The following is a 72,089-nucleotide window of genomic DNA, read 5'->3' on the forward strand; positions in this document are numbered from 1 at the left end:
TGAGTCCGACGCTTACCCAATGCCCGACCTCAATACGCTGATACGTCAGATGAGAGGCGCAAAAGTATTCAGCGTCCTGGACCTTAAGTCGGGTTACTAGCAGGTCCCACTTAACCAAAACGCGCGAAAATACACGGCATTCCGGACGCGTCGGGGCCTATACCAATTCCGAGTCCTCCCTTTCGGCCTCAAAAACAGCCCCATGACCTTCGTGCGATTAATGGACGAAGTCCTGAGGGGGTACCTGGACGAGTTCGTCCGCGTATATCTAGACGATATAGTGGTGTTTTCGAACACTGTGGACGAACACCAGCGCCACTTGGACAAAGTTCTAGAACGCCTACAGAGACACGGGCTCACATGCAACCCCGAAAAGTGCAAATTCGGAGCCACCGAAATTTCTTTTCTCGGACACCTAGTCACCTCCGAAGGAATAGACAAACAACCGGAGAAACTAGAGGGCATCATAAACTACCCCCCACCAACCAAACTGAGGGACCTACGGAAGTTCCTGGGCGTTTGAAACTGGTACAGCTAGTTTGTCGACAACTACGCGAACACCATAGCACCCCTAACGAATAGACTTAAACAGGGGACCAACTGGTCGTGGACCGAAACCGAACAGGCCGCATTTACCAAAATAAAATGCGCCCTGTACGATTCGCCAAAACTGTCGACGCCGGATTACGGAAAACCGTTTTGCCTACAAACCGATGTTAGCGAAATAGGAGCAGGTGCCGTCCTTTTCCAACGGGGTGACAGCCCGGACGAAAGGCGGATAATCGCCTACGCAAGCAAAAAGTTTAGTGATACGCAAACAAGGTACGCCGCGGTAGAACGCGAGTGCCTCGCGATAATCTGGGCAACCGACAAGTTTAGACCATACCTAGAGGGGCGAGGCACGTTTGGGCCAGGGACGTTTAGGTCACTAATAAAAATGCAACCCGTTTGGACCAGAATCCGTGAACCCGGGCCAATTTTTTTTAGGCCGTAAGCGCGCGCTTTTAGTTTACTCTGGTTAAGTTCATACGCGCCGTATCGGCCATCGCCATCGTCAGTTAAACTGTGAAAACTAATTTGTAATTTGTAGATTATGTACAGAACAAAATTATTAATAATTGATAACTGACCAAAAACCCACAGTTATATTATACATACGTATAATACCAATATAAAAATATTATATTATAATATACAAATATATAATAGATATCTCTTACAAAACGGCCTTATCGGCCGGTGCGATAATACTAATTGGCAATATTGTGGTTACTTATACATTATTATCAAAAATTCAAAACACTATGTTCTACGTATGCACAGTGGTGGTGGTGACATCGAGGCCCTGTTCCTATAGCTCATACCATACTAGGTTAGTATTAGTATTTTCAATTTTAGTTAGTGCACTCTTAATATTCGTGTAGTTAAAATGGATATCCAAATCGAAAATGTTTTCCAAACAAAACGAGGTAATACGTGTATAACTGTTGATAATTTTAAACTCAGTAAATGTAATATTTTAATGAATAGTAATATTCGTTTTCGGTGTACAAATCGTTCGTGCAACGTGACTATTATCGTTAATGATAAGTTAAATGAAATAATTGAAACCAAAAATTTTCCTCACAAGCATCCTCCTCTAAAAGATAATTCGATCAAATTGGACATCATTAGAACAGCTGTAAAAAGAAAGGAGACAGAAGACCTGCATACCAAACCAAACAAAGTTATTTTAAAAGAAATACTTCAAAGTGGATTTGATACCGATATTGAATATTCTAATTTAAGGTTAGTGCGTAAATCATTATATTGTGCCCGTAAAAAATTATTTCCGACGTTACCACAAACATTAGAAGATACAATTGATATACTTTCGGCAGAAGGAGACAATATTACAAAATTTAACGATGAAAAATTTTGTCATATTTCTTCGGATAAAAATTTAATTTTATTCACCTGCAAAGCAATCTAAATCTGCTGAGTGATAGCACACATGTTTTTGGAGATGGTACATTTCGTTATGCACCTAAATTCTTTCTTCAGCTATATACAATTCATGTGTATGTAAATAAATTTTACATTCCTGTAATTTATTGTTTACTTCCATTCAAAAACTTAGAAATGTACCAATATATGTGGAATGAAATAAAATTATTATGTTAACATTTAACTGGCAAAGAACTAGATGTAAAAAATTTCCATGCAGATTTTGAAAAACCTGCACATTGTGCTGTTTTAAATACATTTCCTAATTGTAAAATTGTGTGCTGCTTTTTTCATTTAAGCCAAAGTTTTTATCGCAAAATTCAAAAACATTATTATTTACATAATAAATACAAAGAAGAAAACTCAGAAGTTGGAAATTGGTTAAGATATTTTTATGGGTTAGCTTTTTTACCACCATCTGAAGTTGGAGATGGGTATGCTCAATTGATGTCTATTGCTCCCAATATAGAACACGTTACTCACTTTGCTGACTATGTTTTAAATTATTACGTATCAGCAGATGCAGATTTTAATCCTTATATTTGGGCAACAGAACCTTCCGATTCACCACGTACAACAAATGGTCCTGAATCGTTTCACTCTCATTACAATTCACAATTTTATACACCCCATCCAAACATTTTCCAAGTAATTGACGTTCTTAAAGATTTCCAAGTTCAAACTATGCTGAAAATATCATCAATTTCAAATAATAAAATTAATGTTCAAAGAAATGACACACTTAAAAAACACAACATACTACATGCACGATGGGCACAATATCAAAATGGTGAGATATCTCAAATTGATGTATCTGGAGATTATTGGACAAATGTTTCAAGCAGCTCGAATTTAAAAAAATATATTTTCGTAATTCAGTCGACTGAAACAATTAATAATTTTTACCTAATGTACCTATTTATTTTTTAATATTTTTATCTTTAAGACGAAGTAATCATACATACTTGATATTATTATTTATTATATAAAAAAACAATAATAATAATAAAAATAAAAACGAGTTGTATAAAAGTAATATTTTTTAGTCCAAACGGGTCTTCAAAATTGGTCCAAACGAGCTGTGTTTTAGAAAAATTGGTCCAAACGGGTCCTGCCCACCTAGAGGCCCGCCGCTTTGACCTATTCACCGACAACTCGGCACTCACATGGCTCCACCGAGCCAAAAACACAAATTCCAAGTTAACCAAGTGGGCACTACAGCTGGCTAACCTGGACTACAAAACCACACATGTGCCCGGCGTACAGAACGAGGCGCCGGACATGCTATCCCGCAACCCAACCACCGCCCGGTTAGACGAAGAACGACTAGTAGGAGTACCCACCTCACCACTCACCACTGCTACTAGCTCACCGGCCGACAATCTGTTCGCCACGACGGACCCGGCTAACACCACTAGTGGTCCCACAATCATACACTCCATGCTCGTTACATGGCAGGCCAATGACTCCAATACACGAGACACAGCGCACAACATGACAACGAACGACCCAGAGCACAATACCGGAAGTACCACGGATAAAAAAAATAAATACATTTTTACCGACGGTCTTCTGCGGACAAATTTGGGCGAACACACACCCGTAGTCATCCCAAAGGACAAAACACAGAACGTGATATGGACATACCACGATCACGTACTCGCAAACCACCCGGGCTGGAAAGAAACGTACAGAGCGGTAAAACAACGGTTTTTTTAGAAAGGACAAAAAAACGACATCCGACTGTACGTCAAGTCGTGTCACATATGCGCGTGTACCAAACCACTAAACACGCGCGCAGATGACCCCGCGACCACCAGAATACCCCGACACCCCTGGGAGGTGGTTAGCATAGACCTCATGGGCCCCTACCCGCGTACGAGTAGGAGAAAACAATACATACTGGTCGCCACGGATCTGTTTAGTAGATGGACCGAGGCATACCCCCTCGGAACAGCCACTACAAAAACAATAACCGAAACGCTCGAACGAAAATTCTTTTCACGTTTCGGATACCCCCGTGTGTGTTTAAGCGATAATGGCCCACAGTACGTAGCAAACGATATGCGTAAAGCGATCGAACAGTGGGGGGCCGAGGGCTGGACAACTCCGGTATATCACTCGAGGGCCAACCCAGTCGAACGCCTTAACCAGGAATTAAAAAAAGGTCTACGCGCGCTACTCATCGACGGCAACCACAACACCTGGGACACCAAGCTAGCCCCCATTCTGTTTTCGATCAGGAACAGGCGTAACGACCGGACAGGATATCCACCATCGGTACTCGTCCTCGGGAGAGAGGGCAAAAGGCCGGGGGACTGGATACTGTGGCGGACAGCGGACAACCCGATCGAACAAATAAACATGGCTAGGGTGAGTCGCGAAAACAATGTACTAACCGCACCACCGGTAACAGGTGGCCCGACGGACACTAAGTACAAAACAGGTGACACAGTGTACTACAAGGCACACCACCTGTCAAACGCGCACAAAAAATTTCACGCCGGCTTCGCACCGAAATGGTGGGGACTGGTAAAGCTACACAAACGCGTAGGCAAAGGTGTGTTCACTACAGACCAACAGCCAGCACGCAAAATTCACGTGTCCTGCCTAAAACGCGCGAACACCGCAGCGCCCAAAACACCCCCCACCCAATCCCCATCCCAACCATAAATCCACAATAGCATTTGGTGTACATAATTTCAGTCGGAATAGCACCACACCACCAATGGAGCGTCAACCACCGACGACAACCAGCACCCTCCAACAAGCGGCGGAACTGCTGGAACGCAGCCAGCAGCTGCTGAGGTCGGCCAGCTTGGAGGAGGGCACCAACACCACCACGGCGGCACGGGTACGCCAGATGTCCACGGCGCAGCTACAACGAGACCCGGTACTGTGGGCCGCCTACACACGGGGTTGGGAAGACCGGACCGTCGTGTTCCAAAAGGTGACGAGCGGCGAACCCATAACCGCAATGCGGCTCAATAGGTCGCGCAGCCCCAGACGGGTGGCACGACCGACGGCCACGGCACGACCGGCAGCCGCAGCACAACCGGCGACCAGAACCCACCAACGACAATAAGTCGGGCACCTGCGAGACTGCCACCTCACTCTCTGATGGAGAGACCGGTACCAGCGCCGAGGACGTCGACCATCCCGCCTCCAGGAACGCCCGTCAACCCACTGCCAATACGGGACACCACCACCGACACAACACCACCGGCCTCACTTAACGCCCGCCAGCGCCGGAACAAGCAGCGGATGCGGGACTACAAGGCGACGCAGACGTCCCAGCAACACCGCCTGGAAAAACCGGCGTCAACACCGGCCCCCGTCCCGTCACAGCCAGAGCCTACGACACCAGACCATAAAAGAAAAAGTGCGATAAAAAATATTAAATTTATGTACACAATCGGATATCCCAAATAATGTTACACCAATACAACCTACGGCATTAGACACTTTACTAGGAAATGATTCTGAAGAAAATATTGATGAATTTACAAGATACATATTGGAACCACAAATAAATCATAATTTGGACCCAAATAATTGGTGGTTAGAATACGAAAAACAATACCCAAGAGTAGCTTTATTGGCTAAACAAATTTTGTCAGTACCAGCTATATCAGCATCTTCCGAGAGAGTTTTTTTCACAGCTAGAAATATAATCACTTCTAAGCGCAGCAGATTAGATCCGATGAACGCATCAGCACTTATCTTCTTACATTTAAACAAAAAATTAAAAATGTAAAATGTATTTAATTAATAAAGTTAAACGTACGAGTATTAATTTATTAATTTATAATGAATAATGTTTCTTCTTAAACTTACTTATATTTATTTATTTATTGTTGTTACTAAATTATAAATTATATGTTAAACTAAAACATTATTGTTATTAATAATAATTTAATTATGATGTATTTCGCACAATTTATATTTACTTTTTTTTGCATTTAAATTTGTGTACCGTTTATTTATTTATTATTTTTTTGTTGTAACTTATACATTATTATCAATAATAATTGAATTATGATATTCGAGTATTTTGCACAATTTTTATTTTTGTATATTAATTGCCCTGTCAAATAGAAAATATCGCTGGCTTCGAATCCACTTCTCGCAGGTCTTTATGCATCATAAGCCATATAATCGTATGAATGACATTTTTGACGATAATAAGATAAGCAATATTGTACATCGATTATTATATTTATCGAATCACCTTCGATTGCTTTTGTCCTTCGCTATCGCCGAACGTAGCGTGCGGTAAACGTATTAATCTAATAATGAGTGCTAAACGAAAACGTGTCGTTCTTTCTCTAAAGAAAAAAGTGTTGATTATTAACCGGGCTGTAGACCATGGTGAAAGTGTTCAAAAACTTGCAAATGAGTTCGGCGTGGGTCAACAGACAGTTCGTGACTTAATCAATCAAAAAAATGAAATTTTCAAGTTCATATCTTGTGCAGAAGTATCAACTAAGGAGAGAAAACTATGAAAAGGTCATCATTATCTGACATGGAATCTGATCTTTTTGAATGGTTTAAACAGAAGCGTAGGTATTGAAGGCATACCGATTTCTGGGAAAATGGTTTGTGAAAAAGCAAAATGGTTTCATGAACATTTGAAAATTGAGGAAACATTTAATGCTTCACAAGGCTGGTTATTTAGGTTCAAAACTCGCCATGCCATAAGACAGCTGGACATTCAAGGTGAAAGCCCGCGTGGAGATTTGACTGCTGCAACACTATTCAATGTCGAATTCAATTCATTCCTTTCAAAATTTAACTTGTCCCCTGACCAAGTGTACAACGCTGATGAATCAGGTGTATTCTGGAAAATGCTACCTTCAAAAACACTTGCTGCGCAATCTGAAAAATCAGCTCCTGAACATAAATCTAGTAATGAACGACTTACTATTATGACGTGTTCAAATGCGACCGGTTCACATAAGATCAAACTAACTGTTATTGGGAAAGCTAAGAAACCAAAATCTTTTAAAGGGACAGAAATGAAATATTTACCATGTGACTATTACCACCACCCAAAAGCTTGGATGAACCAGGTTATTCTTAGTGAATGGTTTTTCAACGTTTTTGTACCATCTGTACAAAAATTTCATGAAAAAGGAATACCAAAAAGAGAATCCCCTGAGAGGATTCACTATTAATTCTCAATTATAATACATCTAAAGTCTTAAGGGACCACCCAGATCCTTTCGCTAAAAACTGGTCTTGCTCGGATAATAATTTATCGAACATCCTATTTAATGATTTATTGAAATCGGATGAATTACACGCAAGTGTATAATGTGTATTAGAAGTTTTAAATGCTATGTCCTGAACTTCTTGAGTAATTATTCGTTCGTATACACTATTCACATGTAAATTAAATTTTATAGATGAATGTAAACATGATTGTTTTAACTTTAAAATTAATTTATCTCTAACATAGTTAAAAAAAAAGCGTGTAATCTATAAAATCTAAAGTATTCTTAATCAAAAATGTTTTCGAACATTTTTTAAATCTTTCAATTTCAAATAAACCTTCATCAAAAGACATCATCCGCTGACGTTTTGTAACCGTTTTTCTTTTCATTGTGAAACTGAAAATAAATTGAATAAAAACATAGGTATAAGCAATAATAATAATATTGTAATAATTTATTATAACATAAACTTCTTTCTTTAAAAAAAAATCGTTTGCAAACAATTAAGAATATTTTTCCAAAATATAATAATAGTATTAATTCTAAATTATTAGAAAGAAAAAAGAATTGATTAATATAATAAAAAATTACTCAGATTCTAATTATCTTAACCAATTGTTTAGTTCTGTTAACCAATACTGAAGATTTGCTTTACATTCGCTTGAATAGTTTTGATTTCTATTATGTTATTTATCAAATTAGTTTTTAAATTTAAATGTTTCTTCACACTATTATTAATTTTACAATTACTTTTCCGAATGCTTTCCGTTTCTCGATACAATAGCGTCTATTTGCATGCACCCGCTGTTCTACTGCTAGAATTCTGCTTTTAATAATGTTTCTTTCTGAGTTCATAATACTGAAAAAATACATAGAATTTCAAAACTAACTGTTAATACTGATACATTGTTTATACACTCATTTTGTTAGAGAATTGATACGTTTTTTTTAATCTAAACCACTTTGCAAACATTTTTATTAAATTAGTTTTATTTGAACGATCATAAAACTTGGACAGTATTGGATATTTAAAACATTTATTATCCTTCGACAGATATTATTTACACAGGAATGATATATGTTATAATTTATTTTAATATCATTCGATATATAATTATAAGATAAAATAATAAATAATAACAAAATAATTTATTTCGGGAAAACAGAATTTTATCAACGACTATTATAATATTATATACTGTCTAATTTATCATACAATACACTTAGGCCTCTATGTATATTTTTTTCACAAAGAAAGGTTTTATAAATTAAACTTTTATGATCATCTAATAATTTCTGTTTTTCTTCTTTTAATTTATTACTTGTTGTTTTCAAAGTCGCATTCACAATCCTGATATTCAAATCGTTCATTTTTTTTTCTGAAAGCGACTCCGTCTTCATCCATGCCACGGTTGTTTTCTTTTAGTTGATGCAATATCGAGTTGATTTCTTCCCATATGATTGCTGACTCCATTTTTTTTTTTTTTTTTTATTCTAGAAAAAATGTATAGAATTTGTAAACTATCTACTAGTTATAAAATAATGTATATTAATGGTTGTAATTTATTGTTTTATTTTTTGATATACCTAACCTTGTGTTACACGTATAATACAACAGCCACATTATCAATAGCAAATATTTAAAATCAGCGAAAGTATTTTAACACATTCACTGCGTCAAATAATAAGTTGCGACACGTTCGATGCGTCACAAAATATATCGATGTTTCGCTAGGAGCGTGCCACCAATTCGGACAATTTATTAGTGTCGGATATCGCCGACAGGCGCACTTGGTGATGTAATTTATTAATTAAACTATTCATAAATATTTCTGGGAAAGGGCGTAATTTTTATTTTCAAAGGGTTATTACATATTCAGGGGTGGTTCCAGGGTGGTGGGGTGCTTGGGTCCGTACCCCCCCCCTTAAGCAACATTTCTAAAAATTGTAGGTTGATATATATATATATATATTTTACTATACATACATATTTAAAAAAAGTATTATAAACATATTATATATGTTACTATACCCCCCCCCCCCCCCATTAAGTCTCTGGAACTACCCTTTTCTTGTTAGCATTTAGCAGCAAAAACAACATTTATAACTTTCAATGTATTTATTGTATTTTCCTTTAAATAAAATATTACAACATTCAAAATAAAATAAAAAGTACCTTTGTTCTTAACCTAAAAAAAAACATAACAATTTCTTAATTTGTAGAACATTTAAAACAATAATTTTATTGATTGGTGGTAGTTTTTGAAACATGGGTAGACACAGAGTCCTGGCTCACCTGGGCATGTTGGGCAGTAGATATCAGTTTCCGAACGTTTTTTGGTTTTAATACACTCTTGGCATCGACGAACTTTTTTCTTTTTGTTTTCATTTCTTTCGATCATTTTAGGATAGTGATTTCCTGTTTTGGGTTGAGGAGTAAAACGTGGTGCTAAAGTAGTTTCCAGTCCTTCTTTTATCAATGTTTCAATGACAGACAAACGAAAATCGTATAAATTAAGTTTTGATCCACTATATCTGTTGAATAAATCATTGCTGTTTACTAAAATAATTTGGAGAATGTGAATACCTAGTTTTTTATACCATCTCATAGTTTTATGTTCACATGAGTAATAGGATAACATTTGATCTGAATGATCTATGCCCCCCATAAACTTGTTGTATTGAAGTATAGCTTTCGGTTTTGTAATTTGGTTTCCCTTTTTATTAATTTCTTCCACCAAAGTTCCGTCATATTCTGTTGATATTACAAGTACGTCTCTCCTATCTCTCCACTTCATTATACAAGTACCTTCTTGAGTAAACCTTTGAATCATTTCTCCTTTGTTTACATTTTTTAATGTTCGACCGAAAAAAAAATCAACAAAATAAGTTATTTATAAACGGATTGGACTGAAATAACGAGAATTTTTCTGTGCAGAGGCGTGTGTAAAAATAAAAACATTACTGTAGTGCGTCACTATTTTATAGCACATTTAATTCAACAGACCTGATGTCGGCTATATCCGACAGGCGGACAGTTCATATACCTACGCGTCGGATATATCCGACAGACGCACCGTGAAAAAACAGGTCCATCGGCTATAGCCGACAAACGCAGCGAATGTGTTAACGTTGATAAAACAAGGTATCATACGATCACAGATATATACATTTTTTAAATATCTATAACATACGACAACTAGATAACCGTAATAGCGTTTTCCATCTGGCTGTACTAGTGTACACTACACGCGAGCACTGATACCATAATCATAGTATCACATAATTTTCAACCAAGGTGTATCAATACACCTTGTTTTCAACACTGCTAAAATTCACGGTATCGACTGGTGTACACCAGTGTACACTAGTGCAGTCAGATTTTTTGAGGTTAGGTTGAAATAATTATCAATAATAAGGAACCCTTATAACCTCAACAATTATAAAACACATCGGATAAGCCCGATGTTCTATCTTATCCATGTAAATCGATGATACAGCAGTTATTTTCTATACCGTGGACACAGTCGTGTAATATTATAATGTATTATTTTTATTTATTTTATTTAAACATAACTTAACAAAAAGAAAACAGCCTATGTGACAGTAACTAACAGTGAGAGTTGAAAAACCGTCTTTAACAGCTACTTCTATTTTAAAGTTTTTATTTTATATAATCTGAGAAAAAATACCTTTAAATCTATAAGCATGGTTTTAGATAGAATTACTATCTAAAGTCGTGCCTGTATGATATAACGTCTATATTAATATTATAAAACTATATTATCATTACAACGATACATTATTATTATTCTATTTTATATTATTTTAAAAAAGAAGTATGATGTTAAATTTAATAAATAACAATAAAAAAAAATAATACTTACATAACTTCTAGAAATTGATGTATTTTTTCTAAGTATGATGACTGGTCTATTTGTTAGAGTTGTTTGACAATCTTTTGACTGGCTATTGAAGATGTTTGGTAAACTGCTGGCTGGCTGTTGTTTTGGCGAAGAAGACTGTTCTGCTTTCGGCATCTCTTGGAACTGCTGTTGCTTGAACTAATGACGATAAGCTAAGAAATTCTGTGTTTTATACCCGAAAATAACCCTTTCTTCTCTCATAAGAATTTTTTTTTTTTGGATGGATTTAAAAATTTTAATTCATTTCATATCCTGTTTTCGTATTATAATAGCATTGACATTTAGTAAATGTGAAAACATTTGGCTGGACAAATTATGTTAGCAACAATTTAAATTCATATAATGTAATTGGTTTTTTGGGAATAAATGTGTTTATTTTAAATCCTGTTTGTAATAATTTAAATTCATATAATGTAATTTGCTGTTGTATATGAACATGTTTCAAAAGACATCTAAGGTAAGGTTATTATAGAAATTTATTCAAGGGGACATTGACTATGGTAAATGGCAAAATGTCATAAACATTTGACTGGTCAGGTTATGTTAGCATCAATTTAAATTTATGTAATGTAATTTGCTGTTGTACCTGTATGTACATGTCTTAGCAGGTTTCTATAATGTAAGGTTATGGCACCAGACCATTGCTATGATCATTTATATACTTAATTATTGAAGTAGTGGTAAAAATCTGTGTATAAAAGACGGAGGGTATTCACTAATATTCACCAGTCTTTAAGATTTCACCCCAAGACAAGAAGCCCAGTTCAACAGAAATACTACCAAAAAAATGCCGTACCGTACAATTGCTTCAACTGATTTAGAGGTTAGTAACTACTTAGTAAATATCTTATAATCATAGCAAATTGGAGGCCAGTCGTAACACTACTCAACGCTATGGTTATAATTCTTGGAACATAGAAAATATATAATGAAAAAAAACAGTAAAAAAAATAATATACTATGTTTTATGTTTCATAGAATGGACATTTCAGTGAATCAATTGATATGAGACCGTCTTTTTCAAAAACAAAACCTGGTTCAAAATGTTCTGTAGAAAAAACAAGTGTGAAAAAACCTATGAAAAAGAAGCAGAATAAAATGGTAATATAAATACTATTTTCATAATGATAGCATAAATAATTTAATTTTTTATAGAATGCATCATACAGAGATAATATCAATGAACGCTTGAGATCAGAAGATTTTGATGTTGAGGTATTTAATTCGCTAACATTCAGACAAGGAGATGGCGTTGTAACAATAAAGACGCCTTTTGAAGAAAAAGAAAAGGAGCTTTGGGTGATGAGCCATTATAAGGTTGCTAACATCGAGAATGTGCCAGTAAAGGACAGGTAAATACATTGGTTTAAATTTTAAAAAAACTATTGCTGAATATGTTTTTTTTTACTGATTTTATTTACTTTTTGTTTTTTTTAAATAATTTGTTGTTATAGATGGAAGTTCAGTGAAGCTACTGTCAGATTGTACACGACCGACGAATCAAAAGATCATTCACTTTATACTGGTGTAGTAAACCGGTGGTATTACTAATATTCTAAGTACATTCCCACGATAGGACAACAACAACAAGAAGGTTAACTTCTTCAACGATTCCAAGAACCGCGTACAATGTACGTACCTACCTAGAGTTTGGCAGCGTAATTAAAAAACATTTTGCATTTCCACGATAGTGTGAAAACAACCTATGAAAATAATCCGTGAGTGACAGCGCAATTTAAGGACTAAGTAAACGGATTATAAATATCTGCAAAACGTATTTAAATTTGTACCAATAAGTGCCAATCATTCGCTCGGGTTGTTTTTGCAATAACAACGTCCAGCTCCGGTTCCTTTCAAATATCCACCTCCTGGACTCTACCGTGTACATTTGTATCCGTATAGATTTTATATAAATATAAGATAGAATCTATAGTAAAATTAGATTTAGTACAGAGTCTGCACTACGCACACGCTGAGTCTCGGGCAAATGCTTTTCGCTCTGTCCTCAAATTTATATGTGAAATTAATTACTTTTTAATAAATTACTTATAACTAACTTGTGCAACTTGACTCTCTACAACCTTCTCTCCTACATTAACCATCAACGTCGACGAACTCAAAAATATAAGCGAGCAGTGAGGAATCACTACACTGGTCTTAATGAGACGATGCACCATATTTGACAAATTATTACTAACCGACCGAAGCGTCAAACTATTAAAAGCAAGACGGCCGTTTGATTATAATATGGAAAAATGAGTTTCATTTAATAAACAAAATATTACTATACACGTTTTTATTTATTCAAAACTCAAAGGTCTTGGAAAACATAAACCTATAAAATATGGTTGGAAAAAAAATTTCTAATTGAAACATTGTTATCAACTCTGTACTATCAAATTTAATTTACTTATTCACTGAGAACATGTGATAAGAATAAAACAATAAAACATAATATTGAAACTAAAACTCATTAAAACTACTCTGTATGATTTAAAATAACATGTAATTAAAAACATATAGTAAGTTTATTATTGAATAAAAAAAACTTTTACTTAAAAAAAAACATAAACTAAACAAATTTATATATTTTATAATATTAGATCTTGTAAAATCATATCGAACAATGTGTTAAAATGGTATTGTAATATTTCATATAAAAATGATGTGTCATCGTTCTGTAGGGGATTATAATAATTAAAATTATAGTTTTGAATGTATTGGTTGATAAATTCGTTCCTTTGACAGGTGGACGGCAGACCACGGACATCATTTTTAATTAGGTCATATGCAGTGTTGAAGGTAATTTGGTAAGTTGGTAAACGTTTTTGCTTGTCTACCACATACAAATCTATTAAATTCTGTAATTGACGAAGCCGGTAGAAATCTACAAGTGACAAGGTAATGTATTCCTCGTTTAGATGTAGGGTAATTGAACTCTGTTTAACATTTATCGAATATGAAAAGGAATCGGTAATCTTTACACGCCTCACCCTGGTATTTAGGTTATTACTAATTGAATTGTAATTCAATAAAGACATCAGTGTAAACCATTCTTCTCAACTTAATGTGATAATTGAAATCTGCTTGTTGATTAATAATCCGACCGTAATACTTTTCTTGTTAAAAGCCCGGATATCGAATGTATACTTACTGACAATTATTGGTGGACTCATAGTGAAGTTTTTTTTTTTTTTAAATCTTTTGTATAAATAAAAAGTGTGATATAACTGTTAGGAGTTATACATTGAACTGCTAGTTTTTCCCCTTTGCAGTCATATTATATACTAAAAACTCTTTGATAAAAAAAAATGCAAAAAATGTGAACGTACAGATAGCCAATTAGTGCATACTAGAGAGGGGGATTTACATATACTTACTAACCTGTTACCTGAAAAACATTTTAAATTACTATAATATACGCACTAACCCGCTAGACGTATGTCCACGATATATTAAATCGAATATTAACACATTTAAGATAAAATATTCAATTTTTTTATTTTTTTTTTATCCAATACAGCAAATATTATAAATAGTATATAAAAAAAAAACATGATTTAACAAATGGTTTCGCACGAACCAGTTTCACAATCACAAATAACTTCGGTTTTACAATATTTACTTATTATTTTTTGTACAAATTGATTTCCTTTCATTAATAATACAAATAAACATCTAGGTGAGAATCGAGTATGTTCTATAAAACAATTATCATCGATTTCAAAACTATGCAGAATTATTCCACACCAATGGCATTGAACTGCATCGTCGAGATTGATATATTAAAATCCACATTCCGAGAGTTTGTTTTTATTCTGACCGGTATTTGAAGGGAAACTTTTAAAAGTTCGTAACTTTGATACAAATGTAGAGAATTCTGGATACGCTGGCGTTGAATTGAATCGTATTTGGTCGACCAATGACTGGATGTCGTTTGTGCATTTTTGAAGAAATTAAATAACTTATACAACTTAAATAAAACTTTGAGAAAATAAAGAAAAATGAGATACGACTTGAGTGAACAACGGATCATTTATAACTGAATATGTTAAAAAAAAAAATAATCAACTTTAAAGCCTAACCTAACCTAACCTAACCTTTTTTTTTTTTTTTTCTGTTTGAATCGAGGACCGGAGGAGGCATGTTAGCATTACTTCTCCTCCGGCCACCATCGTTTATTGCACATATAAATAAAGATTAATTTAAATACACAATAACTGCGTCCTTGGGCGCACCCACACCACAACTGGTAACATGTGGTTAGGTTAGGTTAGGTTAGGGGTTGGTCAGTACCTGTGTCATGTGGTAGGTCGAGGGCACCCCCACAACGGTCCTCTCCATACACCTTGACACGCTGGGAATTACGCAGTGGGTCCATCTCCCTTTCTTGCTGGCATCCCACCTCGTCTGCCAGAGCATGAGTGTCGCCCGTCTCTCCTCCCGCTTGATGGTCGCTTTCGACGGACGGACTGCCCCGGGGTCGGCGGCTGCTGTGGATAGCTGTGCTCTAATCCTGAACCTTTCTAGGGCCACTAGATCCGCCGGAGGCATTCGCGCCAACAGCAGAGATGCCTCGTCGGAGACGGTGCGGTAAGCCCTAATTACCCTCAGGGCGGCTGCCCTCTGGGGTCGTATCAGAGTCGTGGTCGTCCTCGCGATCTTGGACACCTGGGGGCCCCACACCGGAGCCGCGTATAGCAGTTGGCTCTCGACCACTAAAGAGAGGAGTCTCCGCTTCCACTGGCAGGGCCCTTTAAAATTCGGCATAATCCTGGCCAAGGATACGGCCGAGCGGGAGGCCTTCTCGGCAACGGTCGCGATGTGTGGGGCGAATGTCAACCGTTGGTCCAGTATCACGCCTAGATACCTCAGTTTTTTTAGCAGTTCGATGTGGTGCCCGCCGACAACGAGGCGAGGAGGGACGAACGCTAGCCTTTTGGTCAGGAGCACCGCCTCACTCTTCTGATGAGCGAGTTCCAGACCCCTGCTGGACATCCACCTGTCTATCGCCTCCAGGGTGGGGTTGACGAGATCTTCAAGAAGCTGGCCAGTTCTGGCCACTCCAACTACAGCCAGGTCGTCTGCAAATCCAATCAGGTGGACGCCACTGGGAACTTCCAGCTCAAGGAGGGAGTCGTACGCGACGTTCCACAGGGTGGGACCCAGGACGGATCCCTGGGGGACGCCGCACGTGACACGCCTCGGGGTCGATTCGTCGCCTGTTAGGAGCTCCCTGTCGGAAAGCCATGACCGGAGCATTTCGACCAGGTACTCGGGGGTGTTCTTCCTACGGAGCGCATCGTCGATCACTGGCCACTGTAGGGAGTTAAATGCATTCCTCACATCAAGTGTTACCAGTACGCAGAGGTCCTTTGTACCCCTCCCCGCGGCAGCGCTCGCGGCGATGTCGAGGACCTTCATGATAGCGGTCTCGGTAGAGACCCCCTTGCGGAAGCCAAACTGGTTAGGGGCTCTCCGACCCCCCAGGTCGGCGTCGAGATGTGATTCTAGCCTCTGGAGCAGCAGTCTCTCCAGGAGTTTTCCCGGCGTATCCAGAATACAAATCGGCCTGTAGCTGGAAGGCGACTCTGCCGGTTTGTTCGGGCCTTTACGAATTAGGACAAGTCGGGCTCTCTTCCAGCGGGGCGGAAACGTGAAGGCGCGGAGACAGTCATTGTAAACCCTTAAGGCTCTGTTTGGGCTCGTCGTCACGAAAGCCTTAAGAATCTCGTTGGGAATGCCCGTCGGACCGGCAGCTCTTCCTGACGAGAGTCTCTTGGCGGCCTTGGCCAGGTCGTCCCTAGTGAACCGCGGAATGGGCATGGTGATGTCCAGAGGATCACCATGCCCAGGGTCGAACCTATCAAACATGGTATGGACCGCCGCGGAGGGTGCCTCGTCCCAGTTGGTCACGGGGGCCGTGGGAAAGAGGAAGTCGGCGATCTCGGCCTCTCTGCCCCTGGAGGCCGCTCCTAGATTTCGGGCGCCGAGTTTTCCCATGAAAAGTTTATACGGCTTGCCCCATGGGTCGGCGTCAACTTGGCTGCACAGATCAGACAAGCACTTGGTCTTCGCCTCACCAATCTTACTTCGCAGGCTCTTCCTGGCGGCGGTGTACTCTATTCTAGCGGCCCAGGCTCCAGGTTGGCCGGCCCTCTTAAGACAGCTCTGGTATGCCCTTCGTGCTCTCAGACAGTCTCGACGGAGTTCACCGATCGCGCCGGTCCACCAGTAGACGGGTTGTTTCCTCGGAGGGCCCGGTCTCCTAATCGGCATCGACGCCTTTTCCGACGGCATTTTCCGCCTACACATGTTTTCAAGCTTCATCTCGACAGATTAACTAGAAGAAGTATAGTGCAAAAGAAACTGCATCTGCCAGCTTGTGTACATCAGGTACGTTCTTATCACTTGGAACCCCAAACTTGTCAATTACCACCTTATCAACAAACTAGTGAGCTGTTTTTCGGTGACTTTAACGCTGGGCTTTTTCACTATCCACCTGTGTTTCAACTCCGATTTAGCTTGCATGCTGTACTACATTACTGTACTTTGTGTTGCATGCTCTTGTCTTAAGGAGTTATTTTTAAGTATTTTTATATATTTCTTTTTTCAATACTCTTGCATCAAATTATGCCTTCAACACCCTCTTCCGTGGCTTCAAATACTCGTGCACAGGCTCAGAAACCTCCTTCTACCTCTGACATTTTAAAGGCAATCGAATCGCTCTCTACTTCGCAATCGTCGCAGTTTAGTGAACTTGAAAGTAGCATTTCGACACTCACTTCCCAAGTATTATATCTGGTTACTGAAAATGCTTCTTTTCGGGCTGAAATTGGTGTGCTCCGTTCAAGAATTGATGTTTTGGAATCACTTCCGGTCCCCTCTATCGATTCGTCTTCAGTGATTTTTCGTGAATCTACTGAACGAAGCAAAATTGAATTTAATGCAATTGCATATGGAGTGCCTGAGTCCGCTGCCAACACCGCTGCTTTAAGAGTTAATGATTATCTACGTACACTTAGCAATCTTCTTGAACAAATAACTATACCTATACCCACCAATCTTAAGCTAATACGCCTAGGCAATAGTAATGCGAAGAAACCGAGACCTTTGAAGGTAATTTGCCAATCCAAGGCCGATGCTTCTCAACTTATTTTAAATTTTAATTCACAAACGCGGAATGGATTATTACCAGAACCTGGTTTTCGCATTGTTCGGGACAAAATCACGCTTGAACGGGAACTTTTGCGTAAAGCTCATTCCGATCTGCAACGTAAAATCGAAAGTGGCTCTTCAGATTTTACTATTTCATATGTCAATGGTGTACCTTCAGTGATTAAAGCCGGTCCAAAAAACATGAACCCCAGAGGAGGAAGCAATCATCAACCGAATTCCACTCAGCATTTGCATTAGTTCCTGATTTCAACTCTGGTATGCATGTTTATTGTAAAAATAATATTTTTTGTACCATTTGCCGTTTTTCTCATTCTACCTTTAACTCATTTTTATCTAAATTTAATAATATTAAAACTAACTTTTCTTCTATACCCTACCCTAAGTTTAATAATTTTAATGTTATGCCTAATATTGATCATTGTTTTAAAATTTACTACCAAAATGTACGTGGCCTTCGTAATAAATTGTTTAATCTCCGAACTAATTTTATTTTATTATCTTATGATGCTTATATTCTCACGGAGACTTGGCTTTCGGATGACATCTCTAATTCTGAATTATGTTTTGATGGGTATTTAATCTATAGGTGTGACAGCAATGTACGCACAAGTAATTGTCGTCGAGGAGGAGGTTCATTAATTGCTGTCAAGAAAGACCTAAGACCAACCTTATTACGACTGCATTTGACACTTGTGAGCAAGTTTTTGTTCGCCTCACTCTAGCCAGTGGTCTCTCTGTATTTTTAGCTGGAGTATATTTACCTCCTGGTACAAATTTGTCTGTGTATGAGAGTCATGTTGAGGCCTTAGACCGGGTATGGAGATCTTATAATTTTAATCTTGGTTTGGTATGTGGTGACTTCAATATGCCCAATGTTGAGTGGTCCGTCTGTGGTTCGGGTCTTGTCTACTCAGGTAATATAACTGATAAGGTCCGTTTTGTTGGTGATCAGTTTAGTTTCCTTCACTTCGTCCAGAAAAACCAAATTCTCAATAACTCTGGATCTCTTCTTGACCTAATTTTCTCTAGTAATGAATCCACCTTAGTCCAGCAGGCTACAGATTTATTAGTTCCATGTGACATTTACCACGCAGCACTGTCTATTTCCTGTCCCTTTCCTTCAGACCCTCCAATGCTGGACGCTCAACACACATATTATGATTTTAAAAATGCTAACTACGAGAGGATTATTCATAGACTTGAGAGCATTGATTGGTACAACTCCTTAGATTCAAGATCCGCAGACCTTTCTGCTGATTTTTTACAGAAATCATTGCTTGATTGTATTCGTGAATGCGTTCCATTACGAAACTTTCGAAACTCTACTTTTCCCATATGGGTCTCAAGTAAGCTTAAGAAACTTCTCGCTATGAAAAAACAATCGCATAAACAATATAAAATGTTAGGTGGTCTTAATCGTTATTTAATCTTTTCTCAACTACGCGCCTAATGTAAATTTGAATCGAAGTGTCTCTATAGTCACTATTTGCGTGACATACAGAATCGTCTATGTGTAGATCCTAAATCATTTTGGAAATTTGTTCGTAGTAAACGTGGTGTCTCTACAATACCAGATGAGGTTCATCTTGGGGAGTCTAAGGCCTCCAGTGACCAAGTTGCTTCTTTGTTTGCTTCTCATTTCTCATCTGTTTATGGTGACTCACGATTTACCTGCAATAATTTTTCAGATGAGTTTATAAACAACCAATTTTCACACCTTCCTTCTAAATTATCTATATCGATTGATGAAGTTAATATTGCGCTTAACTCTCTTTCAAATGTTCACAGTTCGGGCCCGGATGGCATTTCTGTTAACCTATTGTATCACTGCCGTGCCTCTCTCAGTATACCGGTCACTTTAATTTTTAATAAATCACTTACAGAAGGTGTTTTCCCTTCTGTGTGGAAAATAAGTCGTGTTACACAAATTTTCAAATCTGGAAATCCGGCTCATGTCGCTAACTATAGACCCATCTCCGGCCTTCCTCTCCTAGGTAAACTGTTTGAGTCTATAGTACTGAAACGAATCGAACGTTCTTTCTTAACCACCTTATTAATTGACCAACATGGGTTCTTTCCTAGTCGCTCGACTGCGAGTCATGTAGTTTTTGCTTCTTACCTTAACTCGGCGTTTGAATTAGGAAATCAAGTCGATTTGATATACACGGACTTTTCTAAAGCGTTCGACTCCTTAGACCACAATGCACTTCTTTATATCCTCGACAGACTTGGTGTTGGTGAGCCACTTTTACCATGGTTTAGTTCTTACCTTAGTGACCGTCGACAATTTGTCAACCTCTTCGGGAAGTCATCTGATCTCTTCCGCGCATCGTCCGGTGTTCCACAATGTAGCCATTTAGGTCCCTTATTATTTAATATTTTCATTAATACTATATGCTCAGTTGTTTCCCCTTGTCGTTTCTTAATTTTTGCTGATGATTCTAAAATTGTTCACACGATTACCTCAAACAATGATTGCCTCACTCTCCAAAACACCCTTGATAAATTCACCAATTGGTGTAGTACGTTTAATTTATCTCTTAACATCTCTAAATGCAAAGTTATGACTTTCTATCGCAACTAATGCAGTGATATATTTTGACTATAGACTTGATGGTATATATACTCAACGTGTTAGCCAGGTCCATGATTTAGGCATTTTATTTGTAGCTTCTCTTAATTTTAGCCCTCATATTGATTATATGACCAGCAAAGCCTTTCGTGCTTTGGGATTCAAAAGGCGTCACTCAACCAATTTTAGTTCTGCCAATTGCCTTCTAGCTCTCTATAATGCTTTAGTCCGGTCGGTCATTGAATATGGGTCTATTGTTTGGTCACCATATACCACAGTTGATATTTGTCGGATTGATCGTGTACAAAACAGTTTTATGCGTTTCGCCGGTTATTGCCTCAACATTCCTCATCCACCACATGATTATGGGCCATTAAGTCAAGCTCTGAGACTAGTTCCACTTTCTGTAAGACGTGATAATTTTGATATCACTTTTATTCAGCGTCTGATAGAAGGGCAAGTTGATGCCCCAAGACTACTTGGAGAACTTAGATTTCGTATTCCTAGTAACACTAGGCTTCAATGTAATTTTTATATACCCACCAATAAATCAAACTTCTCCAGGAATGCCCCACTTACAAGAATGATGCATAATGCAAATAATCATATAGACTATTAAGCCATATGTAGTACGAAGGCTCACATTTTTTTTTTACTTAACTTACACCACATGTTACTACATGTTAAACTTGTCAACACCACAACTTATACCATAACTGGTGGAAGAAACGGAATGTAGTGCGTATGGAAAATATATAGAAACTAAGCTACAAAGTTTTTCCCCAAAAACAAGAAATGCCGTTCAACATGAATTCGGTAACATCATTTTTAAAGCTTGCCAAGGGTTCTATGAATATAACTATCCTGCTAATAATATGAATCAAATCCATCCTATTCATATGTCACTTTCTTACTACAATCCTAGCCCTATACCTTCTACTTACATTCCTAGTCCCTCGTCTTCTACATACAATCTTGGCTCTATACCTCCTACTTACAGTCCTAGTCCCTCGTCTTCTACATACAATCCTAGCCCTTCGCCTCCTACTTATTATACTAACCCTTCCCCCACTCATAATGTCTATGATCTTAATTAAAATTAAACAAGATTTTAAGCAGTTAGATTAAAATGTAATTGTTTTTTTTTTATTATAATAAGTGTTTTAGTAAAATACATTTATTAATATTTGTTATTATTATATTTTTATTTTATTAATATTATAATTAATCATTAATAAACAGAAAAAAGGACTTAAATCGTCAATATTATTATTTTTATATCTTATTAAAATTACAATTGCTATTATTTATAAAAAGGACGAATTATCAATAATATTATTATTATTATTTGTTTTTATTAGTATTTCTTATTTTATTTATTTGTTATTATTTTACTATCATTATAATAATTATTATTATTAATAAGAAAAAAGGACTAGTATTATCAATGTTATTTATATTTGATTTATTTCTAAATTATGTTCAAATTATGTTCAAAACTTTAAAAAGTGTTAAAATATAATTCAAAATGTTCATTAAACATGCGTACTTGTATATTTTCTTTTAAAGCTTCCACAATTGCTTGGCATACTTCGGGAACAATCTGTCCAATAACTTGTTTTGACATTTTAAACAGGCACTTGCATACTCTGATAGGAATCACCAGTTGCCAAAAATCGCAATATAACAGCTAATCTTTCTTTCGCAGGAATGGCTTTTCGAAAATTTGTATCTTTTTTGGAGATTTTCACCGATCAAATTTATAAGATATTCAAAATCAATTGACGACATTCTAATGAAGTTTCTGTACTGTCCACTTATTTCCTGTTCCTGAAGACAATTCAATAAATCTGATCCACTACATATGTCCCTAGACTTCATTAAATTTGTTTGCCACCATTTTCTTTCACTTTTTTTTTTATTTTTTCGTTTTTTTAAAATAGAATGAATTAAAATAAATGATGCGCTAGCGACTTTTAAATTTTTATCAGAAGACATTGCACACGATGTGAACTAACTCGAAAACAAACTGTGAATACTGAATAACTGATGGATAGACCGGTGAACAACCAAATACACAGTATCGCTCGAATCTATCGTATACACTGGTCGTGTAACATTGTACCATTGTAACATTGTAACATTGTAACATTGAGGCGAGCACGAACTCTGTTACATTACACCTAAATGCTCCAGTGTGTACCCACCTTAGGGGTTCCGTGAGCCGGTGCTTAGGGTTCCATGAAAAATTTTGGAAATATAAATTAATTAATAATGTTTGTAATTTTAATTATGATTCGAACATAGAATAGCTCCTCTTCTCGTTAGGACGTTTGATAAAATATTCGTTATAACTAGGGCTGGGATTTCGATGCACTTTGCATTGTTTTCCTAAGCTTACTGTGCAATGCTGATCTTGTCACAAATTTGTTTTATGTACATTTGAATGAGAATAAGAAAGTTTATTTTGCATTTTTTTGCATTTTTAGGTCATTTTCTTAACTTTTAAGGGCATTTTAGAGTTTTTGGAGCATTTTTTGAGTTTTGGAAACCAAGTATGAATTTGAAATTTTATTTTAAGATTTTTACACCAACATGGTTTTTAAATAAATATAACAGATTATAAGTAGGTACTCGTAATTCGTATTATATTTTTGGACAAGGTTTGAGTAACCTCTACCCGCATTTCCTGTTAAATAATCTTAAATCGGTAAAATCAACGTCCGATGATTTCGTTCGACGTTCAGTACGAGTTTTGTCGTCGTTAACACCGTTTCTAATTAATTTTTTTTAATAATTTAGTTTTTTTTTAATTATTAAAAAAAAAAATTTTAGATCATAAAAGCATTTTTTTTAGGACATTTTTTGGGATTTATTAGGTCATTAAAATCCCAGCCCTAGTTATAACGTTAATAATGCCATAACAATATTGAAGGTTGTCGATCCATTTATATTTATATTTTATACTACTAGGTATTCATTTATCTTATCTGCAGTCTTTAGTGAGCAGTCGGCCGGTGGGTCTCGTCACGTTAAAGGTACGGTCTCCAAGGCTGATGTTCGTAATCGGCCGCCGCGTCGAATGTGGTCTACTAAACGCGACCGCGACATGTCGCGGCAGTAAAATTATTGTTTTTGGCTAGTCAACAGTCATATTTTTAGTTCAGTTTCAAATCTGTTCAAGTGCGCAAGTATAATTTAAATTCATAAATAACAAACTATTGATAAATTAATTGTTAATAATAATAATATTCTAACTCTGCTATTGATGGATGAGGACGACGATGAGGTTAGTTCATTTTCTTATTTGACGTCGAAAAAAAGAAAAACAACTGATGATATCTTTAAAAACCGTAAAACTGAAGGATGTTTTGAAATTTTAATCGATCGACATTTGATGGGCAATCAAGTTAAGTTTCGTGAGTATTTCCGAATTAATGATGAACAATTCAATTTTTTATTATCTTTGGTGGAAGAAAAATTATATGCAGAACCTACCAATTGAGTTAAAAATCCAATATTGCCGGCAGAAAAATGACATCAAGCAGTGACATTAAGGTATTTATAATTGTTTTTATGTTTTTTATGGATGTATCGAACTATCGAAGTAATAATTTTGAATTTTTTTCAATAGATATCTTACCACTGGTGAGTCACCGAGATCATTATCATTTGCTTTTCGTATCAGTCACAACTATTTAAGCACAATAATAAAAAGCACACTAGCTGAATTGAGAATTAAATTGGTACCCATTTTTTTGCCCGATTTAAAAAATATAGATTTTAAACAAAAATCAGCAGAATTTTCGCACAAGTGGAATTTCCCAAATTGTATTTTGGCAATTGATGGGAAGCATGTCCGTATACGAAGTCCTAGTAATTCTGGGTCTTTATTTCATAATTATAAAGATTTTTATTCGATTGTACTTCTGGCGATGGTGGACGCGAATTATAAATTTATAGTTGTTGACATTGGTTCCTTCGAAAAAGAAGGCGATAGTGGTATTTTTTAAAGTCAAATATGGGACAGAAAATTTTAAATGGGACATTTGGATTTCTAGAACAATGTCGACTTCCGGGATCAGATAAGGTAGCACCCCATGTAATTGTAGGTGATGAGGCTTTTCGCTTACATAAACATATTTTGAAACCATATACGAGAAAATCTGCCCGAGAAAATCCTTCAGAAGCTGTGTTTAATTACAGACTATTCGTGCTCGAAGAGTTACCGAAAATGATTTCGGGTTGCTAAGCCAAATTTTCAGAATTTTTTATCAGCCAATCCACTTAGAAACGACCACAATCGACGATCTAATTTGGGTAACCTGTTGTCTATACAATATAGGTTTGTTCCAACACACGGTCAAACTATCATCGAACTGCCAGGAGCATGCGCAGTAGAATTTTTCCGTTCCAACTCGTCTGAAACGCAAACTCAAACTGTCAGATGGTTGTTCCAACACGCAGTGTCGGTCTGGCCCACCCGGCTACCCGGCGATCGCCGGGGGCCCACTAGACATTTTCATGTATTAAGGGCCCATAGCTAAATGGAAAAAAATATTATATTTACTTGAGATTCCAGACTCGGGTTCCAATCGTATCAATTTGTAAACATTGAACCATTGGTTATAAATACTAGTATTTATAATTGATAATTGAACATTATAATTATTGAGGCCGCTGGCCGGCGATTAAAATGACCACTATATTTAGTCGATATAATATCATTAGATTTATGCCATATACCTATATAGTTATATTAAATCTATTAGCCGTGGTCGGCAGTCGGTACCACGGATTATTATACGAGACAAAAATAGATTTACGATAAGGTTAACCCGTCACCCATACACTGATACGAGTGATACACACAGACATACAAACAGATACACAAACTTATGTTCGCGAATCGCCGTACATTCGGACTTAACAGCAATACTCAACCGTAAAATTTAAAATGATGAAATCAAAATATCTTAGTGGTGCTGCCAAAAGAAAAAAGAAAGCGCAACAGAAACAACATATTTTAGAAACAAATAAAAAAATTAAAAGTTTTTTTGAAAACAATCGACATGGTAAGTTCAAAGTACTTTTTTTTCTAAGGTGTATCACAGCGCTACGAGGAGGTACTTCGCCGTGTGGGTTATCATTCCCCTCAAGTTTAAAGTACCTGGTTAACTTATTACTTATTACCTATTTATGTTTTTTAATAGAAAATAGTTCTATTAGTTTAACCTTTAACACCTATTACCTAGTATTTTTTACATCATTATTCTTATAATTCAGTCTAACTGATGAACTATAGACATTTTTAGGAGGAAATGTAAATTCTATCTGTGAAGATTTAACAGAAAATGATAACAATTTAGGTAATTATATTCAAAATAATATTACAAACTGATTAAAAAACTATAAAGTATTTAATTTAAATTTTGAATTGTTTTAATATTAAGGTGAAAATGTAAATTCTATCTGTTAAAAGGAAGATGTAACAAATGATGAAAAATTCTTAGGTAGGTTAGGTTAGGTTAGGTTAGGCACCTAACCTTTTTAGTTTTTAAATTTCTTAGATATTTTAAATAACTTTATTTACTCTAAAATCTACGATTTACATCATACAAAATATTGAGTTATGATTATCTAATAACTAATAATTATTAGTTATAACTTATTAATCATGTGTTCAACACTTCTACAGGATATTGATAGTTATAAATTTATGTTAATAACCTTAATTTATGTTATTTTTAAGGGCTTAACTCTGATGACAATGACAATGATTTTAATGAGAATAGACAACAATTGCAGTTAGATTTACACAACAACCATAATTACGATGTTGACTTTATTATACCTGACTGCAAGGAAAGTATTGGAACAAAAAAAGCATTTTTGGAACGACATCCCATACAACCTTTAGGAACCAATGGAAAACAGATGCCTTTTAATCCAAGTAAACTGTATTATCGTGCACTTCCTAATGGAGAAAAGATTTTAAGAAAATCTTTATCATATTCTTCTATATTAAATAAAATATTTTGTGCTAGTTGTATGGTATTTTCTGATAAAACTTCTAATGTTTCTCCATTTGTCAATGGTTATACAATTAAGGCAAAACATGTTTATAAAGCTGCTGAAGAACATGAAAATTCAAAAACCCATCGACACGCAATATCAGCTGCACTTCAATGTTCAATGAGTAAAGATATTGGCTCATTAATTGACCGCGATCTTACATTTAAACGTATGAAGGAAATAGAGCAACGAAGATTGGTCCTTAAAAGGCTTATAGATATTATAATTTTTATTGGGCGTCAAGGTTTTCCATTCAGAGGTAAAGAAGAAGGTGCCCACTCATTGAATAAGAAAGGAAACCATGGTAATTTTTTAGAATTAGTCTTATTACTTGCTGATTACGACAGTGTATTACGTGTACATTTGGATCACGAAGCTCCCGGGTTTGGTGACCTCGGACAAGCCTCGCGGCATGTCCTCCGTCTGCAACTACGGACCTTATGTTAGCACTAGGTGCTAGTCAAGAGCCGTAGAGGTTTACGACCGCCAATCGGCGGACCGCCCCACACTTTCGTATGGCCAGGGGCCGCCGGGGATTGTACATTTGGATCAGTGCGTTTTAAAAAGTGATAAAAATAAGCAAAATCGTGGAAGAGGTTCGCTAATTACTTTCATGTCAAAATCAATTGTTAATAAATTAATTATTATAATTGGAACTTCTCTACAAAATATTATTTTAAATGAAATAAAAGAAAGCTCAATAATAAGTGTGATGGTAGACAGTACTCAAGATGTAGCGGTTATGGATCAGTTGGCTATAGTTGTTCGATATGTTATTGAAGGAAATATATTTGAACGACTTTTAAAACTAGTAGTTGTTAAAGATTCAAGTGGTAAAGCGTTATATGATTTACTAAAACAAAATTTTGAAAAATGTGGAATATCAATGACCCAAATAGTAGGTTGTTCCTTTGATGGTGCTGCTAATATGAAAGGAGCTTATAATGGACTTAAAGCACACATATCAAAAGACAACCCTGATTTAATTTACACACATTGTATGGCCCATGTACTTAATTTGGTAATCGCAGACTCATCAGAAGATTGCTCAATATCTGAAAATTTGTACGGGTTAGTTGAAGAAACTGCTGTATTTTTATCTAACTCACACAAACGAATGAACATTTGGAAAGAACAAACTGGTAAGATATATTTTATTAGTTATATTTATATTTTATCTAAGTAATTTACATTTATAAATTACAGGTGAACGACATAAAGCACATGCAAAATTGTATCGCATTCAAAAAATTGGTGAAACTCGTTGGTGGAGCAAACATAAAGCGCTTGCATCTATAATTGATCCAGAAGAAGATGAAATGGAATCTAGTAAATTTTGTAATTTTTTTCTATTTCTAATAGAAATAATTCAAGGTAGATTTGACAGTAAAACTAAGTTTATGGCTCGTACATTATTAGAAAAGTGGTCTCAGTTTGATACATTATTTGCAAGTATAATTATTTTAGATTTGTTTTCTATAACATCTCCTGTATCTAAGTATTTACAATCAGATTCAATTGATTATTTAAGAGCATGGCGTTCTGTAGAAACTTTACTAGAACTTGTCAGTAAAAAAAAGAAATGGGGAACATTATACTAAACTTTATAACAAATGTAAATTATTTGCTCAAAAACTTAATACTTTTTTATAGATGAACCATTATTGGACTTTCAAGACAATTTTGTATCAAAAAGAATATCTGTAAAAAAAAAACCCTGGAGAATTATCTAATGATGAAGTCAAAACTTTATCTCCCTTTAAAAAAACAAGAGCAACATATTTTCAAATTCTAGATACTGTAAAAATGTCTATTAATGAAAGATTTGTACCAAATAAAGAACTGTTGATGGATATCGCTTGGTTGGATCCTTCAAAATATAAGGAAATAGTAAATCTTTCATTAGAACAGCTTCCATCTAATTCGTTAAATAAACTATCCAAATTGGCTGGAGTAGATAGGAAAACATTATTTGTTGAATTAAAACAGTTTGCAGAACAATATTCAAGCTTTTCTGCAACAACAAGATCTGTAAATTGTGAACATAATGTTAGAGAAACAATAGATACAGAAGATGATGTGGCTGCTATAAAACAACCAAAATGCGGTGACTGCTTACCTAAAGTCTATCAAATACTATATGAAATACCATCAAAATCTGATTTGTTTAATACATTATACTAAACAATGAAATATGTTTTAGTTCTTCCTTGTACACAAGTTTCATGTGAACGTGCATTTTCTAAATTGAAAATTTTAAAAACAAAACTTAGATCGTCTATCAGACAAGAACACCTTGAACCACTAATGTCGTTATTTGTCGAAGAAGATTTAATACAATTTATTCAAAAAGATGAAATAATTGATCAATTAGCATCTTCTAGTCAAGAGCTGAAGAGATTATTGTTTTAAAAAATATTATGTTATATTTTCTATTAAAAAATATTATTTTAAATTATATTATATAATATTTTATTTTATTATTTAATCAAAAAAAAATGTTAATTTAATATTAAATGTACAAGGAAAATGCAATTACCTTTATATGTTATAAAAATTATAAAATTTAAAAAACTTTTTTTTTTTTTGTAAAGGGCCCATCGAAAATTAATGTGCCGGGGGCCCAATCATAAGCCAGACCGACACTGCCAACACGTTATTAGACCAGTTGGGTGACTGGTTATTGACAGTCAAAACGATCCGCAGATTTTGACCGGACTGGGAGTCCGAGACCCTGTTATCATACATTTATTTATTTATTATTTATGTTATCAATGCGGTTATTTGTATCAGTCGTTCGGATTTGAATTTTAATTATTATAATTTTTTAGTTAAAATACTAATCTAACAATCAATGAATCAAACAATGTCGATGTTAATCATCAGAAAACTGTAACTAAACATGAATTGTCATTTGTCATCCTCTACTACAACCAGTGTAAAAACATCAAACTCTACTACAGTGATTAGTGATTACTAACGAAAGTATCACGGTTGACAGTAAGTTAATGTCTATTATTTTATATTTATTTTATTATATGCCTAGTTAATTATTCGTACCTAAATAGTTTTTTTTCATTTGACATATATACCTATATCCACAAGTTTAATAATCAAATGTTATCAACTTATATAGTTTAAATGAACAAATGTGGATAATTGGAGGGGGTAATCAAACAGGATTAAAATACACAGTTTGGTGAAGTTTGGTTATTTTATATTCATAAACATTGATGTAAATAGTAATTAATTATTATTACAAAATAGTAATTAATAGTAATTAACTCATGTTTCAACAAAGGGTAGGTTAGGATTTTCTTTTTCTTATTATTGCCCACATGATATGTAATATATTAGTGTTACGTTTTAATGTGTATACAATTTTTTTTTAGATACACAGACACAGAGCTCCTTTACCTCTCATTGAAGTTTAAAATTTTTATGTTTGAACACAATTTAAAAAATGAAAGGTATGTTCATACATAATTTTAGATTCTGTACATTACGTTTGAATGTTTTTTTTACTTATCTTAAGAAATACATTTTTTTTAAGTATATATTTTCAATTTCAGAGTTAAATGAATTTATAGTCATGGTATCTGGGGTCACCACTGCTATCCAAGAAGAATGTAGGTGGAGTATACATAATTCCAAGACATTGATAGATTTATACGGTAAATATAGGGAAAAAGTTGGAACAATGAAAATTAGAAGCTTAAAACAAATGTGGGCAATAATTTCCGACGAAATAAGTCAAACATATAAAATGAAAATTAATCCGAATAACTGTGAAAATCGATGGCGCGTTTTGGAAAGAAATTATAAAAAGTATGTCGAAAACAAAAATAGTACAGGACGAGGAAAGAAATATTTTGAATTCAGCGAAGAAATGGACCAGATATTTGCACATAAAAAAATGTCCACCCTGAAATTTTACTATCTTCTGAGGAGGTTCATGATGTTCTTAATTTTTCCGAACAAGATGTTTGTCCAACTCAAGGACCTTCTGGTCCATCAACCTCAAAAAAGGACACAAATGAAAACATTATTATTTATCAAGAAGAAGCTACTAAAAAAAAAAATTTAAGAAAGAAAATTAGCACAATTGAAAAAATTAGACAAGATAGATTAAATTACCAACAAAAAAGATTAGAAATAGAAAATGAAAAATTACAATTACTTAAAAATAGGAATGAGCTCATTAAGGATAGGAATATGATATTGCAATCACAATGTTGTTGCAAAAAAAACAATACTTCATATGACTACTCAATTGTTGAATGTGATAAGACTGCAGTACCTAATGGAAAGCGATGATCACGATATTATTCTTCAGATGTAATCAAAGTATACATAAAAAAGTTTCTGAATTTTAAGTGATACATACAACTGTCTAAATTTTTGCTTCAAAATTCCAAAGCAGTGTTCAATGCGATATCTGTTTGGCTCAACTTTAAATTATAATTAAATTGCTTCCTTGTTAACTGCCCTCGGTCCTTGAATGGGGTCATCAATCGTGTTTGTAACGGATACCCACTGTCACCGAGCAAGAAATATGGACCACATTTTTCTTCCAAAGTATTGCAGACTGGTGAATTCCTGAATACCCTGCTATCGTGTACGGACCCAGGATAACCGGCAAAAAAATCAATGATTTTGCGGTTGTGGTCACAGACAACCTGCATCTGTATTGAATAATATCCCTTTCTATTTATGTATGAATCTGGATCATTATCAGGTTTATCTATCTTGATATGGCAACCATCGATAGCCCCTATAGCCATAGGAAATCCATTAGCTCTGAATGACATCTCTGATTCTCGTTTTTCTTCATCGTTAGGCCATTTGATTATTTGTGGCGAATAGTTGCTCAAAAAGTATGTAAGCCGTTCAATAATTCTATGCAGAGAACTTAGTGTAATATTGAAACGGTCTGCAACATCACGGAAACTTGCAGTTTGGTGCCCAACAAACCACATAAATATTAGGACCTAAAATCAATAAATGGTAAAGTGGTAGGTGCATTGTGTGAACTGTTAATATTATTATATTAAATGCTAGCTAATATCATTGAGTATATCTTTGGTACCAGGTAAAAAGGGCTTAAGTCAATTTTTCACAAAATGTTTTTTTGAAAAAATACTTTAATAATACTTCTTCCTCTGATATTTATCATGATTTCTACAAAAATTTAAAAAACAATGAAAATGAAGACCCATCATATAACCCAGATCCCAGTGAATCTGATTAAATATAATTAAATTATGTTAAATAAAACTAAAAGGAAAACTATTTTTTCATAATTCTTATGTTACAAAAGTTAAAATTTATTTTGAATTTTTTTACTATTAAGTTTCAAGACTAATTTGTTATAAACTTTAATTCTTATATAAAAATATATATTGTACTGTTTAATAAAATTGTATTATAGAGTAAACATTAATTTGTAATTAAATTTGATAAGTTTTGATCAAAATCATATAAGTCATAATTTATTTGATGAAAAAGGCTTGTCGTAAAAAAAAGACTTAAGTCAGAATAAGTGAAATTCAAATTAAGTAATTAGTTAAGTCTATAAATAATTACAAATTTAAGAATTTTAGGTCATAAATGTACACAGAATTTGATTAATATACATAAATGATTTCTATATTTGTGGTTGTGATACTAATATGTGTAGGGAATTTCCAAACTTTCAAATGGCTGAGCTGAAAAGTTGATTAAATTAAGCCCTTTCTACCTGGGACTAAAGATATATTTAATCAATGCTCAAATAGGTACATAAACTGAACTAAAACACTACCAACCTGGTCATCCGCAGGTATTTTACCAAATTGGCCATGCCTGATTTTTTTTAAATAATTACTTTCTCTGTACAAATCAGTAATCCTTGTTGTCAAATGACGACTAATCCTGAAATGCCCAAAATATGTTTCACAATCATATTATTGGACAGTTTCTTTAAACAAAAAAAAAGTAAATTAATCGTTAATAAAACAGAAGCTCGTTAACATCTTCTCACCTAGAAAACGTTCGTTTTTTATTTTATGGTTATTAATTAAGTCCAATCCGTCGTCAGAGGAAGGACTGGATGCAAAAAAGTCATCTGAATCGTCAATATCGCTCATTTTTAATGCAATTTACAGCAACCACAGACAAGTTTACTAAGCAACAAGTAAACCATAGAAAAAAGAACTAGTAAACTAAGCTGTATTTACAGCAACCACAGTAATGAATGCCGGTGGGACCGTAAGGTAGGCACTAGGCAGGGTATGCTTATCACCTGCTGGCGGCTGGGTCTTTTCAGTTTTGTATTCATACTCGGGGACAGCGACCCTACTACCAGTATTACGGCACTATACTTTTTATTTTAAATTTGGGCACACTGTAAGCGCAGTCCATCAGTATTCAGTCAGAAACGCGTTCCAACAGTGGTCAAAATCCATGATCAGTCCACGGTAGCGCATGCGCCGTAAATCAATCATGGATCAGTCGGCAACTAGTCCCAAATCCCGTGTTGGAACAAACTTTATGTTACGCGATGGGTACTTAGAGAAAAATAAACGACCATTCTTCGATTACGATACCGAACAACCACCACCAACTGACAGTTTGATGCCACTTTCTCGACGAGGAGGACTTTCAAATATTGAAGGATTTGAAGTTAGAAATGTGTTCAAAGAATTTTTTAATAACGAAGGGGCTGTTTCTTGGCAAACAAACTCTTAATTTTATATTTTATGAAATATATTTAATTAATTAAAAATTGGTTTGTATTAGTTAAATAACACATTGCAGGATTGTATTGTAATATTAGTATGTATAATTAATAAAGGTATTTAGGTTTACCTATATATTATATTTTATAATATAATATTTATATTATTGAGTGACGTTTTATGTCAACATTTAATATTAAAAATATTAAATTATTAACTATAAAATAATTGATTCAAATGACAATAAAATAAAAAATAACTTTTTAATACTTTTAATAAAGACATATTAATTACAATTGTTATAACATGATACAAATCAACATTTCAATAAAAAATAATAGGATACTCAACAAGTAAATTTAAAGTTGAAAAAACAAAAAATAAATTCAGGTGTTACTTATATCTTAACACAAAATCAACCTTTTAATACAAATTACAAAATACTCAACAAGTTAATGTAAAATAATTGAAAACAAAACAAAATCAAATATATTGCTAAAGGTTAGCGTTAGACGGATTTAATGCAAGCGGGTCATCATAATTAAACATTGAAAACTGTGAATCTGATGATGTAGAGTACATACATGGGGAAGGTTGAATAGAATCTAATGTTTGAAAATGTTGTTGAGCAATATGTGGAACATGAACATTAGACATTTGGTGAACAGTATTTGGATTTACAGGTTGTTCGTATAACAAATACATTTCTTCTAGTTCTTTTATCAATAAAAATATTTTTCTTTTAGCTTCGAGTTTTCCTTTGGTAGGTAATTTTTTAGCTGTTGCAACCATATTTTTAAAAATAAATCCAATTCATCCATGTTGTCTTCCTTTATATCCAAAATTTCTTTATTTTGATCAATAATTTGTTGAATAATGGCATATCGTTCTTTTGAATTATTTGTCAACAAATCAGCAACACTTTTTGATTTAAAAAATCCACGCTTCCTAGTAAAACCTTCAGCCGGTAAGCCATTAGTTGCTTCACATAGTGTATCATCTCTTTCTGCATCGAGAGAAACATTTGTATTTTGTTCCAGTGTCACGTTACAAATTGAGCTAAAAATATAAGAAATTTATTAATTTATAAAATTTTTAAATGTAATGAAAATTATTTATGGTTCTTCAATAAAAAAAAATAAATAATACATTTTTATTTTTTATTAATACCTACTATCAGAATTTATTATGATACTTACAACTAAGTATCATAATCTCACTGTTGTATCACAAGTATTCCAGGAAACGTTTGAACGAGAAAGATGCTCTACTAATTTATTGGTATACAGTGTTCCTGAGTCTTCCGCTGAATCTACCACTCAACGTATCACTGATGACAAATCAATTTTTGAGAGTATTGTAATTCCTCTTATAGGCAATCTTCCTGCTCAATACAAATTGGTTCGTCTGGGTAAAGCTCAGGCTAACAACCCTCGTCCCTTGAAAATAATTTTTGAATCTAAAGAATGCGCTTCTAAATTACTAGCTATCTATTATGAGGTAAAGAAAAAGGGTACTAACTTTCCGCCAAACTTCCGAATTGTAAAAGATAAGACTACTTCAACGTACCCTACTGCGTAACTGCCACTTTGAACTTGAGCGTAGGTCTCAGGATGGCGAAGTTGGACTGCAGATTGTTCATATAATCGCAATGGGTTAATATGTTCAATACAAAATCTGACATATTTTTATCTACCTCTGGTGTCCCCCAAGGTGGACATCTATCACCCCTTCTTTTCTCTTTGTTCGTTAATAGTGCTTGTACCTCCCTTAAACACAGCCAACTAATCTGTTTTGCTGATGACATGAAGTTTTTCCTTAAGATCTACACGGTCGATGATTGTCTCAAACTCCAGGATGATCTTAATAGATTCTCTGCCTGGGCAGAAACTCTTGGTCTTACATTACATGTTAATAAATGCCGGTCAATGATATTCACCAGAAGTCGCTCTCCTATCACTTACTCCTACGTTTTGAATGGCTCTTGTTTAATTCCCGTTGATTCTAGCATTTGTGATCTTGGTTTTACATTTACTTCCTCTCTTTCTCCTCGTTAAAAGAATATCTGGTGAATTTAAACTCACCAGCTCTCTCAAATCCATCTATTGTGCACTTGTACGCCCAATCGTTGAATATGGCTCTATTGTATGGGATCCTCAAACTGCTGATGCCTGTATTCAACTCGAACGTGTTCAGCGTAAATTCTTATGCTATATGAAGCACAAATTGAATGTTAACTGCCCCCCTCATGATTATACTCCTCTACTCCGTCTCATGAACTTATCTTCCTTAGCTGACCGTCGCCGCTCGCATGCTCTTGCTTTTCTTAATAAAATCTTATCGGGATCTGTTGACTCCCCTTCACTCCTTGCACTAATTAACTTTAAAGTTCCTGTTAAGTGCACCCGCAACACACATACTTTTTTTATTCCGCATTGTCCTACAAAATATTTACAAAACGAGCCAATAAACCGTATGATGAAATTAGCCAATGAGGACCCGTCATTTCTTCCATAGTATTATGCTATTATCTTTTATTTTGTTTTTATATATAACTCATGTAAGCATGTACCGATGTTCCACACTTAAAATTAGTATGTAATTTTTGTCAACATTACACCATACATATCTGTATCATGGGCTCACGCCCGTTTATAATTAATAAATAAATAAATAAATAAATAAATAAAATAAACAACTATATTCAAATAATATTAATCACGTAAAGATTAAAATATTTTTATTATAATTATTTTGTAGGTAGGTACTACAGTAAAATACAAATTGTATGCAAAATTGGTTTTCCATAACATTTATTTTGGTTTTTGGTGTAGCTCTAAAAAAAATTTACGTAGGTACATCACATTTTCACCAAATGTTTATATTACGATTTTCTATCCGCTAAAAATATTTATAGAAAATAAATTACATTGACCCACTAATAACCTGCTATACAGCAGAGCGGTACTTGACCTTTTTTATAACAAAAATAAAGGTAATTTTAATTTTAATACATACTCTCTTTCACATTCAACTTCGTCCAAAAAAGTGAGATGTGTAGCCAGTGACCATTTTTTTTTTGGTTGATGCCGCCGATTCAGTCCCAGGTTTTCGTTTATTACGCGAGTACGAATCCCTAATGTTTTTCCAACGTTTTTTAGTATCATCTGCTATAAAATTGATAAATTTGATTTAAGAATCATTATATTTATAATTTTATTTACTAGATTTTCCAATTTTTGTGGCTATATCTTTCCATATTTTATCTTTCGTGATAATATTTCTGTATTCTGTGAGTTTCATATCATATAACATTGTTTGGTTATTTTGTAAAATTTCGTCTTCAGATGGCAAAAAAACTAATTTCGACATTGTGTCGTCTTGATGTGTCGCTGCCTACTGCTCCATGAGTAGCATTGTCGTTGGTCACGGCGACCATAAGTTTTCACGTCGCGACCTGTCGCGTCTTGCTGACCAGATAATACGATTTCTATAAATACAGATATTGACGACATGTCGCGTCTTGGAGACCGTACCTTAATAGTGCCATAACACAGTGTTTCGCAACCTTTTTACCACCACGGACCACTTCGACAATATTTTATAGGTCGCGGACAACCTCAATTTTACGCAAACTAAGACCTTTTTTTTTTTTTGCTCATTAACAAGAATACACAAAATTTATCGCAAAATGTCAATTTTTATTATTTTACTGTACTATTATATATAATTATTAAACTTTACTAATAATTTACTTAGTGTGATTTTTGTGGCTGCATTTCTTTGACAAGTTTTTCAATTCTCGGATGAATGTTGCTAATGGCTAAACGCATGTCGTCACTTACGTCCAAGCGATTCCTCTGTTTATTTTTGATCACAAGTAGACTGGTAAATCCTTGTTCACATAAATACGTAGTTGAAAATACTAGTAAATAACGTAAGGCAATTTCCCGTAGTTGAATATGTAATGTTGCCCTTCTGCACCAAAATTCCTCAAGGTTCATACCAGAATCAAACATATTTTTGCAGTTTTCAGTTCGATGACAGCTTCTTGAAGATATTCTGGGGCTTCTTCAACTTTTGCACAAAAAGGGTTTCGAATTATTTTTTGAACACTGTTGACTTCGTTCCATTCCGGAAAGTAGCGAGTAAATTCAGATTTTAATTTTTCCAGATGTTTTTTTATGTCATATTGAATTTCGATTAAAATATCAGCATATTGATCGTCGTTTATAAGAGTTTGGAAAGTCTGAAATGCTGAATAATTATTATTCTCGATTTTATTCATCCATAGATTAATTTTGCATACAAATGCGCGAATTTTATCCTCAAAAATAAAAATATTTGCTCTAAATTCCAAGGTTTTGCGTCCCGAACTTTGAAGTTGCAAATTAAGGTTATTTAAGTGCTCAAAAATATCTACTAAATAAGCAAGTTGTAATTCAAATTTCAAATCTGTTTAAAGTGGAGCTTGACGGACTAATGATGTTAGCATTAATATAATAAGTAATAACACGACAATATGATTATGTATAAGTATAATATATAATAACGTACAACTGGACAATTAAACTGTGACTATACGCACACACCGCGTACACTCGGTATGACAGCGTCTGTGCAAGTGATTATTACATACATCAAAGGCCCTATTTATATGAACAATCGAGACCATCCCGTATCCGTATATAATATAGAAAGCGATAGTAAAGGTGTTACACAGCTATATCGTAGCTGCATAAGTATCTATTAGAAAACGACATTGTACACGCACGTGTGTTTACGTGGTTTGAATACTAATATTAATTGTATATTTCAACACCCTCCCTCAATTAATAATTTCTTTAATTGTAGTCACTCTTATAGCTGACCGCAATTTCTCGAATCGTTCCTTAACCAAAGGCTTGGTTAGAATGTCCGCAATCTGGTCCTCTGTTCCAATGTACTGTAGTTGAAATTGTCCTTCTTCGTATTTCTCCCGTATGAAATGATATCGTACGTCTATGTGTTTTGTCCTCTTATGAAACTCCGGATTTTTAACTAAACGAATAGCACTCTGATTATCAATGAATAATGCCGGTTGTTTATCACCTGTTTTTGATAAGCTTATTATCAACCGCGTAAAGGTACGGTTTCCTATCTGCGGCTGGCCGCAACGACTAGTCGTAATGACTGATCTATATTTAAACTGCGAACGTGGTTTCCAATGTGCGATCGACGCGAGCGTGTCAAAAATAGTCGTTGCGGCTTGCGACTGTAGTGATCCGATAGCAGTATTATCGATCAGTCGCATGCGTGTTGTCAACTGTTTATTTTTATTTAATTTATTAGTTATTTATTATTTATTATTATTAGTTATTTAACGCAATATAAAATAATTATGCCAAAAAGTATAACGTCAAAATTTTTGCCCAACGAGGACGAAATTTTAGTTGTTGAAGTAGAGAAAGAACCCGCTATTTATGACAGTTCTCTCGAAAAACACAAAGACTATGGTTATTTAAGTAAATGTTGGAACAATATTTCGGCTGTAGTTGGAAAATCATGTAAGTATATATAGATTAACAATTTTTAGAACGTTCAAACGTTGCATTCTAATAGTTAAGATAAAAGCTCAAAATATATTCAGTGAATAAACATTTTAATTCGTATTATAGCTGAGGATTGTAAATATCGATGGCGGAATATACGTGATACCTACATGCGGCACAAAAAAAAACTTGGTACTGGATCTCCGGCCATATTGTCCAAAAAAAAATGGCCTTTAGCTGGTTATTTGTCATTTTTAGATAATGTTGAGTATGAAAGAATGTAAGTAAATATATCAATTTCGTACTTTTATTCATAACTTTAAATTTTACTAGAGTTATAATGTTATATTAAATTAATTATACGATGATAAGCAGTGCAGGCCTAGGATTTGTATACAACAGCATGTTTTTTTTTTGCTACGCCAAATAGAGTTTAAGTGAGTAATACTTGTAGTGAGCAACTATATTTTTGTGTGTATCTTTTAAAAATTAAAAGCCATATTTTTGCATATTTTGGTAAATAAAAAACATATTATATTGTACAATTTTTTATTGCATACATACAAATCCTAGCCCTGATGATACGACTGTTTTTTCTCATAGCCACTTCATGAAATCTATCTTTTCATGAAAAGTATTTATGTTCCAAAGAAAATGATTATACATTATAATATTTTAGTACGGTATCGAATGTTTGCAATGATCAAGACTCAACAATAGTTGAAAGTAGCCAAGATAATTCCGGAGATCCATTGAATGAATCAACTGAAGAAATAGCTGAAGAGGTCATACACGGGAAAAGATCGAGAGACAAGCATGCACAATTAGCGTATGTTAAAAGAATGAATGACAGAACAGCAATAATAAATAGCATACAAGCCCAAAATGAAGCAATTTTGGGTAGAGAATCATCAACTGACGAGATAGATTTATTTTTTAAGAGCATTGCAATTTCAGTGAAGAAGCTACCTCCCAGAGGCAAAAGTGAAGCTAAAATTAGTATATTATCTTTGGTTGCACAGCTCGAAGATAAATACCTAGATAACACTGGAGCACAACCCACTCAACCGATGTTCCAAACACCCACTCAAATGATGTTTCAAACACCCTCTAGGTCTTCAGATTTTAACAATATTATGTCACTTTCGAGCACACCATCGCCAAGCCTCAGTTCATCATCGGCTACTTCTCAAGGATTTGATCCATATAGGTACAATAATCAACTATAACTATATCTAAATATATGTATGTATATTATAATAATTATTAATTAACAGGTTGTTTTTAATATTTTAATGAAATAAAAGTATACATAATATTAAATAATGTCATAAGGAATATTGTTTTTAATTTTAATACGTATAAAGTTTTTTCGTTTTATTATTTGATATTTAAATGTAAAAGTTAAATAATAATATCTTAATATAAATAACTTATAGGTTATTCTGCCATGAAACAGCGCCTTCGTTATTAAAAAAGTCCTTATATGCTTCTCTGACGTCAAATCCTTCAGCGTTTGCAAAACCACCTCCTCTTGCAATTGGAATTATATTGTTAATTGGTACCGGTTCTCTTGAATCAAATTCTCTAAATGCTCGTCCATTTTCTTCTAAATATGCATCTCTTAGCATGTTATGCAAACAGCAAGCTACTGTGATTAGGTCATCACATGTCGATGGTTCAATGTTTATAGACTGATAAAAGACGCGAAAAACCTGGCTCAATAAACCAAACGCATTTTCCGTCACTCGTCTGGCACGACTTAATCTATAATTAAATATAGACTTTGTCTTATCATCTTTTGAGGCTTGTCTTGTATATGGTTTCATTATATGAGTGTGGAGCCTAAAGGCTTCATCCCCCACAATAACATGAGGTAAAATTGTTGATGACCCTGGTAATTTTTTTGCTTCTGGAAAACCAAATGACCCATCTAATATTTTTTTACCCATGTTCGACTTTAAAAATATTCCGCTGTCACCTTCTCTACCAAACGAACCAATGTCTACAGCAATAAATTTGTAGTTGGCGTCAACCATAGCGAGCAGTACAATTGAAAAATAATCTTTATAATTAAAAAAAAGTGATCCAGTGTTGTTAGGACTTCTTATTCTAATGTGTTTTCCGTCAATTGCCAAAATACAGTTTGGAAAATTCCATTTTGTCCAAAATTCTGAAGCTTTGACATTAAAATCTACGGTTGATATATCAGGAAGAAATATAGGTGTTAAATGTTTTTTTTAAAGCTGACAGTGTTTTTTTGACAATTAGACTGATATAACTATGTGAAATCCTAAATGCAAACGACAGTGACCTAAACGATTCCCCTGTTGCAAGATACCTATGGATTAAACAAAATATTTTAATTGTTTCATGAAGGTAAGTAATACCAGGGGTAGGACACTTCTCGGCGGCGGGCTGATAATAGAGAATCAACCACTGCAGGTCCGCAGTAGGGGCATGATCTGGGAAAATATGAAATCTTAACGTTTTCATTTTTGGTAGCACTGAATTTGCCATGATACCACGTTTTATTGTTATCTCTATTATATTAACGTATCGGAATTTTTAAAAATAATTCTATATTAATAGTTAATACCACTTTTTATTTATTTTTGTAATTTAATTGAATCAATATGAATGAAATACCTGAACATGTATTCACATAGTCGGACATGTTATTTTATTTCAATTTTTTTAAAATCTATGGTAAGTAGTAACATAATTAAGGTACCTAAAAAAAAAAAAAATTGTATTTATAATATTGTATTAAATATTTATATTTGTATTCAAATACTTAGTGAGTAATCGCAAAGGGCATTTTTATACTAGTATTTTAAAAGTATTTTTAATACTACTTTATTCCAATACTAGTATTAACTATTAGTTGTGTCCGGATGTCCGGTGAAGAGTTAACTCATTGTTTTAAAGCAATTAAATTAAAATAGTACATTTTATCGTATAAAAGTATGCCATATTTATTTTTCGTGTATTAATGGTCAAACTGTTAAATGAACTGGCCCTACTGCGGACCTGCAGTGACTGACTCAAGCCTTCGTCCTATGCTGCCTGTATAAATTTTTATCAGTGTCCATTCTGATTGTTATATTCTGTGGTAATACTTTAAATATTGTTTGTTATTTTGAAATATAGGTAAATAAATTCTAATCACGGTTGTGAAGTATTTTAGTGTACGAATTTGATATGATTACGATAACTACCGATTATTATTATTATTAAAGTACTTCATAATTTAAATATTTTAATAAATGTAATTTAACTACTTGCTTTAATTAATTATGATAATTAATGGAATAAAATATTTAAAAATTACTTGTAAAAATTATATGTTCTGCAGGTATTTAATAAATGTAAATGTAAAACATTGTTCATAAAAAGTTGTTGGTGAAAATTCAGCGTCTGAAGTTAAAATTTTAACCAAATTGGTCAAAATCAGATTGCAATTTTTTTTGAGTTTGAAGTTAATACAATGTTCTATTTTTATAACTAAGGATTGAACATCTAATATTAATAAAATTTTGTTTCTAGGGCATAAGTAGTGCAAACTGTATAACCGAAATATATAAAAACTATAAAACACTGCTTTTTTAATAGATATTTTAAATTAAAATTTGGACAAAATGAGATATTTTAATATTTTAATTTTCAAGTGCAATGTAATCGGTTAAAATTAATTAAAACTATATAGTAGCTTACTTAAATATATTTACCTTAAAGTAACTGCTAATTTTTCGTCAGGTTGAATTGGTTTTTTAACTCGTCTAGATGGAGGTAATGTTATATCATCCTTTACCAATGATAGAATGAACATAAACTGGTCATAATTTATACGGAAAAATTCACGGAATTTCGGTTTACTGTTATGTAAATGTCCATTTATTAAAATTTCAAAAAAACCTTCTTCTTCTCGAGTTGTAAAAAAACTGTCGATTGATTTTCTTTTATTAATTCCTAATCGATTATTATAAATTTCATCTTCTTCTTCTTCCTCCTCTAATAGAAGACTAATTATTGTATTATTATTAATAATAATGTCCTCCATCACAGTTCGTACAATTCGTAAGGTACAACAATAGTTATTAAAATAAAAAGTTATAAACTAAACACGTCTGCACACTACTAAATATTGGGATAAAATGAACTATTATACACCAGCCGCAAAGTAAAGTCGCATATAGGAAACCAGTCGGCACGCAGCGTTCAGTAGTTGCGACTAGTCGTTGCGGCCAGTCGTTGCGGCCAGCCGCAGATAGGAAACCGTACCTTAATCCACATAATCCCTTTTACAGCTTCACTGGCCGAAATATATTCAGCCTCTGTCGATGACAATGACACACAATGTTGTCTCTGCGATGTCCATGAAATTATGCTTGACCCGTATCTGAATAGAAATCCTGACGTTGAACGTCGTGTCTGAACGTCACCTGCGTAATCTGCATCGCTTAATATTTCTAATGACAGTTGTGTATTGTGATTAAAATACAAGCCATAATTAAATGTTCGTTTGACATATCGTATAATCCGTTTTACCAAGTTCCAATGAGCTTTAGTTGGTTTTGCTAAGTAACGACTAGCAAAGTTTACTGCATATGCTATATCTGGTCTCGTTACCTGTGATAAAAACAGTAAGCTACCTACTGCCTGCCTATAAGGTATTTCTTCACATAATATCTCCGGTTCTTCCTCTTCCTTTTGTTCAATAGTATGTGATTTGTCTATCGGAATTAAAAGTTCCTTGGCGTCCAGCATATTAAATTTATTAATTATGCTACATGCATAATTTGTCTGATGCACAAATAATGAACCATTTTTCATTAAGTTTACCTGCATACCTAGAAAATATTCTAAGTTTCCCTTTTTAACCTCAAACTCTTTCTCCAAGTTTGTTAAAAGTTTCTCTATAATATCTTCATTATCTGCCGCGATTAAACCATCGTCAACAAATATTGCAAGAATAATTTGGCTGTTATCAGCTTTGAATACACATGCATCCGCTTCGGTAAACCAAATGCATTCAAAAAATTCTTAAAACGTATATTCCAACATCTTAGACTTTGTTTTAAGCCATATAAACTACGCTGAAGCTTACATACTTTATTCGATCCATCTTCGTATCCTGGTGGTTGTACCATGTATATTTCTTCCTGTAGTTCTCCGTACAGAAATGCTGTCTTGATGTCGAATTGTCGTAGTATTAATTTTTCCACAGCTGCTACTGCGAATATCGCCCTAATTGATTCGTATCTGACCACTGGCGAAAATGTTTCATGGTAATCTATACCATATTTCTGTGAACAACCCTTAATGACCAATCTGGCCTTAAATTTATCTATACTACCGTCAGTTTTATATTTGGTTTTGAACACCCATGCATTTCGTAATGCAACTTTATCCTGTGGCAAATCGACTAGAGTCCAAGTCTGATTTTCGTGTAATGAATTAATTCCGTCGTTCATAGCATTATTCCATTCATTTTTGTTTGACCCAGTAATTGCCTCATCATAATTCAATGGACTGACACAGTTAGCAATACAAGTCTGAACATTATACCTGTCCGGCTTCTTAAGTGTATTCCTGTCACGTAGAACCATAACATTTCTATCATCGACTATTTTTTCGTCCTTCTCACGCACGCCCGTTGAATTAATTTGAGTGTCTGTAAACTCTATTGTGTCAGCAATTACATTTTCATAATTATTACATTCGTCTTCAAATATAATGTCTCTGCACACGGATATTTTATTTGTTTTCAAATACCATACACGATAACCTTTCGTGCTGTTCGAATAGCCAACAAATATTCCTTTTTCACTTTTTGGATCCCATTTCTGACGTTTTTGCTTTGGTATGTGTGTATATACCGCAGTACCAAAAACTCGTAAATGTTTAATATCTGGCACGACTTTATAATATAACTCGTAAGGTGGCTTACCATTCTGCGAGCTCGTTCCGGTTAGATTAAGTGTATAGACTGCTGTGTTCACAGCTTCTGCCCATAATGATACGTCAAGATTTTTCGCACATATCATTGTCCTGGCAGCTTCTACGATTGTTCTGTTATCAAGCTCGACTTTCCCGTTCTGTTCCGGTGTATATGCTACCGTAGTTTGGTGTCGTATGCCATATTTCTGTAGAATACCTGTAATATCCTTGTTTACAAATTCTAACCCATTATCTGTCCTTAATATTTTGACCTTAGATCCTGTTTCTGTTTTAACACTTTTTATAAATGTTTCCATAATATTTTTTACTTCATATTTATTTTTAATAAAATATACCGTTCTGTAACGTGAGTAGTCATCTCTAAATAATAAAAAATATTTTGACATACCGATAGAGTCCCTCTGCATCGGTCCACATAAATCTGCATGTATTAAATCGCCGACGTTAAAATATTCGGTCTCACTTTTACTGAACGATTGACGGTGTTGTTTCCCGATTATGCAGTCGCTGCATACAAATTGATCGTCCTTGGTTGAATAATCGATATTATGTTTTGCCAAACAATTCCTCACGTATTGAATATTCTGGTGAGCTAAACGCTTATGCCATACTTCTAATCGTTTTTCTACTGCAATGTTCGCATAACATTCAGCTTTCGACGGTGTTTCGACTTTGATCTGTAATTCAAACAACCTACCGCATCTTGTGCCTATGCATACAGGATTCCCGTTTCTTTTGAACATACACGTTTTATTGTCTGACGTTAAGAGGCCGTCCTGGTAGCAAAATTCGGCCGTAAAAACATGCTTTCGTACTTCAAGTTTTCCTCAGCTCTCATTAGTCGTAGAAACATAATTTTTGCACCAAAATAAACGTGAGAAGTTCTTCTAGATTTTGTCGTTCCAGATTTTCGAATTTTTAATTTAAACCGATTATATTTGCATTTGAAATTTAACAAAATTTTTAAATTTTTAAAAAATCTTTTAAAATTCACAAAAAAAGAAATCAAAAATCTGGAACGACAAAATCTATAAGAACTTCTCACGTTTATATTGGTGCAAAAATTATGTTTCTACGACTACCCAAAGCTGAGAAAAACTTGAAGTACGAAAGCATGTTTTCGGCGGAAAAATTATAAATTTACGGCCGGCATGTGGTGCGCTCTGCTGACTATAGCGGCAGCGTTCAGGAATAGTGTTCATACCACCGCCCCCGAGCGGCTGTATCCATACCGCACCATAGGTCAACTAGTTTTCATATCGCGACCGACTCGTCGTTTATAAATAGTCGGTTCGAACACAATAATGTTGATTACAGAATTTTTGTTTTATTATTTTCATTATACCCATATCGAAGTTTATATTTCGTATAATAGTATTCTGCTCACCGTATTTTACACTAATTAAAAATCTTTCGTCATAAAATTGTTATAAATCGTTTAAAAAAATTACGATTTAAATAATTATTTTTTTCATTTTGTAGACAATTTGAAGATTTTTTTTTTTTATTTTTAAAATAAATTTACAATCTGTACCTTGGCACAATAAGTAAATGCGATAAAGGAATAACATAATAAGTATTGAACATATCTAATCTAATCTATTATGAAGAGAAAAAAAAAATAGTACAATAAGTTAAAATATACATGAATCATTTGTGGAAAGCAGCCACCCATTAGAGACACTTTCATTTGGAAATATTTAGATTTATTTTATTTTTATTTATTTATTTATTTATTTTTTTTTTTTTGACTGATAGTTCATCTGTCAAGCAAGTCACGACACCATTTCCGTTTTAACCTTCTTGGAGAGTTACCGGGGATTGTTGGAGTTAAAAGATTTCTAGCAAGCGGGTTGGGATGAGATGCTAAGCGAAGGTGGAAACGTTTGTAAAACGATTTAGCTTCCTCATAAACTAGAGGCATTTTTAGATCAGAATGGATAGTAAAATTAGAAACGTAAGGAGGGGCATTTAATAATTTACGTAAAGCGATATTTTGAAATGTTTGGATCTTATTTACATTGGTTTTTTTTGCATTTCCCCAAAGTTGAAGGCCGTAAGTCCACAAGGGTTTAAGTAGGGATTTATAAATAATTAGTTTAGTGTTGACATCTGTATGTTTATTTTTAATAATGAGGTTTTTTAGTAGGCGCAAACGTAGATTTAGGTTTGCTCTTTTGGACTTGATATGCTGGCCCCAGGTCAACCTTTTATCAAGGATAAGACCAAGATATTTAGTGTTTGGGGCACTTGGGATTTGAGTGCCATAAATATAGACATCATGGCAGGGTGCAAGTCTGAGGGTGAACGTGGTGTGGGTAGATTTGGATTGGTTTATTTTAAATCTCCAGTTGGTGTACCAACCTTCCATGAGAGTAAGATGAGTTTGTAGGTTTTGTATTGCTAGTAAAGGATCAGAGTGAATAGATAATATGGCCTTGTCGTCCGCGTAATCAGCTACCATTGTGTTAGGAGTAGTTGGTTGGTCAGAGGCATAAATATTGTAAAGGATAGGTGAAAGAATACCACCTTGTGGTACTCCAGCAGAAATATTGGCTATAGAAGAGAATGCATCGCCAATACGAACTTGGAAATTGCGATCAGAGAGATATGATTTAATAACAAGGAAGTAAGTGGGATGAAGAAATTTTTTTAATTTGAAGAGCAGGCCGTCATGCCATACCCTATCAAATGCCTGGGAGATGTCCAGGAATGCACTTGTACAATAGAGTTTTTTCTCTAATGAGTAAGATATAGCATCAACGAGTCTATGAACTTGTTGTATAGTTGAGTGGGCCGTACGAAATCCAAATTGAGAGTTAGGAATGATAGAATTTTCCGCGATACTTGGGAGCAAACGCTTAGGAATAAGTTTTTCCAGAATTTTTGCAAAAAATGGAAGAAGACTTATCGGACGAAAGGAGGAAATTGAATCAGGTGGCTTATTAGGTTTAGGGACTAGGATAATAGTAGAAAATTTCCATAAAATTGGGAAGTGAGACAGACGTAGAACAGAATTGAATATATGGGAAAGATGAATTATTGCTTTTTTAGGTAAGCACCTAGCTACTTCAGCTGTAATAAGATCAAATCCGGGGGATTTCTTAAGGGAGTATTTTGAGATGGCAAATTTGATATCATTTGGTGTGAAGTGTTTTACTGGACCAGGGGATGGACGTAATGGTAAATTAAGATAATCGTTTACAATTGTAGTATTGGAATGAGAGATTATGTCAGGGTGAGGTTGGAAAATATTGGAAAGATGCGTTTTAAAAAGTTCAGCTTTGTCAGGGTCTGAAATGACAAAACTGCCGTCAGGATTTTTTATAGGAAGATTAGGAGATTTATATTTACATATTTTTTTAGTCTCTCTCCAAAGACTACCATCTTTTGGGGAGAAATTGGAAAGATGATAAACAAGGGATTCAGATTTATGTTTTGCCAAAACTTTTTTAAGATAATTTGCTAATTTATTATATTTTTGTTTATCAGACGGAAGACGCGTTCGTTGGTACATAGCTCTGGCTCTACGTTTTTCTACTATTATACTACGTATAAATTCCGGAATTAGGGGGTAGTGGGGTGAGGGTTGAGGTTTTATTGTAGAATGCCATGCGGCAGATTGGATGAGTTTCGTGAGATTATTTACAGCAAGATCAATATCATCAGTAGTTTTTAGTTTTACATTTAAGTGAATTTGTTGATTAACAAGGTCATGGAACTTATACTTATTGGTAGTGGAATTAAATAATTTGGGAGACTCAAGACGTGTCAAAGGTGAGGCACTTACTGTTAGCATAACTGAGGAGTGATCGGAGTTAGGTTCAAAGAGGTTTTCTGTTTTACAATGAAGGTTATTAGGAATCTTAGCTACAAAAATATCTAAGATATCTGGGTTTTTGTGTGTTGAAGTCGGCCAGTAAGTAGGACCAGGAGGAGCGAGAACTGTATAATATTTAGTTGAGCTAAAATTTTGGAGGACAATCCCACGTGGATTATTAGCTCGACAACCCCATGACAGATGTTTAGCATTATAGTCACCTCCAACTATAAAATTGTGTTTTATTGTATTAAAGTAGTCTGAATAGATTTGATTTGTTATCTTATGTTTAGGAGGCGAGTAAATTGCCGCAATGGTGATAGGAATATTATTTAATTTAATAGTTATGGCACAGGATTGCAAATAAGGTTGACAAAAGTTTGGGAGAGATTGATAGATGATAGACGATTTTATTAGAATGGCAACTCCACCATGCGCCGTGTTGTCTGGGTGATGCCAATGGTCTTAAAAATCATGTTAATGAACTTGAAACAGTACTTCACAATAAACGTATAGACATCGCTCTTATAACGGAGACCCATTTCACCAAATACTCATCCATCCATATTCCAGATTACAAATTATTAATTTGAAGATAAACTTATTTTTTTTAATGTTGACCAAACAAATATGAAATTTAAATCTGTATAACAAAAAAACCTTACATACATGCAATTAAATAAAAAGCTGTTGAATAAAATTACCAGAGTAATTAATAATGTACGACGTAATTCGATAACTTATATAAATTATAGCAATTCGTCATTTTAATCCCTAGACCCTAATCATATGAATTATTTTTATAAAGCAGTCAAATACTGTAATTATTTATAATTAGTAAACAGTACATATAATATAACAGATGATTATATTTTATTTATTTATTTATTGATAGTAAATTAATATATAAACGGATTGAACGTAATTCAAAATATGATAAAACAAATTACATTATCACATAATTACAGTTATATATATAATTATATATAATTTTCAGACTATTATCATAATTTGATAGTCGGAATTTGTCACAATTACATATTATATAAAGTATGATGGTATATATAAAACTCATAAAAATAAATATTTTATACATTCATAAATCATTATATAATTATATCTTAAATCTACTTAATTTCTACGCATTGTATGTCGTCTACTGATTTTGTATTGACCAATGCTTTTATATAACTCATTGACACTTTATTTTGTTTATACAGTTTAAAACTTATCTTACTTATTACAATTATTAACACTAATATACCTATACCTATTCCTACTGTTACGTATGTTATATTAGATACAGTTACATATTCTATAGTATCATCTATTTGTGACTGTAATAATAAATCTAATTGTTTTGCGTTATTTGCTAATGAATGAAAATCGGGATAATATGAATTATTTATTTTTGGAAAATCATCCTGTATCCTATTAGTTTGATATTGTTTCATATTAGCCGTTATGTTCACTCTCGGAATGAAATCATACGATGTTTTCGTTACTATTGATCTGGTGGGGGTTAGCTCATACTCTTTTGTTATCGCACGACACGGATACGTGAGAGAGATTGTACCTGTGTTTTGCAAGGTTTGCAACACTGGCTCTCCACTCGCACAATCAATGTTGATTGTCGTTGGTTGTTCTGCCGTGTACAACCAAACATTTTCGTTATCTAACTTGTGTATCACTAATTTTTGAATACGTGTAATTTTTATTTCACATGCTTTTGGAATTACATCTTTATCCTGACTACTAAATAATTTCGCTTCACAATTGTCCGTTTCTTGAATATAGTGCGTCTGAGTGTTCGAACAAATATAATATTCTTGCATATGTATGCATTTGCTTAACTCTATGTCATCTATGTATATTGAATACACATTATCCTCTGACATGGCCAAGTATTTATTCGTTGGTTGAATTAACGCATATACTGACTTTTTCTGTTTTATAGGCAATGGTATTGATTTGTATAGGCGGTATTCCCTTGTATCGACTATCGGAATGGCTATTATGAATATCAATGTATCTGCTACTCTTATTACTTGTAAGTTACTCATTTTCATTAACTTATGTACATTCTGTATTGTGACTTGTTCAGCGAAGTTCTCTCTTGAATCTAATTGTATTCTCACTTGTTGTAACTCTGCTAAAAAATCTGTCGCCGAAATAATGCTAGAATGCATATGACCTACTTGTGCTGTATTTACTATTGCTACTAGATTGTGAGTTTGGAATGAATGTTGTGTTAACAAAACATTTAATTCCTCAGTTTGTTCATTCATTATTTGTCTAACTTCCATTTCATTAATCAATTTACCTACTTGGTTTGCTTTACTTTCCAACTTGTTTATATTACTTATTATCGCTGTTTCAGTTTGTTGTATCTTCACCATTGCTCGGTCTACATCATGTACTGTTGACTGTACTATTCGCGTTTGCTGTCGCATATCGTGAATAACCCTAATTTGTTTTTCGCTTATTTCACTTATTTTCTTATCAAAAAATTCATAATCTTCGTCCGAACATATTCCAAATAATGTTTTTGATAATCTACCAATTCCGTTTATCAATCCTCTTCTATAGCGTTCGTTTCTACTAACGGCATAGTTTATCTGTTGTCGCGTTTTCTCTATATCATGGATATATGATGTTGTTGTTGTATTAAATTGCTCGCATAAATACGACCAAATTACCAAGTGCTCTATTGGAACTATTTCTGTGTTTTTTGCAATTTTTAAACAATGTTTTATTGTTTCCTTTTGAAATTTCTTAATTCGTTCAAAATTACCATCATACGTGGTTAAATTCACATAGACTGATAATTTCCACTTTGAATTTGTTGTTTTTATTTTTGTCAAATGATTAAAAACAATTCCTGATGGTGATTCAATTTCCTTTATTCGATAATTTTCTGTTAAATTTGTTGCCATGATAGGTTGTATGATTAATATCCTGTAATAATAAGATATCATTGGTTTACTACTTATTTTTATGTTATTGATTACATAGTTTTAATAGATTTCTATGTACTTTAACTAATTTTTTTCCTCTAATGATTGTTACATTTTCATTATTATTTATTTCTGCTATTACATACGGACCTAACCATTTTTGTGCTAATTTATTTTTTTGTTGTTTTTCCATAAGCCATACTTTGTCATTTATTTTTAACCTAAGTGGATTAACCTTACTATCATATCGACCTTTTGTATTTTCTTTTGTATTCACTATACGTTGTTTTGCAATTTCATAAGACTGTTGAAATTTTTGCTTAATCTCATAATTATAATCTTCATAATTGTATCTTGGTTCAGGTGTTTTCTTTAACGATGTAGGTATTTTCCCTGGAAATCCATACAGTAGTTCATACGGTTGGAATTTTGTTGTTTCATGCTCTGTTGTATTATATACATACATTGCATATGGAATAAATTCATCCCAATTTGCTAAATCTTTGTCGACATAATGTCGCAAATAATTCCCTAATGTTGAATGACTTCTCTCTAATGCTCCATTACTTTGTGGTCTATACGGTGTTGTGTTGAATTTAGAAATTTTTAATAGCTTACATACTTCTGAAAAAATTTTACTTAAAAACTCTGTTCCCTGATCAGATACTATTGATTCTGGAATTCCATGTATACAAACAAATGAGTTCACAAAACTATGCGCTACAGTATTAGCTTCATGGCATACCATAGGTGTCGCAATACTAAATTTTGTTAAATCATCTTGCATTGTAAGTACATATTTGTTTCCTTTGTGTGTAACAGGAAGTGGTCCTACTATGTCCATAAATACTTTTTGGAATGGTTTGTCTGCCGTGGAAGTGATAACCATCGGTTGCTTTGTATGCTTATTCGAAGTTTTATTCTTTTGACATGATTGACATTTTTGTACATAATCTGTTACTTCTCTTGCCACTCTTGGCCAATTATACTGTTTTTTAATCTTTTTTATTGTATTTGAAATCCCTCTGTGTCCTGCCAAAGGACTCTCGTGCATTTCCTTTATAATAGTTCTTTTTTCCTGATCCGTAAGTTCATTCGGTGTAAATATTTTGATTTTTATACTAGTGCCTTTAAACAAATATCTTATCATTATTCTTACTGTTGCCCAATCGAGCTGAAAAATTTGATCACCTGTTTTTGATACTGCTAAATCTGCAATTTGATTGTTTAAACAAAATGTTTTTAAATTCTGTAGACAATTATACACATTTTCGTAAGTAATTGGACTTTTTCCTTTCTCCGATAAAATCATATATATTATATAACGGTTACTTTTTTTTAAATATACTAAATCTGTAACTTTTTTATTTTGATTACTTTCCAGATTCCCGAATCGTCTTCGGAATTCCAGTGCCAATCCTTCCTTTAACGTCAATTCCCGTGATACATAATGTACGAGATGCGAATGTTCGTCTTCAAAAATATCACCTGCTATTTCTATAATATTTAAGTTTTGGACTATATTTGTCTTAATATACTCCATATATTCATTATATGTTGTACTGCTTACTACTTGTTCCCCTTCTATTTGCATAATTTGTGGTATTCTACTGAGAGCGTCAGCATTAGTATTTAATAAACCTGGTTTATAAATAATTTCGTACTCGTATTCCTCCATTGCTAATCTCCAATGCATTAACCTTGATCCTGGATTCTTGTGATTAACCAACCATCTGAGAGGCTGATGATCTGTCAATATATAGAATTTTCTTCCCAGTAAATATGGTCTTAATTGTTTTAAGCTCCATACGATAGCTAACAACTCCTTTTCTGTCGTACCATAATTTTGCTCTGCTTTATTCAGTACCCTTGATGAGTATACGATTGGTAAATCTTCCCCTATTTTACCTTGTGAAAGAACTGATCCAATTGCAAAGTTACTTGCATCGCATGTTACATTAAATGGTTTATCGAAATCTGGATAACTAAGAATAGGTTCACTCACCAATGCATCTTTTAATGTTATAAATGCCTGTTGACAAAGATCTGTCCAATCATATAGTGTATCGCTTTTCAACAATGTGGTTAACGGTTTTGCGATCTTACCATAATTTTTTATAAATCTACGGTAATACCCTGACAGACCTAAAAAACTTTTCAATTGTTTTTGGTTTTTTGGTTCTGGAAAATTCTTTACACTCAGAATTTTTGATGGATCTGGTTTCAATCCCTGTTCTGTGATAATATGACCTAAATATATAACTTCGTGACGCAAAAATTCACATTTCATAGGTTGTACTTTTAAATTATAATCTCTGAACCTTTGAAAAATTTCTTTTAACTTTTCACTATGATCTCTTAAATCATGAGCATATACAATAACATCGTCTATATATACAAATGCTTTTATTCCATTTATTCCTAATAACACTGTGTTCATTAATCTTTGGAAAGTACTTGGTGCTCCTTTTAATCCAAAAGGCATTTTAAGAAACTCATAATGTCCTTTATCTGTCGAAAATGATGTCTTAGCTCTATCATCTGCATGTACCGACACCTGATGGTATCCGCTCGCTAAATCCAAGGTCGTATAGTATCTAGAATTGCCTAGTTGATCCTAAATATCATTTATATTAGGAATCGGAAACACATCTCCGATCGTAACATTATTTAATTTCCTGAAATCTACACAAATACGAAATTTTTGCTTCCCTGAACAGTCGACCTTCTTTGGTATCACTATTAACGGGGCGTTCCAAGGTGAAGTACTCTTTGTAATGATTCCATCTTTTTCCATTAGATCTACCTGCGTTGATATCTCTTTTTTGTGATTCTGTGGTAACCTATATGGTTTAATATAAATTGGTTGAATATCAGGTGTTGTTCTAATTCTATGTTGTATTGCTGATGTCCCGTCCAACCTGTCACCTTCTAATAAAAAAACATCTGAATACTGATTAAATATATCTTTTAATGATTGGTACTCCTCCTTATTGAGATGCTGCAATCTTAACGACTGCTCCAATAACTGTAACCGATTTTCATTATTCCGACTTCCTATAGTTTTAGTACACACTTGTATGTTCGCTTCTTCAAATTTTTCATATAATAAATTACTCAAATCTACTGGCTGTAACTTAATAGAATTTTCATTTTGATTGACAATTTTTGTTAACACCTGCCGATTTTTCACTTTAGTAATTACATTACCAAATTGAACTCGATTTTGCAATACTTGTGAATATATAATCACTGTATCATTTTCCTTTATTTGATTATCTGTAATTTTTACTGGAATGATCATTTCCGATCTCGGTGGTACTACTGCAATGTCTAAATTATCTACATGCGGAATGTCTTGATTTACCACTGTAAAATTGTCTTCATTAAGTGTTGATGTTATCTCATTTTTTGAATAATCAATTGCTATCTTGTTATCCTCTAAAAACTCCTTACCTAAAATCCCATCATGAGGTATTGGAAAATTATTATTAACAACTTGAAACCTTACTTGTCTTTTTTCTTCTCCAAAATTTATCATTATATTTACTGACCCAATTGTGTTCACAAAATATTCATTAATCCCTTTTAATCGATATAAAATTCTTTCGTTAACTTTTACGTCATCTTTTAATGACAATAACTTTACTATATTTACTTCACTCCCTGTGTCAAGTAAAAATCTTGATTCCTGATTAACGAATTCCGTAGCCTGACATATAATGTGATCTTTAAAAAGTTGAGCCTTTAATTTAAATGCTCTTGAAATGTTACGGCTGTTGCTTTGATTTCCTGGACCGATCGTTCGCCGCTCTGAATCGACCCTGTCTCGTTTCCCGAAGTTGATGGTTCTGACATTGAACTTAAATTTGCCTGACTAGCTCTTTTCTCATTGTTGTATTTTAATTTCCTGCATACTCCAATTTCATGACCTAGTTTCTTACAATATTTACAAACAATAGCCTTGTTATTAATCGCACTATTACTTTCTGCAGTTTGCCGATGAATATTTGCTGACCAATTGTTTGGTTTTGAATTTTGCCCAGTATTCGTAACCCCGTTCTTTTGATTCTCTTGTGGCTGTTTTATAAATTGATGATTTGATCTTGACCTACATACCTTGGCCATGTGACCTACTTTGCCACAGTTGAAACATGTAATTTTCGCTGTATTTTGCTTCGGCATTTTTGATTGTGTTTCCTTATCTGATTTGTATGACGTTTCCTCCTGTTGAGCCACCGCAAATGCTTCCTCTATTGTACTCGGACGACTTGCCTTTACTAACATTTTTATAGGTTGTCTTAGTCCTTCAATGAAAATACTTAATGTTTGAGTTTTTAAAATTCCCTCTATGACTTCTGCCACTGCTGCAGTTTTATCTTTGGTTTGAACATTCAACGTCAAATGAAATAGCTTTTCTAACCGGCTATAAAATGTACTAATTTCTTCATCATATTTCTGACGAGTTGTGGTCAATTCTAACATCAAATGTGTGGAAGTATGTTGTGGTTCAAAACAATTTTTTAACTGTGTTTTCAATTCTTCCCATGAATTAATTTTTTTAAATCGGACAACTTGAGCTGCTTTTGCTGTTAAATTTGCAACTATTGCCCCTAATATTATGGGTTTTAACTCCTCACTAATGCATGAAAAAGCAAATTCTGATGACTTTATGAAATTATGTAAGCCTTCAGAGTCTTGTTTGTCAAACTTTGGTAATATTCGAAATGCTGCCTCTAAAGAAGTAATTACACTCATATTTACTAATTCAGTACTCGATTGACTCAAATTTGGTACAAAACTGTATGATTCAGTACTACCATCAAAAGAAATATCTTCCTTAACAATGTTTGAACTTAATTCTGCTGGTACTCCTAACCGTCTACGCTGTATTGGCAAATGTAATGTGTTTCTACCGGTGTCAGGATTCTGAAGTCCTAATAAAGTACTCTGATTCTGCACTGTATTTTCTACTTGGTTACTAACGCTATCCCTGCCTAATGTCGTTTGACTTGCCCTACTATCATCTGAATCAAATGACCTATCTGGGACAAATGTTTTGTCTTCACTATCGCTCTGTGTTATGCTACTAGTACTACTACTATCGTTGCTCATTAATTAAATATAAATAGAAAAATATAGATATGCTTACAATACAATATATAAAAATAACAAACTTACAATACCAATAAATTTAACATTATCGGAGTTGTTTCTCTGTTGCCTTGAAAAAGTTGAATGCTGAATTTGTTTGGAATGCTCTGTAATTGACTGGAATGCTTTGTAGTTGACTGGAATGCTCTGTAGTTGACTGGAATGCCTTGTAGTCGAATGAAAATGCTCTGTAGTTGAATGAAATGCTCTGTACTTGAGTGGAATGATCCGTAGTTGACTGGAATTATGCACCTTGACTGGTTCAATAACAATTTAACTCACCCTGATTGAATGAACGCGCCTCGTTTGAATTAATGGTTCTTTTGAACCGCTGCCACCAATGTTACAAGTCGGTTGACCGTAGCCTCGTACTTGTGGAGTTTGTATATAGATTTAGTAAATAAAGTAACAAACACACGTTCAAATATTCAATTAATAAAGTTTATTGCGTTCTGAACATGTACAGTCAATGGCACTATCTCCATTCTCCACTGCCTGTCTTACAATCTTAACGTTCCTTATATCTAAACTTCTGTAGGACAATCCCTCCTATATAAAAAGTGCTTACTCGCAGTTTCGGGATTGTACCTGTTTACACTAATTTACAATAATCATTTCAATTTCATAATTCTAAATGTTTTATAAATACTACATTTCTAATTTGTTTACTAACTGCTACATCCTTACTTACTTCCTATGTTTAATAATACCAAATCATAACATCATTGTATACTAATTATTGTAGTCGACATTTAGAAAAAGTTTCAATTTTTTTTTTCATTGATGTAATTTTGCTTATGCTGTTTTTGCCGTTTTGCTTGTATATTTTCCAAAATATGCTGAGGATCTAAAATGTCGTCTATCAACAGCCTCTTTCCGTACTGGGGATTGACTATTTCTGGAAGTAAGCATTCTGTATAAAATCTGAAAATATAATTGCATATGATTATATAATTACATAAAATTAAATTACTATAATTTAAAAATTAAAGTTCAATTACATTTTTAACTTTTCAATCATTTTGTCTTGCCAGAAAGCATCATCGAAAGTAATTATTTGTATTTCTATCCAACTTGCCGAATAAACGACGAAATAACAAAAATTTCGTTTTGAAATTCGCATTTGTCCCTGAACTTGATAATAGTAACTATGATCCACTTTTAATTCCATTTTACCGTTTTCACTGAGACGACAGAATGATAACTGAAATTAAATATTATAATTAGAACATTTGGAGCGATAAATGTATTGATTTATAACGAAGTGTGTTTTTTTTTAATTTATTGTGTCTATCCACATAATAAATAATCGTAATAATGCTTTGATTTTCAAATACGAAAATTCTTGATAGTTTTCAAAAGTTTCGTGAAAAACAGAAAAAAATTTAATAAAAATTGGACTTTTTACACCATGGTAAATCCATGGTATATTTATTAATATATTAGCATTTTCTATACACTATGACATTTTCATATTATCTTGACACTTTTGAAGCTACTCATAGGTATAAGAAAATTTAATTCGTATTATTTTGTTTTTAAATTATTGGAGATGTGTAATTAAAAAAAAAAGTTGAGCGTAAATTCTTAATAATATTTTATGAGTTTCTGGAGTACAAATTTTGACAAATTAATTTCCTATATTAAACTTATAAAATACTCAATTAGCTATAAGAAATGAAAATTTAAAACAAGGTTTCTCATAATTAGTTTATATTGTTAGTCTGTAAGAAATAAGTTTAAAAATTACATACAGTAGATATATATATTTTTTTTTAATAATTATTTTAAACGAAATTACTAATTATATATTATAACGGAGAATAACGGTTTTCTTAAATTCATTTACGTGGAAATCTGAAACTTTTAAGTATAATATCAAGTTAAATGTTATCAGAGAATCATTTTTTGTTCACATAATACACTTACTACACATAATACACTTACTTTTTTACTGTCTATAGCTTCTAAAAATGTTTTAGTGTCTTTTACTCCAAATGGACATTTAATTTCAACTATAAAATCATCATTGACAAGACCGTCTATAAAATATAAAAAAATAAATTAGTAATATTTATTGAATTAGTGATATAGGTAATATAGTTTACCAGGAGAAGCTGCTAAATAAGGAAAATCTTCATCAATAATAAGTCCACATTGATTCACTTTACAATTTAATTTTTTTTCCAAAGCGACGATAGCTTGTTGTTCGGTGGCTTTACCATAATCTGTTGCTTTCGAAGAAAATGTTCTATATATTATACTATAAACAGTATTTTTGCATGACGTAGTTGGCCGAAGTTTACAAACGCAGCCAAAATTTGACGGCGTGAGCCGATTTCTGCGTTCAATGTGCCAAATTTGAGAGTTTGCTTGTTCCCTTGTTTGTTCTTCAATGGCTAACCGTTCACGTCTGTCCAACTTCAATGCATTTATAAAATTTTCTTTTGTTTTTTCTAATACTTCCTTTGAAATATTATCGTCCGGTAATGGTTCAGCTAAACCATAATGTTGATCCGGGCCTTTATTACACCTTTTTTCTAGATTTCCGGAGAAAAGAAGTTTTTTAGATTTTGGTTGGCATCTTTTCTTTTCACTAGTTTTAAGGAATTTTTTTCCTATTTCTCCTATAGAAAAAATATGCATTTTGTGTAAATATTTCGTATAAATAACATTATAACAATATAACAATATCTTATACCTACCCAATACGTATAATAAATGTAATTAATAATACCATTATTATTATGTTAGGTAGATACAACAAATTGTTTAAAATAATAATAAATGTTGTATAGTATTCACCTGGACTTATTTCATTGATTATATTTTTATGCATCAACCGAAGAAATTGTCCACCTGAGTTACAGGATATAACCGCAGCTTCTACTCGAGCATTATATGAATTTCTTTGTGAATAATTTATTCTTTTACCAGCTAAATATTTATTAATTACACTATTGAATTGTTCACACACGTTATTGTCAACATTCATCAGTAAACTATCGATGTTTGCTACTAAGCGAGATATTATTTGGGATATATCGCTCACAAGCCCTGATTGCTCTGCGTCTTCGATCATATTTTTTTCATTTGGTTGCGGACCCTTACAAAAGTAAGACTCACATCGATCATGTGTCGAAAACTGTTATTTATATCTTGCCGTAGTCCTTAAATAATATATGAATATATAATATTATAATACAATAGTTGTGTTAATATATAATGTTAGAAAAAAAAATAATATATCTGAATAATCAACTTGCCTACTGATTTTTGGTAATCTGTTTGATCTAGTAAACTATTGTGATATTCAATTGCCTTAGTTATTGAAAATCTAAAGCGTAATATATTTGATTTTATATGATTTCTTAACGAAATCGGGTACTTAGTATTTAACGTCATAGCTCTTAATTTTGTTCCATAGTTTCGCAATAAATGGTTGCGACATTCTATTTTTATTACTTGTAGTCTAGGGCCATAAGGCATTATGTCAGCTAATCTTTTTGTAACGCTAGAGTCTCCGTCTCCTAGAATTTGTATCATATTTATTAGGAATTTATTAAATTTATTAAAATTATATAGGTAGTTGAAAAAATATGCACGATTGAAAAACATATAGTGTAACTTACCTATTAGTTTATTGTACTTTAGACCATGCATATCTAAACTCTGTTTAAAGCCATCAGCAATACCATCAGCTTCCATACTTGTAGCGCCCTTTGTCCAATTTAAAAAACATGTATGTTCAAGAGGATGTATTTTTTTATTTTTCGCCCTCTGGCAAATTACACAAAACCGATTTCTAATACCCACGAACAAAATTTTTCTCGATCTATAACCAATTATTGTCGCCTGAAATTAAAAATAATATAAATTAAAATTCATAAAATTGATTTAATATGTACATTTCTTACTACTCCAGATAATGCATCATATTTAGTTTTGTAACTGCGCTTAGACCATTGTCCATCGGCGACAACTGTACACATCGGTATCCCATCAATATCTACAGATCCAGCTTCTATTGCTAACCGACGTTCTTCTTCACCGGCAATTTTCATTTGTGCTTCCGCTACATCGTGAATTCTTTTGTTGATAAATTCTTGAACTAATAGATAACTACACGACGCCATACATGGAACATCCATTGTCGCACACAATTCAGACAGTTGCGTATATCCAATTCCAGCTGATATCGATCCACTGACACTGGCTTCGTTAATTGGCAAATAAGTTTCTGGTTTCGATTTTTCCGAGTCAATGAACGTAATAATATTACAAACATCACATTTAAACTTAAAAGTTGATCTGAATCCATGTTTTTTTTCAGAAATAAACGTCATGTTTAAAAATGAACAATCAAATGGCCCTTGGTGATTACTATTTTTAATTTGATAAAAAACGTAATTTATATCTACTATTCGTCTACCAGAGCTTTGATACTCAATATTCCGATTACTAGATATAGATTTTTCAGCCACCAAGTCATGTAAGGTTTCTTCAATACCCAAATCATTAATTTCAATGTCTCTCGAGTTGGTTATTTCACTACAAAACAGTTGAAAAGGCAATATATTACTATAAATCATTAAATAATATAATAAAAAACTAGTTAGTTGTTTTCATATAATCCATTAATCCATATAATAGTATATCAGATATACTTAATAGATATATTTAATTAATACTTAATTAAATAATTGTATATTAGATATACTATATCTAATATATAATTATTTAAAGTTTATACCTGATTGTTTCTCTTGACGAACATGGTGGTTGATTATCAGCACCTAAGAAAAAGGGTTCTCCAACAGGTTCAATTACTTCGGGATTGTGCCTTAAAAATAAAAATAAATTGTGTTAAATTCAGGGCTTGCAAACGTTATAATAACGTTATGATTATAACGTTATGTTTGATAAAAAACGATTGAAATTTGTAAACGTAATTATAACGAAAAACGATAAACATAAATAAATAAATAACACAAAACAAAACGTAACGTTTAACAAAATATATGATATATCATTAAACAAAACATAACGCAAAACGGTATATATTGTACTCCATTAAACAAAATAATTAATTTCCAATTATTTAATAATACTTAGTATTATTCAATTATTTATTCGAGCCAAGAATTAATTTTATCCCGTATCCGGCCTATCCGGGAGATCCCGTATTGGATTTATTTTAAAATTTAATAAGAAGGTATTAATAGAATAATTTAATTACCAATAGCTAATAATAGTGATACTCTGATAATATTGTACTGTACTATCTGTACTACGGTCGGAATTTATACCATTCAAGTTATTCAACTATTGTGTTCGGTGATCATTGGTATTTATTTTGTTGTTTGTGAATGTTCTATTTAATAATGGTAATATGGTAATAAGTATAATTTAGATAGTATAAATTATACTATGTTATCTACACTCTATAGTATATTAGCTATGTACACATTTTTATATTGCCAATACATATTATTTAACTTTTAACAACATAAATTATAGATTCTGATTATTTTGTCAATTGTAGGAAGGTATAAAATAAATGTTGACAAAGTATGTCAAAACAATCAGAGTAAAATATGTTTGAAACATAGATTCCTGCTTAAATGATATTCTCAAGCACAATATTGTAAAACTTACTAAATAATTTTAACATTTAAAAACCTAATAATACGTTCAAAATTTCAAAATAATGATCATGATTTTTTTTTTTTATATTTATTATTTTATAATAAAGTCCTTAGAGCCTAGGCAATTTATTAAATTCAATAATACATTATCACTTATAACTTAAGATTAATTATCATCATACTGGTTTATCATTTATTTTGTTTCCATTTCTTTACGAACTATGTATATTGTAATTTAATCTGTATCACTGTACTCTATATTTTGTAAATAATATGTAATTGGGTTATCTAACCCATTTAATTAAATAAATAAAATTACACAATACCTACTTAAAACTCAGAATAGGGAAATTATGTCCCCAAAAAAGGGCATAGTCATATACTTTTAAATTGCAGCCTGTGTACTTTTAAAACAGGTATCTAAATACTTTTAAATATTTAATAACGATAAACGCAAAAATTGTAAAACGTTTTAATTATGAATAACGTTAAACGCAAATATTGTATAACGTTTTAATTCTGAATAACGATAAACACAAAAGTTGAATAACGTTTAAATTTTGAATAACGATAAACTCAAAATTTGTATAACGTTTTGATTGTAAATAACGTAAAACAATATTTTTTTTTCAAATGCAAGCCCTGGTTAAATTATATGATTATTTCACTTTTAATAAAATTATTTATGTTTTATTCAAATACTTGGTTGCGTATTCCAAATAGGCACCTCATTCGTGAACTCAGATTTTTTTTATTTGATGGCTTCCTTGATTTATAAATTTTTTTATTTTCTGATGGATCCATTTTACGTTAAAAAATACGAGTACGTAATAAAACAAAAGTTTAGTGAAAAAAATTAAGTTTAAAATACGACGAAATAATAATATTATAACGCATGCAGTGGCTTATACTTTTCGGTTACAAGCACATGCTAAGATTAATACCAAACTAAAGAAATGTTTGTAATAAAACGACAAACATCATTCTTTACATGACATACTAATCATTTAATAATTTAGACTTGCGATAACAGCAACTAATTATTATACATAAATTAAATGTGTACTCTGTTCTTTCATCATGCTGGAAACATGACATATTATATTATTGACATTTATTTATGATGCGATTGCCAACGAACAGCATTTAATTTTTATTTACAATGATTATACGAATATGTTTAGTTTGTACAGATTATTTTTTTAAAAATGAACATTATGAACCCATAAGTTTAGTTATCTGTAAAACATTAGGTTATTACAGCAATCAGGTAATATGCCCAAATTAAATTCATAATTTCAGTGATTCAAGCAATTATCATAAAAAATATTAATACCACGTCGTTAGACTACATTGAATCATTTTCAATAATATTATAATATAAAATGATGTAACGTATTAGTGTTAAATATCGTTTGATACTATAAATTATCATTTCAATAAATATTTAATTATACATGATGATATATAAATATCACTGCAGCAGTTCTTAGTGTCGTTAGTGTTCTTTCAAAATTTGAGCTCAACATTGAATCCACGTCGTTTTACAATAAAAACAAACAGAAACACTAAAAATAAGGTAAGATATTTTATACTTGTATTATAATGCAGTGGCTATTTTTTCTGATTTTCTGTAGTGTACATTTTAGATTCTGATCGGAGCGATAAATGTATTGATTTTACAATGTTGTGTTTTTTTTTTTGTGTGTGTGTACACGATAAGTTGTCGAAATAATGCTTCTATTTTCAAACTCAGTAGCTTTTCTGGTTGGAAAGTGAATCTATTTGATGCATTGGGGATTTTTTGAAATTCAAAAGCACCAGGAAAAACCAAAAAAAAAATTAAGGAAAAACGGGAATTTTTACGCAAAATCAATTTTTTAAAAATCGATTTTAGATATTGTAACTCTAAAACAAATTATCGTAAAAACATGAAATTTTCACAAAATGTTTATAGTAGCATCTTTTATAAATGATACAATTTTCAAAACTTTTAAAGTTATTTATAGACATTTAAAATTTTCAATCTTTTTAGTTTTTTTTTCTATAAATGACAATACATTTTTATTCGTTGGTAAAAAAGCATCAAAATTTAATACATGGCTTCTAATATATTGTCACAACAGTAGTTAAAAAATATTAAAAATACATAGTCACAATTTTTTTTTTAATAAGCATTGAAAGTTCGAATTTTGACAAAATACGTAAAAATCACGTAAATTTGCAATTTATTTTGAGTTAGAAATTCATGAAATATTTTCTTTTTAAATCTAAGGTTTGAAAATTCTAAACAAGATTCTTCATGAGTTTGTCTTTGTACTTTTATCAAATAAAAAATCTCTACTGGAAAGTCAAATTAAATTTTTATGAGCATTTGAATTACAATATTAGATATTCACTCAATTTCTGTTGTACCGATATTCTTATTTTTATGTTATAACAGGCATGTTTTTTTTTATAACCATTTAAAGTTCAAATTTTGACAAAATTTATTTAATTGAAAATTTACAAATTCTTTAGTTGTTAAAAATTTATGAAGTATTTAACTTTTATAGCTAAGCGTTGAAAATTTGAAACAAGGTTCCACGTAACATAATAATTATGATTAATTATTAATCTAATTTGATTAATTTGGAATTTATTTTATAGGTACCTATTTTTTTTTAAAATAATAACAATAAAATTAATATTGTATAAAATATCCTAGACTGTCAACTTGTCTCCGATCAGAATCGTTTTTGGTATACAATGATATTATATTATTGAATTCAAATTTAATACCATCCATTACAGTAACCCATTTGTAACATACTGTACAGCAGAGCGACATCCACTTACTTACCCGCTTTTTTTTAATTAGAATTTGTAATTCCCCTTCAAATAACAAAAAACACATTACAATTTTCATAACTCGAAATTTGTAGTAAGTCAAATTATTTTTTTTTCCCGTGAGCTTTAAGTTACCGAGAGTACATTGTAATAGCATTTTCTATACATGATAAAATTTTCAAAATATTTTTATTTGTTTTAACTCGATTATTCTCGATAATATATAATAATTATAATTTTTATCAAAATTCTAACTTCAGACGCTCGTGAAGCTCATTCTGAATTTTATGAAATTTGAAATTAATATTTGTTATGTTTTTCAATAAAATAAATTCACAGCCCTGGTTATAACATTTTTTTTATACTTTGAATATTTATTACTTAAAATTGTGTATAATAATCATATTCTGTTATTATTATTTAGGTAATCAGTCAATATGTATTTTAACCAAGTACTATTTGTAGTCATTGCAAACATCATAAATTCCACTCTCGGATTTATTGCGTACGATTGTGGAGGGTCGAATCTAAATATCACTTCATTTGACAGCCTGGAAGTAGAAAAATGTGATATTCCAATACCAACAGAAACGCAACAGATACAACGAATACAATTATTACAAAAAATTGAAACATATCCAGTTATTTTTAAATCGTGTTTAATATCTGTGGATTATTTTATAACGAGATGCTCGGCGTTTGAAGATGCGCAAGTGGTGGAGGGCGGATACTTTTCTGACATTATCGAACTAGGAAGTGCTCGATGTTCAGAGGTTCATCAGAAACAATCCTATACTTTTCCACTAAGAAGTGTAGTTACAGACTTAAAAATCAACGAAACAACATATGTTTCAAATACAATGGTAGGGTCACTAGATAAGTATGGCAATTGTAAAGGCGAAAATTTTAAATCAAATAAAGGGGAATGGGAAAACGTCGTTGTCCAAGCAAAATTTAAAATATTGTTATCTGAAGGTATGGCAACAGCGAACACCAAAGATAACATTCTTATACTTCCAACAGGTACAAAACTTAAATTATCAGATAATTACGGCATTGATGCTTTTAAAGGTGAAACCATCTGGTCAAACAATAACATGAACTGCGAAGAACACGATTTCAGTGTCCTATATGATGGACCAGCGTCATTAGTTACGTCAAATACTATTGATGAAATTTCAAAGACATACACTTATATCGTGGAGACTGACAAAATAGTCTTTGCTTTAAAAAAAGTCAAAAAAACGTTTGCCTGCACAGGAATTCCAGTTATTCAGACTGAACATATGCAGTTATTAATTTTAACAGAACCTACATTTTTAAATTATTTTACACGAACAACTATAACTACTCAAAACACTGATTTGTTAGCCTACATAAATACAAAATTTGTTTATGTCGAAAATTTCTTTAAATCAACAATTACATCGTTGTATAACGATATAATACTAAAACAATGTGAGCTAGAAAGAAAATTACTAGAGCAACGACTCACATTAGCGTCTTCTAGTCTTTCGGAGTTTGCGTATTTAATGGGCGGTGGACCAGGGTTTACGGCAATAAAAGTCAGTGAAATTATTTACTTGATAAAATGCAAAAAAGTTAACGTAGAAATATCACAAAAAAATAATTGTTTTAATGAACTGCCGGTGTTATACAATAACAAAACATTATTTATGGCTCCCAAAACACATATTTTACAACAATTTGGAACACAGGTAGACTGCAATGTACTTCTACCACCTGCATTCGAATTGGGCGGTGATTGGTTTGCCATTCTACCAAATATACAGGAAATTAAGAAACCACAAAAGCTTAAGCCAGCTACGTCCTGGACATGGTCGTACAAAAATCCGGATTTCCTAATGAATGCCGGTATATATACACAGGACACAATGAAAGCTTTTCAACAGCATATATTGTTCCCGCAAGAAGTGAAAGCTGCTACGAATAATATAATCAGACAATCTATGGGATATGATACGACTAACCAAGGTCTGCAATTCAAATATTTGATAGACGAAAACACGATCGGGAAAATGGTAGAAGATAAGTTATTTAAATTGTGGGGTTGGTTTACGACAGTTGGAACTTTTGTGTCTGGGCTAATGGGAATATTCTTTGTTGTAAAATTAATATTAACAATTGTTGACACAGGTATTAATATTACTTTTTTATATCAAACCTTTGGGTGAAGTACAAAACTTCTGGCAGGATTATTTTCTAGCATTACCCATAATTTAATACTCCGGTCTCATAAGCATAACTTCATGAAAAACCAAGAGTTTGATGAAGACTCTTTGGAAAGAAAAAATGTTCAGCGTTATACTAATAAAACCAATATTTACCCAAATATTCCGTTTGAAATGGTTTAAAACCACTAAAATTAAAAAATTAAAAAATATTTGTACCCATTTTTATTTAAAAAATAAGTTATGAAAATATTTGTATCATATGTATTTAATAATATATTAAATTATTTATTTTGTATACAAATTAATTTTTATGAGTGTAAATATTGTTACGGATGATTTTTTTTATTACAACGTAAAATAAATACGTAAAATGTTAATTGCATAATTTGTATTATGCAATTTTGTATTATATTTTATTTTATTATTATATATATATATAACTATGCCCTTTTTACATAGATAATATCATGTAAATATTATGACATTTCATAAAATAAAAGCATAGGCGAATTATAATATTATAGTATTATAATATTATAATATTATAGTTCGTCAGTTATCCATTATCTATGAACACTAGCATTAATTTAAGTGGTCAATTATAATAAATTGTCATTAATCCAAATGTTGTGTTTCAATTATTTGTTATATATCAGTACATGTGTTCTGTACATTTGAAGATACATACATAACTTAATTTTAATTTATATACATTATATGAACAATGAACATGTTTAGTTTATACAGATTATTTTTTTACATATGTACTGCAAATTGCAATAATATAAATAATTATAGTTATAATTAAAGGTATTTATTTACTAAATATTATGTGCAACAATCAACTTTATATTTTATGTAGGTATTATGTTTAAAATTAAAATAAGTAAATAACATCAATATTTACTAATCAAAACTATTTAAAATGTTGCTAAATGCTAATATTTATTTAGGAGATTAAATTATCGTACAAAAATTGCTTCATGTCACTTATAAGTTACAACGTAAAATACGCAACACTTTTACTAAAAAATCTATTTAATCGTAATGACAAATTAATATTTTACATGTATTTTAAAAAAGTAATTGGGTTAGAAATATAAATCGAGTTATGGTGTATAATAATTTGTATGCTTAATTTATTGGTTAAAATTTCTAAGTAAACAGGAGCTTTAATTAATAAATAGGGCGCGGCTCGTGATTTAGCAGCCACGTTTCACGCGCCAGTATACATATAAGAAATGCACGGGTGACAATTTATGCTACGACTCCAAACAACCTGAACGACGGTCTGTGTAATAATAATGTACCTCTCCCGCGTCACTACGCGCGGACCGCGTCGCGTAGACTATGGGCGTGGTTACAGACTGCCGCGACGGCGGCGATACGGCGCACAACGCCATCTCTTGAGCGTTGTATGTTTTTCACTTTTACCAGGACGGCCTCTTAATTCTAAACCTTTGTCCAACGCTGACCCGCACGAGAATAAATTAAATTTTAATCCCGGCACGTGCAATACATTTGCCAAGTAATTTTTATTCCAATTACCGTTCACGTATGATAATATATTAATATTACCTTTTCCTGTTGCGTACAGATTTGTTCCGTCACCTATTGTTACCTGTTGTGTATATTTCAGTGGTTCATAACTTGTAAACCATTCTAGGTTCGCGCTCATATGATCCGACGCGCCTGAGTCTAAAACCCACGTATCTGTTGTAGTTTCATTTATCCTTGACTCGCTTACAAATGCATTTAAATTTGTATCTGTAGTACCGGTTTTCCCACCTTTCATACTACTTAGAAAATTCTTACAGTTTCTTTTATAATGACCAATTTTACCACAGTAATAACATTTAACATTACTTTTATTAGTAAATTGCTTTTTACCTTTACCATAACTGCCGTTTTTTCCATCGGATCTGTTTTGAAATTTGGCTGGAAATGCACTCGATTTCTCTTGTTCACCAACTTCACCTTTGATCTGGATAACCCGTGATTCTTCAATCAACAACCGACTAGTTAAATTATTTATATTTTTACTTCCCGTTGGGACTGAATCCCAAGCACTGTAAAAATGATTATATTCTTTTGATAATGTCATTAGTATTTTTGTCATAACCATGTTATCCGTAACTGGTTCACCCGCTACTCTCAGTTTCCTTCCTAAATTGACCAATTTAGAAATATGCGTCGACATGTCATCTGTCGACTCCTTTGAATAACTAAAAAATTGTTGTTGAAGCAAATGTATACTTGCCTCAGACTTCTGCTCGTAAATACTCAGCAGTTTCTCCCACATTTTCAATGCAGTCTCACAGTTAATCAAATATTGTAATGGACCATCGTCCACTGAGGTAACTATTATTTTCTGACATTTACCGTCCGCTATTTGCCAAGCGTTTGTCTGCCTTTGCCAACGTGCTTTGGCATCCTCGTCGGTTTCTCCTGCCGACTTCTTTATAGGTAGACTTGGTTTCGTCCATTCACCTGAAACTATCTCACCTACTTCCAAGGCATTTAAAATGACCTTCATCTGGAACTTCCATAACGACCAGTTTTCCGCACATAATTTTGTTATCTTCACCGTGTCTTCCATGACCGATGATTTCCCGTATACTTTCCTGTATAACAATTTATAACAAAACTTTACCTATGTACACTGTTCCGCCGTTTTCCGAAATCCAGGATATCTCCGACTGGTTGTAGTTTTCTGCGTTAAATACAGATATAAAAATGCTTCGATCACGAATCCACTAGACTGTATGTCTTGGTTATTGACTGGGCTAATGTCCTGGGCTATTGTTCTGGGCTTTTGTTCTGGGCCCATAACCTGTTGAAAGTGAAGCTTGACGGACTAATGATGTTAGCATTAATATAATAAGTAATAACACAACAATATGATTATGTATAAGTATAATATATAATAACGTACAACTGGACAATTAAACTGTGACTATACGCACACACCGCGTACACTCGGTATGACAGCGTCTGTGCAAGTGATTATTACATACATCAAAGGCCCTATTTATATGAACAATCGAGACCATCCCGTATCCGTATATAATATAGAAAGCGATAGTAAAGGTGTTACACAGCTATATTGTAGCTGCATAAGTATCTATTAGAAAACGACATTGTACACGCACGTGTGTTTACATGGTTTGAATACTAATATTAATTGTATATTTCAACAAAATCACTAAACTTTTCAAGTAACTCTGAATCCTTCTCGTTTAAAAATATTTTCATTTCCTCTTTTAGTTAATACAACCGTTTTAGCATATTCCCGTGTCGTATTCGGAGTCTAATTCAACACAAAGTTTTTTGAAAATACGTGTATTAAGTGCTTTGCTTTTCACAAAATTCACTAACTTTATTGCCAGTTTCAAAACATTAGCTAATTCTTCTGGTAATGTTTTTGTAGCTAACGCTTGCCGATGAATGACGCAGTGTGTCGTTAAAGTTGACGGATTTTTTCTTTCACTAATGTTGCAAGACCTGAACGACATCCTAGCATAGCTGGAGCTCCGTCCGTAAAAAAGCCAACTAGTTTCTCCCACTTGAGATCATGATTTTCACAATAATTACTAATGATTTGCATTACATTAATCCCTTTACTGTACACTTGACAGCAATAACTCTTCTTTTATGGTCTTATCCTCAATGTATAAAAACCACACAAAAACTAATAACTGGCAACATTGCGCAATGTCAGTAGTCATCACATTGAAGAGCGAAGTAAGGGGAACTTTTAATTTTACCTAGTAGTTGATCTTCGATATCGCATGACATTTTTCCAATTCGTGCCTTTATAGTATTGTTGGACAGTGGCATATTTTGAATCTTTTTCTTGGCATCTTCACCGAAAATGTTCGCAGCTATTAGCAAGCTAGGCTTAATTAATGTTTCGCCGATACTGTGTGCTTTTTTTGACTTACTGATTAGTTGGAAGATTTCAAATGATGCAGTTAGCACTTGCTGTGATAATGCGACATTCGCCCCACTTGGTCCTAGTTTCATTTTCTTTAAGCTTTTACATTTTCCTTCTAAAAATTCGGGTGGTTGGTCTTTGAGCGTAGGATGCATCGTATGCAAATGCCGCTGTAGCTTTGCTGGTTTCAAAGCATCGTTACTAAGCACAACAGTACATATCACACATTGAGGTCTTATTTCTCGATTTACTTCAATTTCAGTGAATCAATATTTAATATAACTATCATCCTATTTCCTCTTTCGTGACATATTCTTGACTAAGTCCGACTAGGTTTCAAAAACATAACAATTAAAAAAACCAAACTATAAATTTTTAATT

General features: G+C 33.0%; 10 protein-coding genes and 3 pseudogenes across 10 annotated transcripts; 7 read left to right on the forward strand and 6 right to left on the reverse strand.

The window, feature by feature from the left end:
* The first annotated feature begins 6,581 nt into the window (after positions 1–6,581).
* Positions 6,582–7,163, forward strand: LOC132946874 (tigger transposable element-derived protein 2-like). Its single transcript, XM_061016982.1, has one exon. The coding sequence runs from the start codon at positions 6,582–6,584 to the stop codon at positions 7,161–7,163; it is 582 nt and encodes a 193-aa protein (XP_060872965.1).
* Positions 7,164–9,386: 2,223 nt separating this feature from the next.
* Positions 9,387–10,036, reverse strand: LOC132946882 (piggyBac transposable element-derived protein 3-like). Its single transcript, XM_061016993.1, has 2 exons — positions 9,499–10,036; positions 9,387–9,391 (listed from the first exon to the last, which is right to left on the reverse strand). Exons 1-2 carry the CDS (start codon positions 10,034–10,036, stop codon positions 9,387–9,389), a joined length of 543 nt encoding a protein of 180 aa, XP_060872976.1.
* A 1,879-nt stretch (positions 10,037–11,915) lies between these two features.
* On the forward strand, positions 11,916–12,679 carry LOC132946889 (uncharacterized). Its single transcript, XM_061017005.1, has 4 exons — positions 11,916–11,951; positions 12,107–12,229; positions 12,284–12,480; positions 12,583–12,679. The coding sequence occupies exons 1-4, from the start codon at positions 11,916–11,918 to the stop codon at positions 12,677–12,679; spliced, it is 453 nt and encodes a 150-aa protein (XP_060872988.1).
* Positions 12,680–21,009: 8,330 nt separating this feature from the next.
* On the forward strand, positions 21,010–21,498 carry LOC132946913 (uncharacterized). Its single transcript, XM_061017033.1, has one exon. It carries the CDS (start codon positions 21,010–21,012, stop codon positions 21,496–21,498), a length of 489 nt encoding a protein of 162 aa, XP_060873016.1.
* A 2,649-nt stretch (positions 21,499–24,147) lies between these two features.
* Positions 24,148–24,892, forward strand: LOC132946922 (uncharacterized; annotated as a pseudogene).
* Positions 24,893–24,900: 8 nt separating this feature from the next.
* Positions 24,901–27,401, forward strand: LOC132946929 (uncharacterized). The gene is made up of 2 exons (XM_061017052.1): positions 24,901–25,123; positions 26,632–27,401. Exons 1-2 carry the CDS (start codon positions 24,901–24,903, stop codon positions 27,399–27,401), a joined length of 993 nt encoding a protein of 330 aa, XP_060873035.1.
* A 265-nt stretch (positions 27,402–27,666) lies between these two features.
* Positions 27,667–28,687, forward strand: LOC132946938 (zinc finger protein 862-like). Its single transcript, XM_061017063.1, has 4 exons — positions 27,667–28,096; positions 28,161–28,283; positions 28,329–28,523; positions 28,608–28,687. The coding sequence occupies exons 1-4, from the start codon at positions 27,667–27,669 to the stop codon at positions 28,685–28,687; spliced, it is 828 nt and encodes a 275-aa protein (XP_060873046.1).
* Positions 28,688–29,561: 874 nt separating this feature from the next.
* On the reverse strand, positions 29,562–33,082 carry LOC132946955 (putative nuclease HARBI1; annotated as a pseudogene).
* A 5,971-nt stretch (positions 33,083–39,053) lies between these two features.
* On the forward strand, positions 39,054–40,902 carry LOC132946961 (uncharacterized). The gene is made up of 4 exons (XM_061017097.1): positions 39,054–39,219; positions 39,331–39,484; positions 39,884–40,414; positions 40,644–40,902. The coding sequence occupies exons 1-4, from the start codon at positions 39,054–39,056 to the stop codon at positions 40,900–40,902; spliced, it is 1,110 nt and encodes a 369-aa protein (XP_060873080.1).
* Positions 40,903–50,115: 9,213 nt separating this feature from the next.
* Positions 50,116–51,966, reverse strand: LOC132936706 (uncharacterized). Its single transcript, XM_061003467.1, has one exon. It carries the CDS (start codon positions 51,964–51,966, stop codon positions 50,116–50,118), a length of 1,851 nt encoding a protein of 616 aa, XP_060859450.1.
* Positions 51,967–57,863: 5,897 nt separating this feature from the next.
* Positions 57,864–60,140, reverse strand: LOC132946980 (uncharacterized). Its single transcript, XM_061017133.1, has 4 exons — positions 59,208–60,140; positions 59,047–59,141; positions 58,101–58,303; positions 57,864–58,023 (listed from the first exon to the last, which is right to left on the reverse strand). The coding sequence occupies exons 1-4, from the start codon at positions 59,743–59,745 to the stop codon at positions 57,864–57,866; spliced, it is 996 nt and encodes a 331-aa protein (XP_060873116.1). The 5' UTR covers positions 59,746–60,140.
* Positions 60,141–60,177: 37 nt separating this feature from the next.
* LOC132946985 (uncharacterized) lies at positions 60,178–63,677 on the reverse strand (annotated as a pseudogene).
* Positions 63,678–71,488: 7,811 nt separating this feature from the next.
* LOC132946992 (SCAN domain-containing protein 3-like) lies at positions 71,489–71,863 on the reverse strand. Its single transcript, XM_061017159.1, has one exon. The coding sequence runs from the start codon at positions 71,861–71,863 to the stop codon at positions 71,489–71,491; it is 375 nt and encodes a 124-aa protein (XP_060873142.1).
* Between the last annotated feature and the right edge of the window lie 226 nt (positions 71,864–72,089).

This window comes from Metopolophium dirhodum, chromosome 1 (assembly GCF_019925205.1).
Source record: "Metopolophium dirhodum isolate CAU chromosome 1, ASM1992520v1, whole genome shotgun sequence".
Lineage (NCBI taxonomy): Eukaryota > Metazoa > Arthropoda > Insecta > Hemiptera > Aphididae > Metopolophium > Metopolophium dirhodum.

Coding starts and splice junctions, on each gene's coding strand:
- LOC132946913 (XM_061017033.1), top strand. CDS start 21,010: ATGACCAGCAAAGCCTTTCGTGCTTTGGGATTCAAAAGGCGTCACTCA.
- LOC132946874 (XM_061016982.1), top strand. CDS start 6,582: ATGGTTTGTGAAAAAGCAAAATGGTTTCATGAACATTTGAAAATTGAG.
- LOC132946929 (XM_061017052.1), top strand. CDS start 24,901: ATGGGACAGAAAATTTTAAATGGGACATTTGGATTTCTAGAACAATGT. Junction 25,124..26,631: donor GTTACCGAAAATGATTTCGG/GTTGCTAAGCCA, acceptor GTTATTTTTAAG/GGCTTAACTCTGATGACAAT.
- LOC132946961 (XM_061017097.1), top strand. CDS start 39,054: ATGCCAAAAAGTATAACGTCAAAATTTTTGCCCAACGAGGACGAAATT. Junction 39,220..39,330: donor GGCTGTAGTTGGAAAATCAT/GTAAGTATATAT, acceptor TTCGTATTATAG/CTGAGGATTGTAAATATCGA. Junction 40,415..40,643: donor CAAGGATTTGATCCATATAG/GTACAATAATCA, acceptor AATAACTTATAG/GTTATTCTGCCATGAAACAG.
- LOC132946889 (XM_061017005.1), top strand. CDS start 11,916: ATGCCGTACCGTACAATTGCTTCAACTGATTTAGAG. Junction 12,230..12,283: donor AAAAGAAGCAGAATAAAATG/GTAATATAAATA, acceptor AATTTTTTATAG/AATGCATCATACAGAGATAA. Junction 12,481..12,582: donor AATGTGCCAGTAAAGGACAG/GTAAATACATTG, acceptor TTGTTGTTATAG/ATGGAAGTTCAGTGAAGCTA.
- LOC132946882 (XM_061016993.1), bottom strand. CDS start 10,036: ATGATTCAAAGGTTTACTCAAGAAGGTACTTGTATAATGAAGTGGAGA.
- LOC132946980 (XM_061017133.1), bottom strand. CDS start 59,745: ATGCATATTTTTTCTATAGGAGAAATAGGAAAAAAATTCCTTAAAACT. Junction 59,142..59,207: donor TTATTTAGCAGCTTCTCCTG/GTAAACTATATT, acceptor TATATTTTATAG/ACGGTCTTGTCAATGATGAT. Junction 58,304..59,046: donor AAGCTATAGACAGTAAAAAA/GTAAGTGTATTA, acceptor ATTTAATTTCAG/TTATCATTCTGTCGTCTCAG.
- LOC132936706 (XM_061003467.1), bottom strand. CDS start 51,966: ATGATATCTTATTATTACAGGATATTAATCATACAACCTATCATGGCA.
- LOC132946938 (XM_061017063.1), top strand. CDS start 27,667: ATGGTAGACAGTACTCAAGATGTAGCGGTTATGGATCAGTTGGCTATA. Junction 28,097..28,160: donor CATTTGGAAAGAACAAACTG/GTAAGATATATT, acceptor TATAAATTACAG/GTGAACGACATAAAGCACAT. Junction 28,284..28,328: donor AGAAGATGAAATGGAATCTA/GTAAATTTTGTA, acceptor AAATAATTCAAG/GTAGATTTGACAGTAAAACT.
- LOC132946992 (XM_061017159.1), bottom strand. CDS start 71,863: ATGCATCCTACGCTCAAAGACCAACCACCCGAATTTTTAGAAGGAAAA.